Below are 72,089 nucleotides of genomic sequence, written 5' to 3'. Positions count from 1 at the left end.
TGAAAAATCCAGGGTCGTTACATTACCCACCTGTTAAAGAAAATTTCGTCCCAAAATTTAAGCTGAGGTAGATGGAGGAGTCGGGAAAAGGTGAGGATACTTCCGCATCATTTGATCCTCTCGCTCCCAAGTAAACTCAGGTCCTCGTTTGGCATTTCATCGTACTCAGACGATCGGAATCTTGTTGCTTTTCAATGTTTTGATCTCATGATCCATAATTTCAACAGGCTCTTCCACGAAGTGGAGTTTGTCGTCAATTGTAAGTTCTTCCAGTGGTATGATAAGTTCTGGTGCAGCAAGACACTTCTTCAAGTTCGACACGTGGAAGGTAGGATGAACTGAGCTCAATTGTGCTGGTAGATCCAAACGGTAAGCAACGGGTCCAACACGTTTCAAGATTTTAAAAGGACCAATGTATCGTGGGTTTAACTTCCCACGTTTTCCAAAACGGATCACACCTTTCCAAGGTGCAACCTTTAACATTACACGATCACCAACGTTGAATTCAAAGTCCTTACGTTTAAGATCAGCATAACTCTTTTGACGATCACGGGTAGTCTTAAGTCTAGCTTGAATCTGAGCAATCTTCTCTGTGGTTTCATGGACTACCTCAGGTCTAGTGATTTTCTTTTCGCCTACTTCGGCCCAACAAATAGGAGATCGGCACTTGCGGCCATACAATGCTTCAAAAGGTGCAGCATTAATGCTAGAGTGATAACTGTTGTTGTACGAGAATTCGGCGAGTGGCAAATGCCTTTCCCAGTCCTTTCCGAAATCAATGACACATGCACGCAACATGTCCTCCAAGGTCTGAATCGTTCGTTCACTTTGCCCGTCAGTCTGAGGGTGATAAGCAGTACTCATGTCGAGACGGGTTCCCATGGCTTCTTGCAAAGAACGCCAAAATCTAGAAGCAAAACGGGGATCGCGATCCGAGATGATCGATAAAGGTACACCATGACGAGATACAACCTCTTTGATGTATAATTGAGCAAGTCTCTCCATTGTATATCAGTTTCCTTCATCGCTAGGAAGTGTACAGATTTGGTAAGGCGGTCAACAATAACCCAAATAGTATCGTATCCGCCCACCGTCTTTGGCAGCTTAGCAATGAAATCCATCGTGATCCTTTCCCACTTCCATTGTGGGATCTCCGGCTGTTGAAGTAAACCTGAAGGTCTATGATGCTCGGCTTTAACCTTCAAGCAAGTCAAACACTTACCAACATAAGTCGCAACGTCCTTCTTAAGATTCGGCCACCAATACTGTTCTTTAAGGTTGTGGTACATTTTGCCCGCTTCAGGGTGAATCGAATATCTCGACTTGTGTGCTTCATCAAGTATGAGGTTCCGTAGATCTCCATAAAGAGGTACCCAAATCCTTCCGGCATAACATCGGAGTCCAGACTCCCTAACCTCGAATCGAGAGACAAGTATGTTCAAATGTTCATGAGATATGTTTTCCTCCTTGAGAGCCTCATCTTGGGCTACTCTGATCTGGTTGTTGGGGTTCGAATGAATGGTGATGTTCAGAGCCCTAACACGAAGAGGTGCCATCCTCTCCTTTCGGCTTAAAGCGTCAGCTACAACATTGGCCTTGCCAGGGTGATAACGGAGTTCACAGTCGTAGTCGTTGAGCGTCTCGATCCATCGACGCTGTCTCATATTCAATTGCTTCTGATCAAAGATGTGTTGGAGACTCTTGTAATCGGTGAAGATAGTGCTCTTAGTTCCATACAAATAATGTCTCCACAATTTGAGTGCAAAGACAACAGCTCCAACTTCAAGATTGTGAGTAGTGTAGTTCCGCTCGTGAATCTTCAATTGGCGAGAGGCATAGGCAATAACCTTTGATCGTTGCATCAGTACACAACCAAAACCACTCTTCGATGCATCACAATAAATAACGAAATCGTCACTGCCTTCGGGAAGCAATAGGATAGGTGCGGTGGTCAACTTATTCTTCAAAGTTTGGAATGCTGATTCGTGTGCAGGTTCCCAAATGAACTTCTTGCCCTTGTGAGTCAGCGCGGTCAAAGGACGCGCAATCACAGAAAATCCTTCGATAAACCTTCGGTAATAACCGGCGAGACCTAGGAATTGGCGAATATGCGTTGGAGTAGTGGGGGTCTCCCACTTACTGATGGCTTCAATCTTGGCGGGATCAACTTTGATACCCTGGTCGCTCACAACATGACCCAGAAATTGAACTTCCTTCAACCAAAATTCACACATGGAGAATTTAGCGTAAAGTTGCTCTTGTCTCAAGAGTTCAAGTACTAGTCGCAGGTGTTGTTCATGTTCTTCTTCGCTCTTAGAGTAGATGAGGATATCATCTATGAAGACGATAACAAACTTATCCAAGTACGGCTTACAGACACGATTCATGAGGTCCATGAACACGGCATGTGTATTTGTTAAACCGAATGGCATCACGCGAAACTCATAATGACCATAACGGGTCCTGAATGCAATTTTCATCACGTCACTTTCTTTCACCCTCAACTGGTGATAACCAGATCGCAAATCGATCTTTGAGTAGACACTCGATCCTTGTAGTTGATCAAAAAGATCATCAATTCGTGGAAGAGGATACCGATTCTTGATAGTCAATTTGTTGAGTTCACGGTAGTCGATACACATACGGAAGGACCCATCCTTCTTCTTCACAAACAGAACAGGTGCGCCCCAAGGCGAGAAACTTGGTTGGATAAACCCTCGATCTAACAGTTCTTGTAGTTGACTCTGTAATTCTTGCATCTCGGAAGGCGCGAGTCTATAAGGTGCGCGAGCTACAGGTGCAGCTCCTGGCACTAAATCAATCTGAAATTCTACTGCTCTCTGCAGCGGCAATCCAGGCAATTCCTCTGGGAAGACATCGGAAAATTCGTTCACAATTCGAACGTCGTTCACTCTCTTCACCTCAGTTTCTACCGCTTTCACATGTGCTAGGACAGCAAAACGTCACTTCTTCATAATCTTTTGCACTTTCACGCAACTAATGAGGTTCAACTTCGAGGTACATCTCTCTCCATAGATGATCAGTGGCTCGCCATCTCCTTGTGGTATGCGAAGTGCTTTATCTCCACAGATAATATCGGCCTTTATCTTGCTCAACCAATCCATACCGATGATCACGTCAAAACTTCCCAGTTTGATAGGTATCAAGTCAATTTCGAAATCTGTACCAGCTATGTTGATAATAGCTCCTAGACTAATGTGGTCAACTTTTTCAAGTTTACCGTTGGCAACCTCGACAAGCATACTCTCTTTTAATGGGACTAATGACCAATTAATCTTATCGCAAAAATGTCTACATACATAACTTCTATCCGCACCAGTATCAAACAAGACAGAAGCTAAAAGATTGTTGATTGTGAATATACCTGTCACCAAGTCGAGATTATCGCGTGCATCCCTTGCATTAACATTAAAAGCTCTACCACGGGGTGGTCCTCCGTCTTTTCGCTTATTTGGGCACGCATTTCTGAAATGGCCCGTCTGTCCACATTCGTAGCACTTCTTAGGTCCATTGGTGTTCGGCTTCCCATTCAAAGTGGTGACCTTGCAGTCTTTCCCGATATGCCCAGCCCGTTGACACTTCTCACAGACAACATTGCAATATCCAGTATGGTGCTTGTAGCATCGCATGCATTGTGGTAAGGTTCCTTTGTAGTTCGGGTTGAAGTTGGTGTTGTTGTTGGGGTTGGGGTTTCCACCGTTGTTGTGCCTCTTGGCGGGGGTCTGGTCATAGGTTCTCCCCCTGTTGTTATGGTGGTTGTTGTTGTTGTTGTTGTTGTTGTTATTATCCCACTTCCGCTTTTCGCTACTACCAGCTTCAAACTTAGCCTTCTCCGGCTCATCAATAATGATTTGGTTCATGAGAGTATGCGCCATGCGCATTGCTTCGGGAACATTCGGTGGTTTGGACGATGTGACGTTTCCTTTTATGGACTTAGGGAGTCCCCAGAAGTATCTTTCCATACGCTTGAATTCCGGGGTGACCATGGTCAGACACATCAGGGCTAGTTCCAAAAATCTCCTGTTGTAACCATCAAGGTCGTTCCCAACGGCCTTTAACTGCATGAATTCCATCTCCATCTTTTGTATTTCGGTTCTCGGACAATACTCATCAATCATTGCCGCTTTGAATTCCTCCCATGGCGTAGCATACGCCTCATCGATACCTTTCGCTTGAGCTAACGTATTCCACCACATTAGTGCGCTGTCAGATAGTGTGCACGAAGCAAACTTGGTCTTATTGTCCTCCGAACAGTTTCTAACTCAGAATACTGATTCAAGTTTCTCGAACCATCTGGTGAGACCAACCGGTCCCTCGGTTCCACTGAAGTTGTGTGGTTTACAGCTCTGGAATTCCTTGTAAGTACACCCATTTCGAACGGGTGGGATAACCGGTGGTGGTGGCGGTGGAGCTTGGAGGTTTCTTTCTGCTAGGGCTGCGGCTACACGTTCGTGGATTATCTCTTCAATTTGAGCAGCAGTAGGTGTGGATCGACCGTTAGCCATGATGTTCTAAACAAAAATTTTGACTCAAGTCAAAATCTAGCATTCAATATAGTAATAATATAGTATATAGTAACCAACATGGAATCAAAACATCACATGTTATTAAATAACGCATCTAGGTACAAATACCACAGAATCATCATACTGTAATGTAAATAGAACATCGTGCAAGAATTAAATAACGCAAAGTTCCATTCATTAATAATAATAAGTTTCATACATCTGAATAAGTTCGTACAATACATAAGTGAAACATAAAACTACAACTAGATTACATAACGAAATCTAAATACAAAAGTCCTACGGTGAAGGTGGGTGTAGGATGTCTAAAACCTGAGCCAACTGCTCCTCGAGCTCGGTAACCCAAGCTCGGAGGATTCCCACCTCCCTTGTCAATTCCTCGACTGTGGGAGATGGTAGGGCAGGCGGTGCTGGTGGTGTAGGTGGTGCCGGTGGTGCGGGTGGTGCCGGTGGTGTAGGTGGTGCAGACCTCACGAAACGAGGTGCAGACGTTCCAGCTCCAGAAATTGTCAGTACGTAACGAGGTGCCTTACGTATGAGTGGGTCGGCAGGGTACGGCACAAGCCGCTTACGGGCAGTAACCCTTCGACGCCGACCAAAAGCGTCAGTGAAAGCACGACCTCCATTCACCCCTGGAATGACGGTGCCATCAGGACGGTACCGCTTCTTCGGCGGGGTGGAGGGTGCCTGTATAGGTACGTCATCAAGGTTCTCTTCGTCGGAGTCACTGGAGTCATCTATAGAGGAGTCATCGGATGAAGGATCATCAGAATCATGTGGTGGTGACACAGGGGGCTGAACTGGCAGTCCGAAGGCGGCCAACATCTCTCTGTGTCTGAATGGCGAAATCGGCACTAAACGTCCATCTGGAGCGCGTCGGCACGGCATGCGCATATGGTTACGGAATGGCCCTTCCCCGAACTCCGCGGGAATCACAAAACCACCGATGCGGGGCTGTGACTCCGAGGGTCCGGGAGCAGACGGAGCTGGAATCTCCGTAGGGCTCACGTGTCCATCAGAAGTAGTCACTGGTGCAGGCGGCTGGCTGCTAGTCCCGGAAGATGAAGCGCCGGGGTCACTCGTGCGTATCGGGATCGGTGGATCGGCAACGGTGGTAGGTGGAGTAGCTGAAGAGTCTAAACTGCCCAAAACGCTAGCAGGTGGTACATCCGACATCTGAACAAGGAAAATAAATTTTCCATATCAGTAAGTCATAAAGCAAGCACGTATTAGGCCAACATTTTAAATCATGTATAACAATAAGTAGCATGGCAATAATAACGAATCGTACAGAAGTAGCATGCAAATCGAAAGCAAGTAATATCATACAGTAATGAAATAATGTAGTAGCATACGGCATATAGTAGTAAAAGTAAGCAGCAGCATGCAGTAATTCAGCAGAAACACGTAAACTAGCAAGTTGTAGATTAGTCCTATTAGTGAATCCTACTCGGGTCGGTCTTAGACTCACTAATGCAACCTAATTCCCTACAACCAACGCTCTGATACCAAATGTGATGCCCCGTACAAAATCATCGTGTACGAATCATCAACAACAGGATCATTACAAGGTTAAGTACTATATGCGATTTCAAAAAGAGTTTGCATTCAATAATAAAGTGATGTCTAAACCAACATCGAATGTTTTACAATCCAAAAGCATGCTTCACTAAGTAGAAGCAAATAATAAGTGTATGTGACCACAACGGTCGTTACAAGTCATAGTTCAAAAGTACTAATGTTTGAATGCAAAATAAAGTAGTTCATGCGATAACAACTCTAAGCAGCGGGTGTCTACAGCACGACTAGTACACAGCGGAAGCTAACCTCAAGCACCTGAGAAAAATATGCTTAAAAACATCAACACAAAGGTTGGTGAGCTATAGTTTAAGTATAACAGTAAGTAAGGTAGGCCACGAGATTTCAGTGCTACAAAGAGCGTTTCAAAACAGTATGATAAAGTATATGTTAACCGTGGGCACTTGGTAACTAACTTAACGTTTATACCCCCTGAAAGTACACTTTCCAAGTTCGTATGTTTACGAAGTATTAAACACTCATTAAATGCTAGCGCTACTAGCCCGAGTGGGGATATCAAACCCTATGGATCCATATCTAAGATTCGCGTTCACGGTTCAAAAACCAATGATTAAACGTTACCGAGCTAAAGGGAATGTTTATGCCGTTGTATAACCCACACATATATAAGTTTAAGTACTCGTGCTTAGTATGTAAAACATAAAATCCGCATGTATTCTCAGTTCCCAAAATAAGTTAAAGTAAAAAGGGAATGCTATAACTCACAATGATAAAGTAGCGGTAAAGTATGAGTCGGAAGGTAAGCAAGTATGTAGGTTGTCCAAACGGGTCCTCAACCTAAGTCAAATAGTACTAAGTCCGTAAATCATCTGAATAGGTTTAAAAGTATGTAAATAAGGTCTTAAGGGTCATCATCATTCATCATTTAACAAAAGGTGTAAAGTAGGTTTCGTTCATGAGAGTAGTTTAAAAAAAAAGCTGACTTCGATCAGTCACCACGGCCTCTACCCTTACTGAATTAAGGTGAGACCAGTGGCCATGGCTCCGTATATGAGTCCTTTAAGTGTGGTAAAATTTACAGAAGCAAACTCATCTTTGTTTGACCGTGGCGACGGTCTAAGTGCGAGTAGGTCAGAAATTTCTGCACAACGTTAAAAGGACATAGTGACGATCGGAGGGCCATAAATCCTAAACCGTAACTCGGATTAAGACGAGTCCTATATGAAAAGTTATCTACTCGAAAAGATCTATTTGAAAATCATAATCACAACAGCCCAGGTCTACTGGTCAGTTACAGAAACAGCAGAACAGTAGGCAGAGAACAGTAAGCAGAAAAATAATGGATTCCGGTGGGTTTGGTGCTTGATGTTCATCATGGTTCTCATCCTTGATGCCTATAGCTTCAAGTGTACAACTCATTGATGTGTTTACATCATATTTACCAAGTTTTGACCATCATAACCCAAGTGCAAGTCTAAGACATGAAGCACAACTCACTTAAGAGTTGTATGAAGTTTGATGAACCAAAGTTACATCAAAGTCTTAGATCTAACACATACATGAACTTTAAAGCTAATAATAATAACAAGTTACAAACTTGAAAGTAAACTAACTAATCAAGATCTTAAGATGTAGAACATAGTTCTTAGTTAGATCTTGAAGATCCAAGACTCAAAAGTCTAGATCAAGCATAAGTATACAAAGTTATATTTAATGAAAACTTATTTGTGTGTTCTTGAACTTTCAAAGTTAACTTTTAGTTCAAGATTAATGAGATCAATACTAACTTGTAGTACTTGACCATTTAAACTAGTTACATGAAATTAAAGTGCAAGAATGAAGAAGTAAACTAAGTAAACATGTAATTTGTTCATGGTTGTTCATACTTTTAAAGATTCAAACCAAAGTTTGATCTTTAAGAAAGTAAACTTGAAGTTTACTTTATGAATCACAAGTATGATTTTAATCAACACATGAACTTGCAATCTTTAAAGAAAGTATATGTAGAACCTAAACTAGATTGTTTAGTTCTTGAATGTTCTTGTTAATACAAGATAAAGTGATGAACAAACTAGTGAGTTTGATTCATAATAACATGTAAGTAACTAACTAACAAAGACAAGTAACTAACAACAAAGAACAACAAATGATGATGATGATCATGTAGCTTTAAGCTACAGTTTTGGTGAAGAAAAAGAGGAGAAAAAAAAGAAGTTCTTGTTACTTACAAGTATGGAGAGAAAAGAGAGAAAGTTTGAGAGAAAGTAATTGCAAGTTTGTGTGTGTTTGTTTGAATGAGAGGATACTAGAGAACAAGTAGTAAAAAAAATGAAAACTCTCCCCTTAATCATCCAATGCCGACGGTTTTCACATGTGGGGAGGGGGAAGGAGTTTGTTCACTAGTTCATGCAAGTTAAAGGTTCAAAAGTTGGATAATAGGGGTGATTGCATGGGAAAGAACAAGTAATTTGATTCTTTACTAAGCTAACTAACTAGTTGTAACCTAAATGATACTTACATGATTAAGTGGGCTAGTTAAGTCCATTAATAATGTAGGGTGGGCTCTTTAAGTCCACTAACATTAAGTAAAGCCCAAGTTTCAAGTAGTAACAAGTTAATCCAATTAAAAGTCCATTAACACTACTAAAGGCCCAAATAATTAACTAATAACCATAGTTAATCAAAATGATTAATAAACTTAATCATGAATGTAAATAATACTTGAAAATATTATTCGTGCAAGTTTCGAGTGTCACAAAGACGTTTCGGGCAATTAAAGTCAAGTACGTTTAGTCATGGCAACATGTAAATGTAATAACATACATTCGTTTAATCACACATATTAATAATAATAATTATTAATAAATAAACGTTGAAAAATCCAGGGTCGTTACAGCTGTGGACAAATCACAAAGACTAAATCTGCCTTCAAAGAATCCAAATGATTCAGTGTCTGCTGAAGTCTTTAGCAAATACCTTGCTTCTTACCCTAAACCCTTGTGGACAATATTCTTCATCATCCTCTGATCTTAGATATTCTAAGATATCATCGTATCTTTCATTATAAATATCCTCCATATTTCTGAAGATATTTTCATAACTATTCTTATTTGAAATCTTTTATCTCTTCGCGCTATCAGTGTTACGTCTTAAAGGAAACTGTTTTAGTTTTTAAATCTCGGAAAAATTCAAAATTTTAAATATGAATGTTGTTGAAGTAGTGTTAGGAACTGAAGCATGAGTTAGTAGAATATAATGACACTTGATCAACGTGATTATATTACAGTACGTCATGCTGAGTTTCTAAATAGAATGTGATGATTCACAGATCATAACGTCATCATGTGCCATGTTACACGACTCTTGCATTCTATTTAACCTCTAACAAAATATCAAGAAAATATTTTCTTGATGATTCGGTCTTTTTCGGATATTCTGGTAATTTGACAAATCAAATCGTGCTACTACCTTTCCTTTCTACTTTGTATGTTATGATAATTCGAAACTCCATACCTACGAATTTTGGACCATTACTTGCGAAAAGAAAACAAAAGCATGAAGCTCCGAAATAGAAAGGGGGTATAAATCGCAGCAAACAGAAAAGGCCATTAACCGTAGATGTCAATGATTATGGAAAAACAGGAGCAGGGACTCCGAAAAATAACGAAAGATATAAGGCCCGACGACAATACATAAATTACAAACCGTGTATATCAATATGTATTGCAATAAAAAGACACGGGAGAACTAAAAACACTATAAAATCAAGAGTATAGTAGAAGTGAATAGATTCTTCCGGCGGCAGATGAAAAAGAAGAATGACGGATATAAAAGTTAGGAGTATAACAAGGATTAGAACCGGATGGAGCATATTGACGAATGTTTTGGAAGTATGAATTAAGGAAGAAAGTATAGAAGATGAGAGATGTGGAAATAAGGAAACGAAGGGGGTGTTAATATATAGCGATATATCATACATAGCAATCGAAGTAGATTACGCACCTAATCGAAGAAAATTCGAATTTCCTTAATTATCGAAGAATCAAATCATATTAAGATTACAAAGATTTTCTTTAATCCAAAATCAACCGTGATGACGTCAAAAGTTAAGGCGAATCTTTACTTTCCGCATTTCACTATTTTGCGATAGCTTCACTTATACACTTCACATAATCGAATTGTTTTATCCATATTACTCACTGATGATAAAACTCTAAATTTTCAACTTGTATTCGTCATGAAAACATACTTATTGTCAGCCATGACGATCTCGATCAAATTTCGGGACGAAATTTCTTTAACGGGTAAGTACTGTAACGACCCGGATTTTTTTGACTACTTGATTATACTATTTACATGATTTAATAATTCCGACTTGATAAGCAATGAATTTTAATAAGTCTTGAACCTCCGAAAAGAGTTTTACACAAGCTTTTAGTCACCCTTTTATTCTTACGATTCACGAACGTCATAACTTGTATTAATTATAAATGCATGTGTGTGTGTGTGTGTGTGTGTATATATATATATATATATATATATATATATAGATTTAACTTGAAAATATGATAATTAAATATCTCATTAAGTATATTAACAAAGTATTATATATATATATATATATACACTACTAATTTAAAGAGTTTTTGAACAATATATATGTTACTATTTAAACGACGTAATTAACTTATGTTAAAATGTATTTACATATAATGTATTACGAGTATAAATACATCCTTACAAGTATTAAATACACTTTATAATATACCAATACATATAAAGGATAGCTATACTCGTTTTTTCGTTCAATTTCCTCAAGAATTCTACTCGCATTCATACGGTATTTTTACCCGTATTATACACAGCTTCTAGAAGTATTTACTATTGGTATATACCAATAGAAATCTGTAATTATTTGTGTAATATATCATCCATGACCTAATCAATTTAATATGTCATCCATGACATATTACATTTTAACTTATCTTAGATATTTTCACTAAAAACCAAATTTTCAAGCCTATAAATAAGCACCATTTCTACCTCATTTTTACACATTCATTTTCTAAATTTTACTTCCAATTCTCACACACACTTGCAAGAAATCTCTCAAGTTTTGTTCTACTACTTCTTTTCAGTAACTTTACATTCTAAACTTGAGGTAAAAACACTACTTCAACTCTTGTTCAATTCATATGTTTATAGCTATCTATATAAGAGTTTATAAACTAGAACATAGTTTAGTTGATTCTAAACTTGTTTGAAAAACTAAACTAATCTTTCTAACTTAACTCTAATAACACTTATTTATATGTATTATGATGTTATATTAAGTTAATATAAGAACTTATAACTTGTACATATGAAGAACACCTTGAAACTTAACATATATCGTTTAATCTCCATTCGGTAAAAAGCGGGCTGTTTTGGGTTGGGAATTAAAAACCTATCTTAGACTTTGAGTTCGAGGCTAAGACTTTGGAAATATGTTAATATATGTAAATAAGACTTCCAGTATTTTTTTTCATGATTTTAGACAAAGTGAAAGTATTTTATCAAAAATCATATATTGGGTGGGTGCCGGGATTCTTCCAAATCTGTCCACCGGCATAAAAAGAGGGTAAAACTCTGAATATTAATAATGGGCTGAATTTTTCGAATTGTTTTTGAAAAATTAACTTCTTAAAGAATCCATAGCAATTTGATTCACTTTAAACGGAGTTGTAATGAATATTTGGCGAGCAAAATAAAATCTGCTAAAATTAACGTTGTATGGAAGAAATTTATATTGTAAAAACTATATTAACCATATCCTTGCTAACTTTTCCTATATCCTATATATATTTGGACATGTTAATCTTAGTTAATTCCGAGATTGTATATATATAATAATCTTGGTACATTCCATGACAATAAGTATACAATACATTTTGATAAATCCTAAGACAATAAGTATACAATACGTCGTGGGGTAATTCTAAGATTATATATATACCGATTATTGGACTGTTAGACATTTCGGACTATTTTGGACTACTAACAAAGGACTACTAACATAAAAATGTTAAAAATTAATATATAAGTATTCTATGAACTTGTTTTATTTTATTCACATGTCACATTATTATCTGAATCATTATTATTGTTATAGGTTCGTGAATTCAAGGACGACGTCCATATTTTTAATAAGCTGAAAACTTATTATTAATATACTTTTACTATCATGAGTATATAGTCCCATTTTTAAACTCTACAAATATTTTAGGATGAGAATACATGCATTTTATGTTTTACGCCATGGACACAAGTACTTAAAATATATTCTACGTTGAGTTGTACCACCTTGCATATCTTCCCTAATAGCTTGGTAACTAATATTTACATGTTGTAAGGACATGTAAGCGTGAATCCTATTGATAGATCTATCGGGTTTGACAACCCCAACCGAGCTAGTCGCTCTAGTATCGTAAACGGTTGCATAGTACTTCATTTTTACTACACTTGGTACAGTGTAGGGAGATTTCATAATAAAGGGAATATGCTACATTAATTGTTAAGTATGGTTACCGAAGCGCTCAACAACTTATAGAATACTTTTATACACTTGCGAGTGTACATATATTTATAACTATGAAATCTTGTGGTCTATATTTATATCGATGCTAAACCTATATATCTCACCAACCTTTGTGTTGACTGTTTAAGCATGTTTATTCTCAGGTCCTTAAGAAAGTCTTCCGCTGTTGCATTATCTGAGCAAGCTGTGCATGGAGTCTCATGCTTTTGTTTAAATGAAGTGTTGCATTCAATAAAACCTTTGTCATGTATTATATTCGACTGTTATGTCATGAGTGTAGTATTTGGTAACTGATGTATCATGGGGATTATTTCTTAAATAATCGCCCACTTGTTTAAAACATGCATTATGTATAATAATGGTGTGCTTTTTATGAAACGAATGCAATATTTTTCTAAAACTTATCATATATGTGAAGACCCGTCCTAATCCATCCGGACGAAGTCCATATCGATTATAAACGATTCACAACAGTTGATTACATCGCGAGGTACTTGACCTCTATATGATACATTTTACAAACATTGCATTCGTTTTTGAAAAGACAAACTTTCATTACATCGAAAGTTGACAGGCATGCATACCATTTCATAATATATCCAACTATAATTGACTTGATAATAATCTTGATGAACTCGACGACTCGAATGCAACGTCTTTTGAAATATGCCATGAATGACTCCAAGTAATATCTATAAAATGAGCAAATACACAGCGGAAGATTTCTTTCGTACCTGAGAATAAACATGCTTTAAAGTGTCAACCAAAAGGTTGGCGAGTTCATTAGTTTAACTTAAACAATCGTTTCCATCATTTTAATAGACCACAAGATTTCAGATTTCCATTTCTCATAAACATACGTCCCATGCATAGAGACAAAAATATCATTCATATGGATTGAACACCTGGTAACCGACATTAACAATATGCATATATAAGAATATCCCCATCATTCCGGGATCCTCCTTCGGACATGATATAAATTTCGAAGTACTAAAACATCTGGTATTTTGGATGGGGCTTGTTGGGCCCGATAGATCTATCTTTAGGATTCGCGTCAATTAGGGTGTCTGTTCCCTAATTCTTAGATTACCAGACTTAATAAAAAGGGGCATATTCGACTTTGATAATCCAACCATAGAATGTAGTTTCACGTACTTGTGTCAATTTCGTAAAACAGTTATAAAAGTTGCGCATGTATTCTCAGCCCAAAAATATAAAGGGTAAAAAGGCAAATGAAACTCACGATACTGTATTTTGTAGTAAAAATACATATGACGTCATTGAACAATGCAGGGTTGGCCTCGGATTCACGAACCTATATCAATTGTGTATATATTAATACGTATAATGTAAGTTACAAAATTTCATTTATTAATATGTATTATTTATATATTATAGTTTTGTAGAATTTATTCTAACCTTTATTTTAAAACGTATACTTATATTATATTTTAAGTTATATTTTATATATATATCTATTTTATGTATATATATCTATAATGATTTACGTTTATATAAATAGTGACATTAATATATTTATATACATATATTTGTGGTTAGTATTGTATTTATGAAATTTTATTAGTTTGTTATGTGAATTATTAATACAATCCTAGTATATACCATAAGTATATATATAGTGTACAAAAGATTTATTTGTTAAAATAATAATTTAGATAATAATGATTTACTAATAATAATAATAATTTTATTAATAATGATAATACTAATAGCAAAAAAAATGAAAATGATAACTGTTAATGATACTAATAATAATAACTCTAAAATAATATTAATACTAATACCATACTTATGTTAATAATAAGGGTTCTAATATTTATAAAATGATAAATGATAATCATAATAATACTAGTAAATATTAATGATGATACTGATAAATATGATATTATTAATTGTAAATGTACTGATGATACTATTATTTATAAACCGGTACAAATTCTAATATTGATGATAATAATATATTTTTATTTCCTTCATAATAATAATAATGATAATCATAATCATAATCCTAATGATGATAAAATACTAAAATGATAAGTTTATTACTAATAATAATATTATTAATACCTATCATAATAATAATAGTAATGTCTATAATACTTTCAAATATGATAACAAGTATGATACTAATAATAACAATAACAATAACAATCAAAACAATCACAATAATAATAATAATACTAATAATAATTAATATATAATAACAATAATAAAATTAGAAAAGAAAACTACCTCACATGAAAAGAGTTTCAAAAAAAAAAAGAAACTACCGTCCTCTGGACTCGATCTCGTGACCACATGCTCACACGCAAACACTCTCGACCATCCCACCAATTCTGATTCTCTGTACTAATATCGAATTTAAATTTTATATATAAACTGTTTTTCTTCTATTCCTCTTCTTCTCCACAAGTCTCATGGATTCAACAAAACATCAATAACAAAAAAAAAAAAAAAAAAAATCGGGGTTCCCTTTAAAGCTTCAAAACATTACAGAAAAAAAAATAATTTGGGTTCTAAAATAAAAAAAAAAATTACTAAAGGCCTACTGCAGCGTCGGTTCTTGGAACAAAACAAAAAAAATTGATTTCGTAATAGATAATATTATAGATAATGTTTATAACACGAAATAGTTTTCTAAACATGTATAAAAACTACTGGAATCGTCAATTTGATCAGAAACATATACACGAACGCGAATTTGTCTCAAGAACAATTGTTGACTTTTTTTAAACTAAACTTTGACTTCAAAATTCAAGATCGATATAAAGATTTGAGAGTTGAGATTTTGCAGATAGATTCAAAGAAAGATTTCTAACCTTTCTGCATTTTTAGATTTTGAAACTTTATTCGAAATTGAATTAAGAGAAAAAAAAAATTGGAGCGTGCAGAGAAGAAGAAAAAAAAATATCGCTGTGCTCTTTAATCCCATTGGATTTCCTTTTTATTTGATTTGCAATTATACATAATCATGTTGTAATAATAGAGATCGGTTGATAAAAAATGGAGAAAATGTCAACACAGGTTCACGAGTTGGGAGCAGGAAAGAAACAAAAATAATAATAATAATAATAGAGATAAAGGATACAGAGGTCACGCGTATAATATAGATCCCTACTATTTTTTTTTAATTAATAATAATAATATATAATAACAATACTATTAATATCTAATAATATTAATAAAATTAATAATAATGATAAATATAATATTAATGATAATAATAATTGTAAAAATGATAATAATAATAATAATAATAATACCATACTAATTATGATAATATTAATATTTTATCGATAATAATAATATTAGTAATAATAATCTAATTTATACATCCAATTTCATCTTTATATGATATAAAGTGATATTATGAATACAAATATTGATATTTGACGATACAAATAACATTACTACAATAACTATATTTGTATTTAAATTTAATTTATTAATATCATCTATTATTATGTAATATTTAATAATTATGTAATATGTATTGTAACATATACTGAATATTATATATTTATGCATTTTAATATAAATATATTATAATATTTATTTACATACTAATTATATTATACTTATGTATGTAATTATGAAAAATATAAATGTTTTATATATGTAAGTATTATATATATTTATTAAAATAGTACATTATTTCATCATAGATATATTATAAATTTCTACATATACATAATATAATAATTATGTATAAAATCATATATATATATATATATATAGTTATATTTATGTATATATGTATACTACCATATATATAAAATCATGTTTTAAATGTTGAGTAGATGATTAATTATGTATATTAAACAATTAACTACAAAGTATAACATTGTACATTTAATATTTTGATAACGTTGGTAAAATATGTTTGAATCATTTATATACAATATACTATATATATTCAAAATGAAAATCTTTAGTTATTAAATGTTATCTTTTATAATAACAAAATTACTTAATAGTTCATTAATACTAATATAATTAGTTTTATATATAATTATTTATATTTACATTCTTAGTTACAATTAAAGGTTCGTGAATCGTCGGAAATAGTTAAAGGTCAAATGTTATCATGAAATAGTTCAAACATAATGAGACTCGGTTTAATAGACTTTGCTTATCGAGTCGAATCATATAAGACTATGTTTAAATTTGGTCGGAAATTCCCGGGTCATCACAGTACCTACCCGTTAAAGAAATTTTGTCCCGAAATTTGAGTGAGGTCGTCATAGCTAACAATAAATATGTTTTCCTGACGAATATGAGTTGATAACTTGAGTTTTATCATCATTGAGTAATATGGATAAAAATAATTCGATTATTCGAAGAGTGCGAATGAAGCTATTCACAAAAGGATGAAATGAGAAACAAAGATTTGTTTTTAACTTTTGACGTAGTCAGGTTTGAATTTAGAAAATAAGGCGCGTCTTAACTTTTGACATTGCCTTGGTTAAATTCCGGAATTTAAGGGATTTAAAGAAAATCTTGAAGATCTATAAAATCTGATTCTTCGGGATTTATGAAAATTAAGATCTCTTTAATTAAATACGGTGATCTGCCCCGATTACTACGTCTGATATTTCCAGTATAAATTAAGCTCTTCCTTTCCATTATTCTCACAATTCTTATACTTTCTTTCTTAGTTCATACATCCAAAAGATTCTGAAAATGATTAATCCAGTTCTGATCCTTGTCCTCATCCTTACTATCGCAACAATCATTCTCCTTTTCCAACTTCCACCAGAGGAATCTGCTTTCTTCTACTTCGCCCTCGGGATTATAATGTTTTTAATTCTCCCGTGTCTTTATGTTGCGATAAACATTGATATACACGGTTTGTAATTTATGTGTTGTTATCGGACTTTATATTCTCCCTTATATTTCAAAGCTCTATGCTTTTGTTTTCTCTTCCCGACTTCAAGTCAAGCGAATAATGGTCCAGAATTTATAGATATAGAGTTTCGAATGATTATAATGTTCTAAGCATGAAGGAACGTGATAGCACGATTTGATTTTCAAATTTATCAACATCACGGAAGATAGAACCATCAAGAATACATTTTCTTGATTTGTTACGGAGTTAAGTAGGATGAAAGAGTTATGTAACATGGCACATGATGACGTTATGATCTGTGAATCATCACGTTTCATTTAGAAACTCAGCATGACTTACTGTAATATAATCACGTTGATCAAGTGTCATTATATTATACTAACTCATGCATCAGTTCCCATCATTACTACAATAACATTCATATTTTAAGCTTGAAAATTTACAGAATATAGAAACTAACAGTTTCTATATGATGTAATACTGATAGCACGAAAAGATTAATGATTTCAGATAAGAATAGTTATAAAAATATCTCCAGAAATATGGAGGATATTTATAATGAAAGGTACGATAATATCTCAGAATATCTAAGATCAGAGGATGATAGAAACTATTGTCTGCAAGGGTTTAGAGTAAGGAGCAAGTTATTCACTATAGACTTTAGCAGACATTGAATTATTTGGATTCTTTGAAGTCAAACTTATTCTTTGTGATTTATCCACGGCTTTCTTCATAGTTTCGCATAATCTGCTTTTCGGTACTATATTTTCTATTGAATGTTTCCAATATATTGATACACAGGAAGCACGAAGAGGTATATAATTTCGGACGAGAATATTTATGAAAATATCCTCAGAAATATCAAAGATATTGATGATGATATTTTGGAATTTCTAAGTTCGACGGTTGATGGAGAAAGATTTTTCGCAAGATTTTAACATGACTTCGGAGCAAGATATTCTCTAAAGATTTCAACGGATCCAGAATTACCTGAATCCTTTGAATATAGGATTTGGTCCTTGTATTTGTCCTTGTTCTCCTTCATGGGTAACTCAATCTGTTTTTCAATACCCAATTTTCTATCGAGCGTTCCTAACACTCCTTTCTTTATCATCAAACTTTTGTCCGTTTAGAGCATCTACCATTTTTCTGTTTCCTCTGCATTTAATGCTATGATATCTGAATCATCGGTTATTAATCCGAGGTGGTTTCAGGAGAATTGTGTTTTTAGATGATTAAACGCTGATGGTAATATGATGGAATATGAAAGGTTACCTGGTAACAATAAAAGAGCACGCGTATATATAAACGTTATAATAAGGTTGTTTCGTACGAAAAGTCGAAGTTGACTTGTTGGAGCTGTGACAAAATTGGCTAATTTTGAAAAGGGATCGCAAAGTTGTTTTTGTTAATAAATGCCAAAGGATCTGACGCGGCTACGTGTTGAACTTTTACTCAATTGCCGAGAGTTTCTCAGGTGCATAACTATATGCATAAATCTTTCCTTCCGTAGATGAAGTGCGGTTGATTCATCCTATCGATTGAGGTGTTTTCAAGAATCATGAAAGGTTTGAACGCAGAATGTAATCGTGAAGATACAAATGAGGTTTAAGACGAAATCAAGTGGCAAACTTGAAGAATTGTTTAGTTTCATATGTTATATTCAATATTTTAATTCATTTTAATTGTCCAATGTTATTAGTCCACAGTCGATAGTCCACAGTTGACAGTGCAATCATTCATATATAGTTTAATATATAATATTTGAATTAATTAATACGTATCGTGACCCGTGTACATGTCTCAGACTCGATCACAACTCAAAGTATATATATTATTATAGAATCAACCTCAACCCTGTATAGAGAACTCGATCATTACTGCATATATAGTGTCTATGGTGATTCCAAATAATATATATAGATGTGTCGATATGATATGTCAAAACCTTGTATACGTGTCCCGATATTTAAAGTGCGTAAAATAAATAACAGAAATTAAATGACGATAAATAAAGTGCGTAAAGTAAATAACAGAAATTAAATGACAATAAATAAAATTGCGAGAATATAAATTGCGATAAATAAATTGCGATAAATAAAATGTAATACGGAATTAACAGTTAGCTAGGAACAGTTAGCTAGGATTTTGTTAGCGTGGTTTCTTAATAAAATTTAATATTGTTAATTAGTCTGTTTCTAATCAATTTTTATTGTGTCCATTATTTCTTCATTATGCCACTTGTTGGATTCTGATAGGTCAAAATTCAAATATGAAATTGAATTTGAATGAAAATAGTTATTCTTTGGTGAATGGATAAGTATCCCGGTGGTTGTAAATAGGATAGTGAATAACTGTTGAATCAGATTCGAAGAATATACAGTGTAACTTATTAATGTGAAATTTAAATATTCCTCGGGTATTACCTACCCGTTAAAATATTTTTATTATTAACAGTTTGTACAAAAGAATTTTTAATTACAATCTTTATGAAAACATATATACATATATATTTTCTTCAAATGTAATCATGAATTTAATGAGTTAACATGATATTAAACTCATTTAGTTTTCAGTTGGAACTAGAATAAATAATCTCTAAAACATTAGAGATTACATAATCACCATGTCGAACGAAGATAACTGATGTAGAATGTCATGTAGAATGATGATTATACTCGAGGTATAGATTGAGATGTTGAGGCATGTGATATTGAAATTTGGGTTGTTGGTGGTACTGTTGGTGTCGGTGATTTGGATGAAGTTGGTACGTTTTGCACCATATTTTCCAAGACTACAATTTATGCGCGAAGTTCGTTAACTTCTTCTATTACACCGGGATGATTGTCGGTTCGGACGAGCGGATGAATGAGGTTTAGAATCTGAGATAGTATATGATCGTGATGAGATACTTTGGAAATGAGAGAGAAAATGGTGTCTCGAACAGGTTCGCCGGTAAACGTTTTAGGTTCATTGTCAAGAGGTGAATTTGGTTAGTGGAAATGATCGCCTTCTTCGCGTTTCCATTGATTAAGTCGACTACGAACCCATCTCCAATTCATTCAGAATAGATGATGGCTAATTGATCGATTCATTCCGGTTACTCTGCTTTCGGAGCTCGAGTGGAAATCCATATCGAAATAGCTGTCGGAATAACTATCGAAATAACTATCGAAATCTGATGGACTCGAACTGGTTGAGGGATTCATCTCGTACGATCAGATGAAGGATTTTTGATAAGAAATAGATTATAGGATGTAGATTAGTACCCTGCAATACATAATTTACATATGCATATATAATACTAAAATCCCATAAGCTACGGAGGAATCTACGGAAGCTGTCAGGCAAAGGTAACAATAACAGATACGCTAAGATATGAATTTAACTATACACTGTCTATGCAATAAAGGCAGTAAGACGTGTCTTAGACTTTAAGGATGATAAGCAAATAATTTTTCGATACTAAATGATAAGCAAAACTTTTGACATGCAAACACGGTCGAAGTCCAGACTCATTAATGCATTCTAACGACTATCAGTTAGACTCACTAATGCAAGACCTGGTTCGCTAAGACCACCGCTCTGATACCAACTATGAAGACCCGTCCTAATCCATCCGGACGAAGTCCATATCAATTATAAACGATTCACAACAGTTGATTACATCGCGAGGTACTTGACCTCTATATGATACATTTTACAAACATTGCATTCGTTTTTGAAAAGACAAACTTTCATTACATCGAAAGTTGACAGGCATGCATACCATTTCATAATATATCCAACTATAATTGACTTGATAATAATCTTGATGAACTCGACGACTCGAATGCAACGTCTTTTGAAATATGCCATGAATGACTCCAAGTAATATCTATAAAATGAGCAAATACACAGCGGAAGATTTCTTTCATACCTGAGAATAAACATGCTTTAAAGTGTCAACCAAAAGGTTGGTGAGTTCATTAGTTTAACTTAAACAATCGTTTCCATCATTTTAATAGACCACAAGATTTCAGATTTCCATTTCTCATAAACATACGTCCCATGCATAGAGACAAAAATATCATTCATATGGATTGAACACCTGGTAACCGACATTAACAATATGCATATATAAGAATATCCCCATCATTCCGGGATCCTCCTTCGGACATGATATAAATTTCGAAGTACTAAAACATCCGGTACTTTGGATGGGGCTTGTTGGGCCCGATAGATCTATCTTTAGGATTCGCGTCAATTAGGGTGTCTGTTCCCTAATTCTTAGATTACCAGACTTAATAAAAAGGGGCATATTCGACTTTGATAATCCAACCATAGAATGTAGTTTCACGTACTTGTGTCAATTTCGTAAAACAGTTATAAAAGTTGCGCATGTATTCTCAGCCCAAAAATATAAAGGGTAAAAAGGCAAATGAAACTCACGATACTGTATTTTGTAGTAAAAATACATATGACGTCATTGAACAATGCAGGGTTGGCCTCGGATTCACGAACCTATATCAATTGTGTATATATTAATACGTATAATGTAAGTTACAAAATTTCATTTATTAATATGTATTATTTATATATTATAGTTTTGTAGAATTTATTCTAACCTTTATTTTAAAACGTATACTTATATTATATTTTAAGTTATATTTTATATATATATCTATTTTATGTATATATATCTATAATGATTTACGTTTATATAAATAGTGACATTAATATATTTATATACATATATTTGTGGTTAGTATTGTATTTATGAAATTTTATTAGTTTGTTATGTGAATTATTAATACAATCCTAGTATATACCATAAGTATATATATAGTGTACAAAAGATTTATTTGTTAAAATAATAATTTAGATAATAATGATTTACTAATAATAATAATAATTTTATTAATAATGATAATACTAATAGCAAAAAAAATGAAAATGATAACTGTTAATGATACTAATAATAATAACTCTAAAATAATATTAATACTAATACCATACTTATGTTAATAATAAGGGTTCTAATATTTATAAAATGATAAATGATAATCATAATAATACTAGTAAATATTAATGATGATACTGATAAATATGATATTATTAATTGTAAATGTACTGATGATACTATTATTTATAAACCGGTACAAATTCTAATATTGATGATAATAATATATTTTTATTTCCTTCATAATAATAATAATGATAATCATAATCATAATCCTAATGATGATAAAATACTAAAATGATAAGTTTATTACTAATAATAATATTATTAATACCTATCATAATAATAATAATAGTAATGTCTATAATACTTTCAAATATGATAACAAGTATGATACTAATAATAACAATAACAATAACAATCAAAACAATCACAATAATAATAATAATACTAATAATAATTAATATATAATAACAATAATAAAATTAGAAAAGAAAACTACCTCACATGAAAAGAGTTTCAAAAAAAAAAAGAAACTACCGTCCTCTGGACTCGATCTCGTGACCACATGCTCACACGCAAACACTCTAGACCATCCCACCAATTCTGATTCTCTGTACTAATATCGAATTTAAATTTTATATATAAACTGTTTTTCTTCTATTCCTCTTCTTCTCCACAAGTCTCATGGATTCAACAAAACATCAATAACAAAAAAAAAAAAAAAAAAAAAATCGGGGTTCCCTTTAAAGCTTCAAAACATTACAGAAAAAAAAATAATTTGGGTTCTAAAATAAAAAAAAAAATACTAAAGGCCTACTGCAGCGTCGGTTCTTGGAACAAAACAAAAAAAATTGATTTCGTAATAGATAACATTATAGATAATGTTTATAACACGAAATAGTTTTCTAAACATGTATAAAAACTACTGGAATCGTCAATTTGATCAGAAACATATACACGAACGCGAATTTGTCTCAAGAACAATTGTTGACTTTTTTTAAACTAAACTTTGACTTCAAAATTCAAGATCGATATAAAGATTTGAGAGTTGAGATTTTGCAGATAGATTCAAAGAAAGATTTCTAACCTTTCTGCATTTTTAGATTTTGAAACTTTATTCGAAATTGAATTAAGAGAAAAAAAAAATTGGAGCGTGCAGAGAAGAAGAAAAAAAAATATCGCTGTGCTCTTTAATCCCATTGGATTTCCTTTTTATTTGATTTGCAATTATACATAATCATGTTGTAATAATAGAGATCGGTTGATAAAAAATAGAGAAAATGTCAACACAGGTTCACGAGTTGGGAGCAGAAAAGAAACAAAAAAAATAATAATAATAGAGATAAAGGATACAGAGGTCACGCGTATAATATAGATCCCTACTGTTTTTTTTTAATTAATAATAATAATATATAATAACAATACTATTAATATCTAATAATATTAATAAAATTAATAATAATGATAAATATAATATTAATGATAATAATAATTGTAAAAATGATAATAATAATAATAATAATACCATACTAATTATGATAATATTAATATTTTATCGATAATAATAATATTAGTAATAATAATCTAATTTATACATCCAATTTCATCTTTATATGATATAAAGTGATATTATGAATACAAATATTGATATTTGACGATACAAATAACATTACTACAACAACTATATTTGTATTTAAATTTAATTTATTAATATCATCTATTATTATGTAATATTTAATAATTATGTAATATGTATTGTAACATATACTGAATATTATATATTTATGCATTTTAATATAAATATATTATAATATTTATTTACATACTAATTATATTATACTTATGTATGTAATTATGAAAAATATAAATGTTTTATATATGTAAGTATTATATATATTTATTAAAATAGTACATTATTTCATCATAGATATATTATAAATTTCTACATATACATAATATAATAATTATGTATAAAATCATATATATATAGTTATATTTATGTATATATGTATACTACCATATATATAAAATCATGTTTTAAATGTTGAGTAGATGATTAATTATGTATATTAAACAATTAACTACAAAGTATAACATTGTACATTTAATATTTTGATAACGTTGGTAAAATATGTTTGAATCATTTATATACAATATACTATATATATTCAAAATGAAAATCTTTAGTTATTAAATGTTATCTTTTATAATAACAAAATTACTTAATAGTTCATTAATACTAATATAATTAGTTTTATATATAATTATTTATATTTACATTCTTAGTTACAATTAAAGGTTCGTGAATCGTCGGAAATAGTTAAAGGTCAAATGTTATCATGAAATAGTTCAAACATAATGAGACTCGGTTTAATAGACTTTGCTTATCGAGTCGAATCATATAAGATTATGTTTAAATTTAGTCGGAAATTCCCGGGTCATCACAATATAGAGGTCAAATACCTCGCTATGAGACCAATAAATAACGTACTGCATTTATAGTAATATGGACGGGTCGTTTCAGTAAGACTTGGTGTTCCCGAGCATCTCCTTAGTGTTAGATGAAGGGCTTCATTAGGCTATATCGTTTGGCCTTGTGGAAGTTGCGGGTAGTGTGTGATCGGTAGAAACTTTCGATAAGACAATAAACCGTAAGTTTTTTTTGGGTAAGTATGACTTTGGGTCATTATTGGGGAGAGATGGGCAATGTCGGACGTATGGAACCCAAAGATCGAGTTTCTAAACCTCGATAGGTTGCGGTGGGAGTTTGCATGACACGACGTCAGGTGCCTTCTTATACCTGCTAGTGTAATGTTCAACTCCGGTGATAGTGTGATCATTTTGTGCTTAGGGTGCCCGTGAGATACCCTTGGAAGCATCGAAGGTTATAATAGTGATCGACGAGTGATAGTAATTCGACGGTTGCAAAAGTTGAAGTTTAAGAGCATTGCGGAAAATACTTCTTATGAAGTGATGGGTGAGCGAAATCTTGTTGCTCTTGAGTGATAGACGGGTAAAGATGACCGGTGAGTCAATGATGCACTTAATGGTCGGTTAGGCCGAAGGTTATGATGAAGTGTTGATATTGCGGTCGGTGCAATTATTGTGTCGGGTTGGTCACTCTTCTCCATGAGAGTGAGCAATTGTTAATAAAGGTTCGCTGCGGGGAAGGTCGGGTGATCTCGACTGAGATGCACGACTGATTAAGCGGAGTGGCGTATGCCTAGGCTTAGAGGCGTACATAGGATTTTGGTAGAGTTCGCTTTGCGAACGATGAAGGGATATTAGTTGTTAATTGTGGTACGAAGGTGAGATGTCCTCGCGTGTACGACATCTCTAGTGATTGTGTATGACGGCTCTAAGAGCCTAAAGTGAATTTACGGTGATTTGGTGTGTATGACCAACGTTGAGGATGGTCATGTGTGTCGTGGAATGACAATTCCGCGGGATGTTATCATCTTGGCAGTGAGAATGTGGAGCTAAATCCTAAGTGGGGGAGTTTTACTGCTGCCTGAGGGAGCTTCGGTGATGTTGATATAAAGAAGTGGCGGAGTGTACCGTGCTAGGCCTCAACAGGAATTCGGAATTTCCTAACGAGGAAGAGTGACGGGTTGTTGATGTCGATTCGAGATCATTCATTATGATTATGAGTTACAATTCCGGAATGTTATGCGTGAAACTCGAATAGTACTGTTGAGGGAGTACGAGTTTGATATTGTGGTGAATACTGTATTTTTCCTGTCGGGAAACATGATCGTGGAAATTGTCAGTGGATTATTCCACTTATGGACGATTGTGAAGCGCAGAGCGTCGGTTCTGATTGTCTCAAATAGAGACACGCGGATGTTGTGTGGTTGCGAGAGTGTGTACCCTAGTGATGTGACCCGTAGGTTGCATGGAAATATCGAGACCATCCCTAACGGACGGTCTAGGTAGGAAGGTTCATCAAAAATAACATTCAAGATAATATTGATCGTGAAGAATGTTAACGTTTTTTTTCATGTTTTGTGAAGTAAAATTTAGCCTGATTTAGAGTTTAGGGTTTAGGGTTTAGTGTTTTGGGTTTAGTCCCTAAACTCTAAACCGTTCGTGTTAAAAACTCAATCTAAATCCTAAATCTAAACCCTATAAACCCTAATATCTAAACCCAGAGGAGGAGACAATAGGGGGGTTTGGGGGTGTGTTGCATCCCCTATGATAGTTTATTAAGTAGTGTAATGTGATTTAATTGTAAATGATTTAAATTGTAGAACTAAATTTCTAATCTGTAGGTGGTTTCTTGAAGAATTTGGTGATGATGATGAGTTATTTGTCAAATTTTCAATTATGCCCTTCCATTAACATTTTATATTTTATTTCAGTCCCACACTTTATTAATATGCAATTTATATCCCAAGTTTAGATCATGCGTATTTTGGTATACACATGAGAGTTGCAATATTTTTTTTTAGCTAATTAATGGAGTAATTTGGATAATAAAAATTTAAAAGAACTTCGAAAACAAAGTACGATTTTCATGGATTTTCTTTTGAAGATAAAGCTTGATGTATATATGTATTTTCAACTATACATACAGAAATATAGTCTTGATTAATATATTCATTTTAAATGCAAGCATTATATACAATGTACACTCTTTACACTATTCAATATATTATGTACAATTTTATCTTTTTTAGATTAACATTATACTCATATAAATGGAGATTTATATCATAAAAATTTGTACATAATTTTGAAATTTGATCTTTTAGTTGGGTCAAAAATATAACTATTTGGTAAGGAGCCTAATATATTTCAAAGCTTTAGGGAGATTCATATGTCTTTTGGATGGAATTGGAGCTGATGTCACTTGGTAGTATTCATAGTTTTATTTTACATAAAAGTAATTTTTTGTGTTCATTTTACTTGGAGAGTATTTTTCAATACACTATATATTGTCAAGCCACCCTTAACATTAAATTCTGGCTTCGCCTCTATCTAAACCCTAATATCTAAAACCTCAACATACGCTCGAAAAACACGATAATTGTTATATATTAATTCTTCGAGCGTTTTTCCGCCAAAATAAAAACATTTATCATAAAGTGTCTTTAATAAATGTTCATATTTCCATCCAATCTATAATGTTTGTGAACAAAGTTTTTTAAAAAACAAAAGAAAAAAAAAGTTTGTTTCCCCTCGCTACACCCCGATTAGTTATTTCCCCCTTGATCATACCAATATATATATATATATATATATATATATATATATATATATATATATATATATATATATATATATATATATATATCATTTGCCAACAAAAATTTATTCTTTAATAACATTAAGAATTAAAAAAAAATATATATTTTTAATAAAAAAACATATAGTTGTGTGGTTTCGGGGATTCTACAGTAAAGGTGCATGAGTGGTGGTCCTTGGTTTGTTTCGGGTGGTTGGCTCCTTGTTTGCGCAACAACTTTCACCTGACATGCCTTTCGAGTTCTGTTTTCAATGCTTTCGGCTCTTTTAACTGAGGCAACAACAAGTGTTAACTTATTGGCGACTTGACTGTCCCGTAGAGCAAAATTAATTTTGAGACTGGCTTTAATACCCAGGGAAATTTGATTCTATCATTTTCATGGCGTTCTTTTTTTTTTTTTTTACCGGAGATCTTCACGGAAGCAATCTTTCTACTCTGAAACATATATATATATATATATATATATATATATATATATATATATATATATATATATATATATATATATATATATATATATATATATATATATATGTGAGAGAGAGAGAGAGAGAGAGAGATGAATTTCACTTCCCGTACGTAGGTGGAGAATTTTTTCTAGACTTGTGGTTAGAGAAAAGACGTATCTTATATTCTAGGGTAGAGGAATACATCTCACCTTCTCCATAACTCGCATATGCAGAATCCGGTATGTTGTTGTTGTAATTATAAATGGAGAAAATATTTATGTTAAATATGATACGTCAGTTCAGAACCCGCAATTTAAGACCGTTATTAGTGGTAATGGAGTGTCACATGAGTTTTTGTTAAGAATAACGGTAATGTTTTTTTTTTAACGGCGAATTTGTACGGTATGTTGTTGTTGTTGTTGTAATTATAAATGGAGTAAATATTTATGTTAAATATGATACGTCAGTTCAGAACCCGCAATTTAAGACCGTTATTAGTGGTAATGGAGTGTCACATGAGTTTTTGTTAAGAATAACGGTAATGTTTTTTTTTTTTTTTTTTTTTTTTGAACAGTGAATTTGTATCAGCGAATCATTTATTTCAACGACTCTCATCATTTGCACCCACACACGCTAGAAGGAAACTCCTACCCGGGTTGCTTGGCAACTAATCGCGGAATCTGGGTTGCTTGACAACTAATCGCAGGAAATTGAAGAAAAAACATTTTGCCCCCAGGAATTGAACCCGGGTTGCTTGGTAATTAATTGTGGGTCCTTCCACACTGAGGCATGATACCATTGAATAACGGTAATGTGATTAGCAAATGATAAATAGAAGAGATAAGGTAAATGAGTGTGAAGGAAGTAGGCCTCGCTTTTTTATTTTATTTTTTATTTATATATTTTTGTTTTATATTAATAAGTAAAATAAATAAATAATGCAATTTTGTATAAATTAAACACGTATAAAATAAACATACAATATTACTAAATTAAACATACAATAATTATAAAATTCTAGAAGTTGAAAAGATATTATGGAGTAAAACCCGAAAAAAGAAAGTGTCGGTCGATTAGACGATTACTCGATTACTCGAATATTTTGTGGAGAACTAGAAAGACGAACCGAACGTATTTTGAACCCCCGAAGTTTGAAGATTTAAAAATGCAAAGTTGTTTTGATTGGAAAATTGATTTTGATTTTGGTTGGACATTTTTTTATAAAAGTGGGTTAGATTGTATAATGGAATGAGGATAAAAAAATTATGGATTTGGTGTGCAAAAATTGTATGAAATGTGTAAGTTTTTATAGATAAAACAAATACTACAACAAATGTGGTTCACACTTATTTAAGGATATTTATACAATGGAAAGTGTGTACAATATTCAAGTTCACACTTAATTAAAATGTGGACAAAATGAGTGCAACAAATTATATTACATTTGTAAATGTAAACTTATAACTCATTAGTTCACACTTTTGAGTAAGAAGATTCTACCTATTTGTTCACACTATTAGTTGTAAAATTTCTACCCATTTGTTTACACTTTTGAGTGAAAAGATTCTAATTATTTGTTCACATTATTATTTGTGAAAATTCTGCATTTAAATGTGAAGCTTTTTACTCACTTGTTCACGCTTTTAAGTGTGGACTTACTTGTTCAATTGAGAATTTTAATATACACTTGTATGTAGGTTTTTAACACTAATGAATGCAAAAATATAAAAGATTAAAATATAATAGGAGTAACCATAGATAGATTCAAGCAAATTATTTAAAATAAAAGAATTTTACATATGCTTGCTTTTCTATTACATATCAAAAGTAACATATATCTCCTGCTCGCTCCTACTTGAGTTCCGTTACAGCTCCATATTCAAAAACAGAAGTATTCCCAACATAAATCACACCTACAATCAACATCACAAAGAATTCAGATAATAATCACTTTCAACAACAACTAACATCTAAAATACAACATAAACAAAATATAAAACTGTATTTAATTTGTCAAACTACCTATCTTCTTTTGTACACCAGTTAACTTTGTAACACCACCAAGGTTAAATCCTTGAAGGGATACAACTTTTCAAACAATTTGTCATGACACCAAGTCATAATCTAAAACTGTATTTAATCACAGGTAAGGTAAGGAAGGTACAACAGGCCCATCTAAATCTGATACCAAGGTAACAAAACACCACTTACAAATGCATACTCACTCTTGCTGAAGCAACACTCACTAATCACTATAAGTAGTACCTAAGGATGTAAACATGTAGTTTATAAACAGTACTCAAACATGTAAGCATGTTAGTTTGTAGTACAAAAAACAAGCATAAATCTAGTACCTAAGCATGTAACTTTGTCAACAATCCGAAACATATCCAACAAAAAACCCAAAAAAAACTATGCAAACAGAGGTCTCAAGATCAAATCTCAATAGTGGCATGTCTAAAATTCTCACATTTCTCAACACTATTCGTTTACTATTGACTATAAGCGTCCAGCTCCCTTGAAGATACCTGAAAGAGAGAAGATATCATTCTCTGACCAAGAAGCAAGAAGCAAAAAGAAATACTTAAAATTCAAACCTGTGCTGCATACATTAGTGTAAAGAGATATATTTTCACTTCAGCAATAGGAATCTTGAAATACTCTTCGAAATAATTGGAGCTCTCCTCTAAAATCATCAATAGTATGCTGCATACACGTCATTTGTTTGTCTTGAGACTCGATTTTCTGATTTTGAAACTCTATTCGCTTGTTCTGAGATTCCATTTGTTGTCTTTGAGATTCGAGTTGCACTAATAATGTTCCAACGTTAAAATTTGTAGAGCTTTCTCCTCTAATTCTTCTTAGGTCGTAACTAAGATCCGTTACTTGTGATTTTGTTACTCCTTTACCGTGAAATCGAGCCCTTCCAGGCTTATCTGGACCGATAAGCTCCATTACAACTTCTCTCTCAATTGTTGACCTCTTGTGAGAATCAACACTCTCTGACTCATCAAGGTTTAAAATCTTTTTCTTCACTTCCTTATTTGCCATATCCTAACATAAAGTCAACCCATTTGGGTAATTCAAGAAACCAATCATTAATGTTTATAAGCTAAGCTACTGTCAATATTTTAAAATTCTGCATAAAGAGAAAACGGTAAGATAAAAAGTAAATAATGACAAACACATTTAGGATAAATGAAACTTGCACCTAACCTGTGAGCCATGTAGTGACCCGTCCTAATTCACCTGGACGAAGTTTTCAACAGATGGTCTCATCACGAGGTTCTGACCTCTATATGCCATGATCGACTCCATATAATATCTTTAAAATGAGCAAATGCACAGCGGAAGATTTCCGACTAGAAATGATAAGCAAAACTTTTGACATACAGACACGGTCGAAGTCCAGACTCATTAATGCATCTAAACAACTATCAGTTAGACACACTAATGCAAGACCTGGTTCGCTAAGACCACCGCTCTGATACCACCTGTAGTGACCCGTCCTAATCTACCTGGACGAAGTTTTCAACAGATGATCCCATTACGAGGTTCTGACCTCTATATGCCATGAACGACTCCATAATATCTTTAAAATGAGCAAATGTACAGCGGAAGATTTCTTTCATACCTGAGAATAAACATGTTTTAAAAGTATCAACCAAAAGGTTGGTGAGTTCATAGGTTTATCATAAGCAATAAAATTCATCATTTTGATAGACCACAAGATTTAAATACAGTACACCTATCTCGTGTACGAAACCATTTTTCATAAATCTTAATAACCGTACACATATCTCGTGTACAAAATAACATACACATAACTTGTGTATAAAATCATTCTCTCGATACTTAACATTCGCTTTTCTTTGCTTGCCTTGGTAACCGACCTTAACATATAATGCGCATCAATAATATCCCCAAAACAGAACATCTCGTCTGTATAAATATATAAACCTCGAAGTACTAAACACCACGCCCACTAGCTCTTCCGTCTAGTGAACATTCTGGGTGGGAGTGTTAAACCCGGTAGCTACCTTTAGGATTCACGTGAATTAAGGCCATACCCGATTCCAATTCTTAGGTTACCAAGCAATAATAATCAGGAAAAATATTCACAACAATTAGTGACAATTATAACGTCCAACTAATTCAATAATAATCCACAGAACTTCTGTCTGCATAATAATTCATTCGAGGAATGTTTTGCTTGTGTCTATCTCGTCAAACATTTATAAAAGCATTTCATGTATTAGCACTTCAAAATAAATTTCAAAAGCATTTAATAAAGCAGTTATAAAAACAGCGCATGTATTCTCAGTCCCAAAAATGTAAAGAGTAAAAAGGAGCAAATGAACTCACCATAATTTATTTTGTAGCAAAAATACATATGACAATATTGATCAATGCAGGGTTGGCCTTGGATTCACGAACCTATATCATTCATATATGTATTAAAACATATACTTGTGATCGAATATATATATATATATATATATATATATATATATATATATATATATATATATATATATATATATATATATATATATATATATATATATATATAAATTTATTAATTATATCCTTTTTATATTAATAACATATATATGTTTCTTATATATTCATTTTGTATATGAAAATATTGATTTTAGTTATGTTATATGTATTAAATATATTTTATATATGTTATTTGTTTGTTACTAATAGTAATTATAATGGTACAAAAGTTATATATAAAACATATTTAATACATATAACATAACTAAAATCAATATTTTCATATACAAAATGAATATATAAGAAACATATATATGTTATTAATATAAAAAGGATATAATTAATAAATTTATATATATATATATATATATATATATATATATATATATATATATATATATATATATATATATATATATATATATTTATTCGATCACAAGTATATGTTTTAATACATATTTGAATGATATAGGTTCGTAAATCCAAGGCCAACCCTGCATTGATCAATATTGTCATATGTATTTTTACTACAAAATACATTATGGTGAGTTCATTTGCTCCCTTTTACTCTTTACATTTTTGGGACTGAGAATACATGCGCTGTTTTTATAACTGCTTTATTAAATGCTTTTGAAATTTATTTTGAACTGCGAATACATGAAATGCTATTATAAATGTTTGACGAGATAGACACAAGCAAAACATTTCTCGAATGAATTATTATGCAGACAGAAGTTCTGTGGATTATTATTGAATTAGTTGGACGTTATAATTGCCACTAATTGTTGTGAATATTTTCCCTGATTATTATTGCTTGGTAACCTAAGAATTAGAATCGGGTATGGCCCTAATTCACGCGAATTCTAAAGGTAGCTACCGGGTATAACACCCCCACCCAGAATGTTCACTAGACGGAAGAGCTAGTGGGCGTGGTGTTTAGTACTTCGAGGTTGTAACGACCCAACCCGTTAACCATCCGAAAACGTGCCACAAAAAAAAAATTCTGAAACAGTTGATCTGGACGGCGTCCAAAAGCTTGGACGGCGTCCAGCTCTTAAGACTGGGACGGCGTCCAGACATCTGGGACGGCGTCCAGATGTACTAAAACATTCTGATCAGTTTTTCGAACTCACGCGGGCGAAAACCCGCTTCCCGACACTTTTAAACCAAGATACTTTCACAATATATTACAATAGTTTAAACTAAGAGTTTTTCACAATAAAAACCGAGTTTTACGACACCGGGCCCACATCGACCCAAAATACCATAAGTGACTATTTCGACCCATTAGTTTATACAAAAACATAGACCGAGCATGGGATTGGGGACACGCTACCCAATCCTAATCAAATCCAAAAGCAAGTCTTCTAAAGCAACTACGCTAGCCCACTAGTCCCCGCGCTTACCCGAGCCACCGCATCCGTGCAATCTATAAAAATGTAAACAACGAGAGGGTAATCTAACGCTTAGTGAATGATAATATACTACATACATATATATGTATAAAATAGACACGCCACACAAATATCAAATACCGCATACCAAAGCATCCAAGTATAAGGCAAGCTAAGCTAAGCATACCGTAGTCACTAAACAACAAGCTATAGATACATCAACAAATATAAGTTCACCAACGACGATGTGAACAACGCCAAGAAGCTACACCCGGAGGGTTAGCTACATCACGACAATAAAACAATATATATATATATATATATGTATAACAATATATAAACGAATAAGGTTAACCCCTTAACCCATTACCGAATACCAAACACCACAATGAAGATTGGCCGAACAACCCGAGCCTTAGTGAATTCGCACAACCCGATATTCACTTCTTCACCAATTCAACAACCGAGGTTGGCCGAACTACCCGAGCCTTAGTGAATTCGCACCACCCTAGATTCACTACCTCATCACAAGATGACCGAACAACCCGAGTCATCATGAATCCGCACTACCCGAGATTCACTTCTCAACATCAAACCCACGGTCACGGGATTATAAAATCCACCACATCAGGGTTATCCACATCACAACAATATCAACCCTTCGCCTTTGGGGTTATAACATCCAAATCACAACCACGTGTGATAACGTACACACAACGTGTACCTCGCCAAAGGTAAACAACCAAAACGCACAACCGTGCCAATTGGACCTATACACAAGTCCATCAAATCCACCTATATGTGAAGTGAGCTCTATAACCGAGAACCACTTCACCCGACCCGCACCCATCCTACACATACATATGCACATAGGATATTAACACTCACCTAGTCGTCTTGATGAATGCTTCCAAGTAAACCGCAACGCGCCAAATGGAAAGTACCTATTCCATTATCACAAACACAACAACACAATTAGGGTTGACTTACAAACCAACCCAATTGATACCTAGTGCAAATTCGACCCATTTGCACTTCCAAGCACGAAACGCGCCCAAACTAACCAATAATCACCAACACGAGTGAAAATGGTTCTAACACGCCAATTAAACCCGAACACAAGTGTTAAACACGTGTCATACCCATTTTGACACCAAAACCCTAATTTTGACCCATTTCAAAATTAGTTAGCCAAACTCACCCAAAAGAGTTTCAACACTTCCATAATCACTAAACCTAGTGATTAAACTCAAGATCAAACCCTAATCAAGGCTAAAACGTCAACCAACCCAAAACCCGCCAAGTGACAAGATTAACAAGTCACCATGAACCTACTTCATCATCTAAAAGGGTTTCACAACAATCTAGCTCAAAACCCTAACTTGAACATCAAATCTAACAAATGAAATTCGGAGTTTGAGCTTACCAATACCACCACAACGTAGCTAGGAGCGAGATGAACAACTTTAGAACCCGAGCTTTTGCGAGAATCCGACTCCTTCTTCTCCAAATCCACCTCTCTCTCTAGAACTTCTCCTCTCTCTCTAAATAATGTTGGGAGTGTTTGTGAAGATGAAATATGATCCACAAATGACCAAGGAACCAGCCTTGAAGGCTCCAAACCGGCATCTAAGTGATTTTACCATTTTACCCCTTTTAAAATAATTAAAACAGTTGGCTCGACAGACCGTTTGGACGGCGTCCCAAACTTTGGATGGCGTCCCACCTTTTGTTGCTGGACGGCGTCCCCCCTATCGGGACGGCGTCCCACCTTTTGTTGCTGGACGGCGTCCCCCCTATCGGGACGGCGTCCCGACCTACTGCAAAATCAGAAACAAAAACAGGGTGTTACAACTCTCCCCCACTTAGAATCGATCACGTCCTCGTGATCCTCGTCACTTAACGAAACGGACCACACTCCACGGTCCTCAACATAAGTCCCAATCCGACTTTCCTAGTCAACTCTTCCCAAGGAATCACCTTTAACAACTAGAATCGTCTCCCGCAATTTATCAAACCCACTATCCGAGCACTAAAACCATGCTCACTCCCTATCATCGGGAAAACTCAACCAATCTCGGACCGAGATATCAACCCTTCAGCGTACCGTTACATGTACAATGCTAGAAGTAACCAAGTCAACCTAAGGTCAACAACACGAAACGATGGAGACCGAACCAAACGAATCCTTACGGATAACACCAATCACTAAACATCCCTTGTAGTGCGCAATACGACCCATACGCAACTACCGTAACATCATAACAAACGGTTAAAACCGATAGCGCCCAAAACGACTATGGCAATGCTAATCCAAAGGTGTACCAAAATCGACAATTCGTCACACCTGTAACAACATGTGAGCGAAGCATGGCTATCGCATCACTAATCCTACAACATGGTTCTCACGACCCCACCATCGGTGTATAAATCAACCGATAGTTCACACAACATGGTCCTTACTTCCCCACCATTGGTGCATAAAACAACCAATAGATCAAACCAAACGTCCTTACGACCCCACCATTGGCGTATAAAACAACCGATAGATCACACCTCAACATGGCCGAAACAACCCGAGCCTGAACACATATGGAGGATGGTCGAAACAACCCGAACCTTAGTGAATTCGCACAACCCGAAATTCACCTACCCAATCCATATATCTCACAACGAAATGACCGCACAACCCGAGTCATCGTGAATACGCACAACCCGATATTCACTACCACCGCCACATAGTATAACCGAGGAGGGCCGTACAACCCGAGCCTTAGTGAATCCGAACTACCCGACATTCACTACCTCAAACTATGAGTCCAACCAACAGGGACAATCGTACTACCCTAAATATTGTGAATACGAACAACCCGATATTCACGTCCCGCAACACAACTCAGGAATGGTACTCGCATTTCCCGATAATGTTACACCATACGACATAACACTACTCCCTTGATGAAGTCAGCGGACCCCAAAGATCATGCTTCACCAATCAACAACCATGATGAAGTCAGCGGACCCTAAAGGTCATGCTTCACCAATCTCAATACCGGATGAAGTCAGCGGACTCCGAAAGTCATGCTTCACCGATATAACACCTCGCTCATGATGAAGTCAGCGGACCCCGAAAGTCATGCTCCACCAATCACGTACTACCATAATGAAGTCAGCGGACCTCGAAGGTCATGCTTCATCAATCAACGCCCTTTTGGCCTCGAACAACGAGTAGCGTAACATCGCGCTCTGCTACGCCATAGTGAATCCTAACGGATACCACTAACCATTCACACACTCGAGCAAGAACCACCTATATCAAACATAGGCACAAGACAATAATTCTCTAGAAGAGAATCCGACACACACCTCCCTTAACCGAAGGATTTCACCTTGCTCACCAAACACGTCCATTATCTCTCAACGAGATTTACCACATTACCACCTCGGTGATAATTCAAATCCAAACCATAAGTACAATTTATCCGAAATTGTAATCTACCACAAATCGACCAAACTAGGTCCCAACACCATTTTCGGATCTTACTAAAACGTCATCCGAAATCTCACACTAAAACTTCCTCGGGCGGGAGTGTAACTCCCCCACTTGGAACTACATCACATAACCGCATCTCTTACAACCGTACCATGCTACCAAAGGTAGACTTTACCAATAATTGGGCTCTCACGACCCATCACCACATCTTGCTCCAACCGAGAGCACACGAAGGATTTAAATCAATCCTCAAACACTTCGAACGAAAAGTGTACTACAATTACACAAACAACACCCTCGCAATCATCCAATTGCTCTAGTTTGTCAATTTCCACCTAGTCACTCATGTACCTAAGGGTTTCACTTCGGTACCCTAAGTACAATGTAACCGCAACACAATCGGAGTTGAACACCACGCTAGTAGGTATAAAAGAGGCACCTAATGTCGCGTCATATAAACTCCATTACCAACATACATCGAGATTCAAAACACTCGATTTCAAGGGTTCCAACCACCCGACGAACCTCATAGTTCATCAACTTCCACATACAAGCGAACACGCTCTTAACAATCGAACACCAAAATCCATTTCCATGGCTTGGTAGAAATATTTCCCAAATACTAAGGAATGCTTGGTTACACCAAGTCTTACGCCCTTCGTCCAAAACAATCATTACCATAGGGTACTTCCATTAGGAACGTCACCGTTAACAATAACATGCACAACACAATGCAATAACAATTCCGAACTTAAACGCCACATAAATAAATATTCAAATGACATATTTATTAAAATGAAACGTACCTCAACGTCTCCTTGCGGCATTCGCCGCCAACTCGGGACAATCCGGCTTGCGATGCCCCTCCTTATGACAATAGTAGCACATCCCATCATCACTTCTCGGCATTGTGCACTCCCACAATTTGTGGCCCCTAATACCACAATTGAAACATCTAGGTGCACGAGAATCCACCGTGCCTTTTCCCACATTACCCGTACTCGCACTTGCGCCCTTATTTTTCTTACCCGGGGCGCCGTACGAATCAACCCTCCTCTTACTTGAAGGTTCACACATCTTTGATCGCGTATACGACTCGAAACCTCTAGCCAAGTTGAATAATTCCGCAAACGATTTCGCTTGACCCCGACTAATTTTACTTTTCAAGTCATCATTCATGGTCCGATAGAAATCCCCCATTAACAAACGATCATTCCCCAAATACTCCGGGCAAAAACGAGCATTCGCCATAAAGGTCGTCTTGAGAGTATTCAAATCCATAGATCCTTGCCGCAAATTTCTCAACTCATTACGCAATTCCCACAAATCGGTCGAAGTCCGGAACTCCTCGAAGAATTCCTCCTTAAACTCGTTCCACGATAAGACCATAAACGTTTCGCCACCGACAAGATCGATCTTACCATCCAACCAATCCCTTGCCCTGCCCCGCAACAGACTAGTAGCGAGTCTCGTCTTTTTCTCGGGAGGGCAATCAATAGTACGAAAACACCCTTCGACATCCGAAATCCAAGTTGTGCTTACCAAAGGATCTGGTTTCCCGTCATACATCGGGGGTTTAGTCCTCATGAAGCTCTTAAGACAACGCTCCATTTCACTACTACCCCGAAATTCGGAATACTTCCTATCCATTCTTTCTTCCAACGCACCCATTTGCTCCGCAACGGCGGCCGCAACTCTAGTATTAAACTCCTCGTCATTCGTCTCGATCTCGTTTCGCGTCGCCATTCTAAAGAATGCAAAACGATTAGTCCATGAACGTATAAAACCATACGAACCACACTGCCCCATCTTGCTAAACACTCGTCGTACATCACTTGTTAGACACGATTTGCACCCGTAATAAGGTTTGCAAGTCCTTATTACGCACACACGTCGTCTCAACTCGTTAGTACAATGACCGCCTCGCTCGATGATATAACCAACACAACCAAAATTCTACGCGGTACAAACACACGCGAGAATTATTACCACAACACAAATAATATATTAATAATATCCGCATTACCAATATAAACGTTAGTCAACCTATAAACAAGGCACTAACTAAACCCATTCCGACCCGTAATCCTACAAGTCCCGCAACAAAATAGCACACACAAAAGTCTAAGTCTAGGCACCTATCTCAAGTCACCTAAATCCCTTAGACCATGCTCTGATACCACTTGTAACGACCCAACCCGTTAACCATCCGAAAACGTGCCACAAATTTTTTTTTTCTGAAACAGTTGATCTGGACGGCGTCCAAAAGCTTGGACGGCGTCCAGCTCTTAAGACTGGGACGGCGTCCAGACATCTGGGACGGCGTCCAGATGTACTAAAACATTCTGATAAGTTTTTCGAACTCACGCGGGCGAAAACCCGCTTCCCGACACTTTTAAACCAAGACACTTTCACAATATATTACAATAGTTTAAACTAAGAGTTTTTCACAATAAAAACCGAGTTTTACGACACCGGGCCCACATCGACCCAAAATACCATAAGTGACTATTTCGACCCATTAGTTTATACAAAAACATAGACCGAGCATGGGATTGGGGACACGCTACCCAATCCTAATCAAATCCAAAAGCAAGTCTTCTAAAGCAGCTACGCAAGCCCACTAGTCCCCGCGCTTACCCGAGCCACCGCATCCGTGCAATCTATAAAAATGTAAACAACGAGAGGGTAAGCTAACGCTTAGTGAATGATAATATACTACATACATATATATGTATAAAATAGACACGCCACACAAATATCAAATACCGCATACCAAAGCATCCAAGTATAAGGCAAGCTAAGCTAAGCATACCGTAGTCACTAAGCAACAAGCTATAGATACATCAACAAATATAAGTTCACCAACGACGATGTGAACAACGCCAAGAAGCTACACCCGGAGGGTTAGCTACATCACGACAATAAAACAATATATATATATGTATAACAATATATAAACGAATAAGGTTAACCCCTTAACCCATTACCGAATACCAAACACCACAATGAAGATTGGCCGAACAACCCGAGCCTTAGTGAATTCGCACAACCCGATATTCACTTCTTCACCAATTCAACAACCGAGGTTGGCCGAACTACCCGAGCCTTAGTGAATTCGCACCACCCGAGATTCACTACCTCCTCACAAGATGACCGAACAACCCGAGTCATCATGAATCCGCACTACCCGAGATTCACTTCTCAACATCAAACCCACGGTCACGGGATTATAAAATCCACCACATCGGGGTTATCCACATCACAACAATATCAACCCTTCGCCTTTGGGGTTATAACATCCAAATCACAACCACGTGTGATAACGTACACACAACGTGTATCTCGCCAAAGGTAAACAACCAAAACGCACAACCGTGCCAATTGGACCTATACACAAGTCCATCAAATCCACCTATATGTGAAGTGAGCTCTATAACCGAGAACCACTTCACCCGACCCGCACCCATCCTACACATACATATGCACATAGGATATTAACACTCATCTAGTCGTCTTGATGAATGCTTCCAAGTAAACCGCAACGCGCCAAATGGAAAGTACCTATTCCATTATCACAAACACAACAACACAATTAGGGTTGACTTACAAACCAACCCAATTGACACCTAGTGCAAATTCGACCCATTTGCACTTCCAAGCACGAAACGCGCCCAAACTAACCAATAATCACCAACACGAGTGAAAATGGTCCTAACACGCCAATTAAACCCGAACACAAGTGTTAAACACGTGTCATACCCATTTTGACACCAAAACCCTAATTTTGACCCATTTCAAAATTAGTTAGCCAAACTCACCCAAAAGAGTTTCAACACTTCCATAATCACTAAACCTAGTGATTAAACTCAAGATCAAACCCTAATCAAGGCTAAAACGTCAACCAACCCAAAACCCGCTAAGTGACAAGATTAACAAGTCACCATGAACCTACTTCATCATCTAAAAGGGTTTCACAACAATCTAGCTCAAAACCCTAACTTGAACATCAAATCTAACAAATGAAATTCGGAGTTTGAGCTTACCAATACCACCACAACTTAGCTAGGAGCGAGATGAACAACTTTAGAACCCGAGCTTTTGCGAGAATCCGACTCCTTCTTCTCCAAATCCACCTCTCTCTCTCTAGAACTTCTCCTCTCTCTCTAAATAATGTTGGGAGTGTTTGTGAAGATGAAATATGATCCACAAATGACCAAGGAACCAGCCTTGAAGGCTCCAAACCGGCATCTAAGTGATTTTACCATTTTACCCCTTTTAAAATAATTAAAACAGCTGGCTCGACAGACCGTTTGGATGGCGTCCCAAACTTTGGACGGCGTCCCACCTTTTGTTGCTGGACGGCGTCCCCCCTATCGGGACGGCGTCCCACCTTTTGTTGCTGGACGGCGTCCCCCCTATCGGGACGGCGTCCCGACCTACTGCAAAATCAGAAACAAAAACAGGGTGTTACAGAGGTTTATATATTTATACAGACGAGATGTTCTGTTTTGGGGATATTATTGATGTGCATTATATGTTAAGGTCGGTTACTAAGCCAAGCAAAGAAAAGCGAATGTTATGTATCAAGAGAATGATTTTATACACAGGTTATGTGTATGTTATTTTGTACACGAGATATGTGTACGGTTATTAAGATTTATGAAAAATGGTTTCGTACACGAGATAGGTGTACTGTATTTAAATCTTGTGGTCTATCAAAATGATGAATTTTATTGCTTATGATAAACCTATGAACTCACCAACCTTTTGGTTGACACTTTTAAAACATGTTTATTCTCAGGTATGAAAGAAATCTTCCGCTGTGCATTTGCTCATTTTAAAGATATTATATGGAGTCGTTCATGGCATATAGAGGTCAGAACCACGTAATGAGACCATTTGTTGAAAACTTCGTCCAGGTGGATTAGGACGGGTCACTACAAGCCAGACACATCAGGTCTGACCCATAACCCGTAACCTTTAAACAATAATCTGATGGGTCTGTTTTATTCCATCAGGTCTGACCCAAATGGGTCTGTTTTGAAATTGAACTTTGGGTCTGTTCTATACCATCAGGTCTGACCCAGGAGAATGGGTATGTTTTGCACCTGACCTGTGAGTCTGTTTAATACCAAAACCATCAGGTTTCTGACCCATAACCCATGACATTTAAACAATATTCAACTTTTGGTAACTCATATTGTTAGTGGAATTCAAGAAAGTTCAAACATACCATGAAATCTTTAGATATGTCTTCAACATATGTTCCTTCTTTAGTTTTGTAAGCAATATCAAAAAACTCAAAGGGGCAGGGTTCTCTACTGTTTTTCAACATCTGTAAATTAAAGACACAAGATCATAAATCAAAGCAAAACATCTTAGTAAAAGTTTAATGTTAAAACATGTTAATTTTGTTAGCAATATCATTTGTAAGTCATCAATAGTCCCTAAAATTAGTAAAACTCACAAATTCGTGTCTTATTCGAGCATGGCTACGAGCACCAGTTGTATGAGTATGAAGTTTCTCGCCTCTTGCCTTTTTCCCTTGTTCAGAAAATTTCTGCATTTCAGAAACAAAATTAGTAAAAGTGTAATGTTAAAACATGTTACGTATAGTGGAAAATTCACTTTATACCTTTAACTCGGATGGTCTAAGATAATCCTTATATTTGTTCCACTGGTATTCAATAATGTTGGGAGGTATGTATACCAAGTCAAGCCCTTCAAGAATTTGCTCTTCAGTGTAATGTATCTCTTGTGCATGATCAATCCCGATATTATCAGCATCTCTTAGTTTCAATTTCTCTATGACTGACTTGAACAACTTATCTTTCACTTTATACTTTCGAGCCCTATATTTATCACCGAGTATTAAAAACATAACTCTATCAACATTCTCTCTCTCGGGTAATGAGAATTTCCCCTGCCAAAAATATTACCACAACCCTCTTTAACTAAATATCAGCAATTAATATAATTAACATGTCACTGAATATAAAACCAACTTTTCTTAAATAAAAATCTTACCCGAATGTCTTCCATAAGCAAAGCACCACATAACCTTTTAACTTCACGCCAATCTTTAGCCTCAATAGGGCAAAACCGTTGTTTTTTTAAAAGTTTTCCCATGTATCTAGTGTATAGTGACCCTGCTGGCCTAATTGGCTGATCAAATCCATTAAGATGAACCAACACCTTTTCACCCGTTTTTTAGCTTAACTACATCTTTTGTCGTCATAGTTTGTTTCCTAATAATATTCCCGTTCTTATCTACAAAATTTCAGGTCACTATTAACTTTCATATTACAAAATCGAAGAAAGTTGTAAGCAAAAAAAAAAAAAAATAAACAAAAAATAAAAAATTAGAACTTACCTATTATTTCAACCTTCTTGTCCTCATGTTCATCATATTGATCACTTTCCGCATTCAAAGTAGACTCAAAAGATGTTCTTCCGGATAATGAAGAACCCTCCTTTGAAACGACATCAGGCATTTCTTGAAAAGGTCGTGAGGTGTGGTCATGGTTAGGTGTTGATGATGACGAGTTATCATGAACAGAAGCAAGAAAAGGTCGGAATGGTGTACTAGTCGATGACAGTTGTTGGCTAAAAGGTCGAAAAGGTGTTCTGGACAAGGGATTGGATCGAAACTGCTGTTTTTCATGTTTGTGCAAACTACTTCTAGACCCGAACATCTTCTATCTTCTAACTATTATCTTATCTGTTAATAGCACATAAAAACTGTTATACATCAGTAACTTGTTAATTGTATATATCACATATATCACTAAAAACATTACAAATGCACAGTTCATGTGTATATATGGAAGACAAAAACAAACCTTTGATCTTAAAATGATGTTAGTCTGTTAGGACTTATTGCGAAGAACCCGAGGAGATTGATGAATATACTAAATGGAAGACAAGATTGCACCCTTAGTCCTCGTGACACATGCTAGTTATATGAGATCATTGAGTGTTCCCACCACAAGGTAGCTTTCTTGTTACTGATCATCTGTGTCAATGTCTGTCCGATACAACCTAGGGACCTCATTAAGATCATCAAGAGCTGGAAGATCATAAGGTACGCATTGGGTATACATCTCATCCTCACCATCATCTTCGTATATATTGCTCCCCATTTCATACGTATCTCTTGGTTTGGGCATGCATGAATTTTTTGATAACCAAGCCCTAATTCATTAGTCAATTTCTTAGCTTCATTAGGAGTTGACGGTAGTGATGTCAAATGAGGAAATGCATCTCTTAGAAGCTCTAACAACATCTCAAAAGACTTATTAGATATGCCACCGATACACTTGATATGATATAAGTGTAGAGTGAATGACAAATTAGAATACTTGCAACCTGGATATAGTTCTTTATCACATTCCTCTAATAACTTCTTATATCGAGTGTATTGAACACTATCATCGCATTGTTGTGAGTTTGAGTCACTATCATCTCTTTGTTGTGAGTTTGGGTCACTATCATCTCTTTGTTGTGAGTTTGGGTCATTATCATCAAATTGTTGTGAGTTCGGGTCAACACTAGTAGATTCGTTGACATCCTTTTCAGTTCTTGATTCGTTTACTTCTTCAAGATTCAAATGAAAAGAGTTTACACCTATAGCATCTCAAATTAGGCCTATTATGTCATCCTCAACACATAAAGTTTCTTGAATACTAGTAGAACAAGATAGCGATGAATGTGTATAATTCTCTCCATGTAACGTCCAAGTTGTGTAGCTAGGTAAAAACCCGTAACTCAATATATGCACATGTAATAATAATAAATTTTAAAATTTATTATTATTATTATTATTATTATTATTACTACTACTAATACTACTACTACTACTAGTTTAAAGCCCGCAAATTCGCGGGGCTTTTTTATGGGTTCAATTGAGAATAAATTTGACAAAGTTAAAGATACTCATAGTATATATTATATGAAGGGTTGGTAGAAAAGTTATTATTAATAACGATAAGCACTATGATTCAATTACAATGACGAAACTCTTCGTTATTAATGATTTAGTGACGAAACTCACGACTGGAACCGTAAGCTTACATGAATTCTTTGAAGTGTCCATCTACGACATATTCATATTTATCGTTGTCCATTTGTAGATGTGCATCTATTATTAATGACAATCATATATAATATAATAATACATATATGTCATTCTTAAATCTTGTAAATTATGATTATGATACCTGCCATAATTTAAGCTTGGTTCATGCTACTACTAATCATTAAATAAATTACTAACATGATCATGGTGTAACCGAAAATGGGTCAAACTAACTCAAAATTATTTTTGACTTGCTTTTATAGAATTGTGTAGTTCTCAAACATCATTAGTGGAACATGTTGATGATCATTATCCGCAAATTTTCATGATCATTATTGTCTGCAAATATAAATACATTAGCCAAAAGAATGTATAAAAAACCTGAATTATTTTATTACCATTTATAATTTAACCAAGAACACAATAAATAAAGTATTGAATATGATATGAGATTATATATTTGAAATGACTTGGTCGACTTTTGACCAACCCATGTGACTTTCAGTTTGTCAAACTTGGTTCCGTGGATATTATCTTTAAACCACGTATTATCATATAATGTTGTCAATTACCTCTACACTTAAGATATTGTGGTCAAAAAGCAATGTAGTCAACATCAATTTGCTATGTGTTATAATATATAAATTATGATAATACATATATTATATCATATATAATATAATAATACATATATGTCATTCTTAAATCTTGTAAATTATGATTATGATACCTGCCATAATTTAAGCTTGGTTCATGCTACTACTAATCATTAAATAAATTACTAACATGATCATGGTGTAACCGAAAATGGGTCAAACTAACTCAAAATTATTTTTGACTTGCTTTTATAGAATTGTGTAGTTCTCAAACATCATTAGTGGAACATGTTGATGATCATTATCCGCAAATTTTCATGATCATTATTGTCTGCAAATATAAATACATTAGCCAAAAGAATGTATAAAAAACCTGAATTATTTTATTACCATTTATAATTTAACCAAGAACACAATAAATAAAGTATTGAATATGATATGAGATTATATATTTGAAATGACTTGGTCGACTTTTGACCAACCCATGTGACTTTCAGTTTGTCAAACTTGGTTCCGTGGATATTATCTTTAAACCACGTATTATCATATAATGTTGTCAATTACCTCTACACTTAAGATATTGTGGTCAAAAAGCAATGTAGTCAACATCAATTTGCTATGTGTTATAATATATAAATATATATATATAAATGGATAGTAAATTATTGATACACAAAAGTAATATTATTGTATTACCTAAACTTGTGATATTTTTGCTATAAATAGCCATGAATGCAAGCATTAAACTTGCACCATTTCTCACACTTACAAAGTGTTTCTTTCTTTCTCTCCATTATCATCTTTGTTCTTACACTTCATTATTAGTATTCTAAATCAAGAATCAAATCACTAAAGGTAGTTATAAGCCTACTGAATTATAACATCAAGAATCAAACCACTAAAGGTAGTTATAAGCCTACTGAATTATAACACGTTATCAGCACGATAATCTTAATACTAATTATGGTTGGCTCTGCCACCTAAATGATATATGGTCGGTTATACCACCTGAATAATATATGGTCGACACTGTCGTCTAATTATCATTTATGTTACTAACATTTATATTTCAATTATCTAACATTTATATGGCCGACACTGTCGCCTAATTATCATTTATGTTACTAACATTTATTTTTCAATTATCTAACATTTATATGGCCGACACTGTCGCCTAATTATCATTTATGTTACTAACATTTATATTTCTATTATCTAACATTTATATGGCCGACACTGTCGCCTAATTATCATTTATGTTTACTAATATTTATATTTATGTTATATAACATTTATTAATGATTGCTTACATATGGTCGACACTGTCACCTACTTATCATTTATGTTATATTAAATTTATGTTTAATTTTTATATACTTATGAATATAAAGTGACTATAATTTATCATGTTGTTTGTTTTAATAGAAAATGTCGAATCTGAAAAAGCTTAAATTTACTCCTTTAGAATCAACTGGAAACAACTACATGCCATGGGTTATAAAAGTAAAAATGCATCTTAAATCAATGGGTATTCTTGAAGCCATAAATGAAAACAACACTTGTTCTGAAAAAGAACAAGCAACGGCATGTTGCTTTATTCATCAACATATTGATGAATGCTTACAAAATAATTATGTGACTGTAGAAGATCCCCATGTTTTATGGGAAGGTCTCAAAAGCAGATTCAATAATCAAAGAGAAATTTTACTTCCAGCTGCTATGGAACAATGTAGAACATTAAGGTTCCAAGACTTTAAGAAAGTAAATGAATATAGCTCAGCTCTGTATAATACATGTTCACAACTTAAATTCTGTGGACATGAAATAAGTGATGCAGACATGATGGAGAAAACTTTCTCCACAATGAATGCTGCAAACATCACAGTGCAAAGAAATTTGAGAATGCTAAAGTTCAAAACATATCCTGAACTTAATTCATATCTCTTAGTTGCAGAGCAAAATGATGAGCTATTAATGAAAAATCAGCAATCCCGTCCTACTGGTACACTTGCAATCCCTGAAGCAAATACTGCAAATAATTATAAACAGGGACAAGGACGCGGGCAAGGTCGTGGTTATAATAACCATCACCATCATCATACCAAAAGCCATAACTATGGTAGAAACCATCCTTATGGTAATGGTAATGGGCGAGGACGTGGTCGTGGTCGTTGCCGTGGTGGTCAAAGAAATAATAATCCACGAAAATATAAATATCAACCACAAAATAAGCCCACTAAACAAGATGTTGAAGAAAATTCTTCTAAAAATTCTGAAGAATCTTGCTACAGATGTGGTAGAATGGGCCACTGGGCTAATACTTGCCGAACATCTAAACATCTTGTTAAGATGTATCAGGATTCGCTGAAAGATAAAGAAAAGGAAGTAAACTTTGTGGATAACGTCGATCCAACAGTCACTGAGAAACCATCTGATTTATATGAAGATTTCTTGAATGTTTAAGTTGTGTGTCTTTCGAAAAATAAACGATTTAATATCGTCTGTCTTTGTCATTATGTTTGCTAAATGTTTCAGTACTATCTATTTGCGTTTAAAATATTGTGTAATATTAATGTACTCACTATTTATTTCTTATATATGAAGTTCAATATGAATTTTGCTGGAATACAACATCAATCAAGTGGTGGAGATCTCTGTATAGCAGACAGTGGAACTACACACACTATACTTAAATCCGAGAAATATTTTATTGATCTAAAACCAACGGAAGGAACTATACATACAATATCAGGACCTGCTAACTTGATAAAAGGGATAGGAAAGGCAAATTTCATACTACCAAATGGTACAAAATTTTTAATAAATGATGCCTTATTTTCTCCCAAGTCAAGCAGAAATTTATTGAGTTTCTCCGACATATACCTTAACGGGTATGATTATCAGTCAGTGACAACAGAAAATGAGAAATATTTAAGTATCACTGACAAGAGTCATGTGGTTGAAAAACTGCCAAGACTTAGTTCTGGATTACATTATACACATATAAATGTACCAGAAATACATATGGTAGTTAACGAAAAATATATTGATCCTGGTGTATTCAGTTTATGGCATAACAGATTAGGCCATCCAGGATCAACAATGATGAAAAGGATTATTGAATGTACTCATGGACATCCACTAAAGGATAGAAAAATCCATCATGATACAATGGTTCCATGTACATCTTGCTCTCTTGGAAAATTGATAACTAGACCCTCACCACTTAAGGTTGAGAAAGAATCACCAATGTTTCTTGAAAGAATTCAAGGTGATATATGTGGACCAATTCATCCACCATGTGGACCATTTAGATATTTCATGGTTCTAATAGACGCATCTAGCAGATGGTCTCATGTTTGTCTGTTATCAAGCCGTAATGTGGCATTTGCAAAATTTCTTGCCCAAATTATTAAATTGAGAGCTCATTTTCCTGATTACACCATTAAAAGGGTGAGACTTGATAATGCTGGTGAATTTACATCTCAAGCATTTAATGACTATTGCATGTCTATATGAATTGTTGTTGAACATTCTGTTGCTCATGTGCATACACAAAATGGTTTAGCCGAGTCATTGATTAAACGTTTACAGTTAATCGCTAGACCATTGATAATGAGAACAAAACTCCCTGTATCTATATGGGGTCATGCAATTTTACATGCTGCTGCATTGATTCGCATCAGACCAAGTGCAAGTCATAAATATTCTCCCCTACAACTTGCTTTTGGTCAAGAGCCAAATATTTCCCATCTTAGAACATTTGGTTGTGCAGTGTATGTTCCAATTGCGACACCACAACGTACAAAAATGGGTCCTCAAAGGAGGTTGGGAATATATGTTGGATATGAAACATCTTCAATATTAAGGTATATTGAACCTATGACAGGTGACGTTTTTACAGCACGTTTTACTGATTGTCATTTTAATGAAACATTGTTCCCTAGATTAGGGGGAGAAATGAAAAATAAAGAAAATGATGTTTCATGGTGTGAACCTCAATTAAAGTCTCTTGATCCTCGCACAAAAGAATGCGAGACAGAAGTTCAAAAGATAATGCATATACAAGAACTTGCAAATCAATTGCCTGATGCATTTACAGATACAAAAACGGTGACAAAATCATATATACCAGCAGTAAATACTCCAGCTCGAATTGAAATTCCAAAAGCTGGCAATAACGTCACTCATGAATCTTTGCCACGTCAGAAACGTGGAAGACCAATTGGTTCAAAGGATAAAAATCCTCGAAAAAGAAAATCAGCTGATAATGAAGTAAAAGAAAGTGTTCAAGAAGAACCACAAATCAGTACTCCTACTGCAGAGGAGATTGATGATGTCAATACAGAAATTGCAATCAATTATGCATATTCAAAAATATTATGGAACCGAAATGAAATGAAAAATCTTGATGAGAAATTTTCATTTAATGTTGCATATGACATCATGAATAATGATGATGATCCAGAACCAACATCTATGGTTGAATGTCAAAATAGACATGATTGGGCTCAATGGAAAGAAGCAATACGAGCTGAATTAGAATCACTCAATAAAAGAAAAGTTTTCGGATCCATCATTCTCACTCCTAAAGATGTGAAACCTGTAGGATACAGATGGATTTTTGTCTGAAAAAGAAATGAGAAAAATGAAGTTACAAGGTATAAAGCTAGACTTGTAGCTCAAGGTTTTTCTCAAAGACCGGGAATTGATTATGAAGAAACTTATTCCCCTGTTATGGATGCAATTACTTTTAGGTACTTAATCAGTCTGGCAGTTTCTAAAAATTTAGAAATGCATCTCATGGATGTTGTGACTGCTTACCTATATGGATCACTTGATAGTGATATATATATGAAGATACCTGAAGGATTTAAGGTACCAGAAGTATCAAATGCAAAACCCAAAGAAATGTATTCGATTAAATTACAAAGATCTTTATATGGGTTAAAACAATCGGGACGTATGTGGTATAACCGATTAAGTGATTACTTGATAAGCAAAGGGTATACAAATAACCTTACTTGCCCTTGTGTTTTCATTAAGAAAACAACATCCGGATATGTGATCATAGCTGTTTATGTTGATGATCTTAACATCATAGGTACAAATAAAGAGATCTATGAAGCCATTCAACTTCTAAAGAAAGAATTTGAAATGAAAGATCTCGGAAAAACCAAGTATTGCCTTGGTTTACAAATTGAGCATATGCCTAATGGTTTACTTGTACATCAAACAACATATACTGAAAAGATTTTGAAACGTTTCAATATGGACAAGGCAAAACCATTAAGTACTCCTATGGTTGTTAGATCACTCAATGTTGAAACTGATCCATTTCGTCCATGTGAAGATCATGAAGATATTCTTGGACCAGAAGTACCATATCTTAGTGCAATTGGAGCTCTTATGTATCTTACAAATTGTACAAGACCTGACATTTCTTTTGCAGTTAATTTGTTGGCAAGGTTCAGCTCTGCTCCTACCAAAAGACACTGGAATGGGATCAAACACATATTTCGATACCTTCGAAGAACTACTGATTTAGGATTATTTTATTCTAACGAATCAAAACAAGATTTGGTTGGTTATGCTGATGCAGGTTATTTATCTGATCCACATAAAGCTAAATCTCAAACTGGATATGTATTCCTAAATGGAGGTACTGCAATATCATGGCGTTCTCAAAAACAAACACTTGTTGCTACATCATCAAATCATGCCGAAGTGATTGCATTACATGAAGCTACTCGGGAATGTTTTTGGTTGAGATCAATGACACAAATCATTACTGATTCTTGTGGACTAGAACGCGATAAAAGTCCAACAATTATCTATGAAGATAATGCAGCTTGCATAGCACAGATGAAAGAAGGGTATATCAAAAGTGACCGAACCAAACACATACCTCCTAGATTCTTCTCATACACTCAAAATCTCATTAAGGACAACGAGATTGAAATGAGATATGTTCAATCCAGCAAAAACTCTGCTGATCTTTTCACGAAAGCACTTCCAACTGCTATTTTCAGAACACACGTTCATAACATTGGCATGAGACATGTTCAAAAGATGTAACAACCGAAGCGATGTCTACTTGAGGGGGAGTCAACTCCATGCTGCACTCTTTTTCCCTTAGCTAAAGTTTTTCCCACTGGGTTTTCTTTAGCAAGGTTTTTAACGAGGCAGTAACTTACAGTTGATCTTCAACAAACAAAATTGCTATCCAAGGGGGAGTGTTATAATATATAAATATATATATATATATAAATGGATAGTCAATTATTGATACACAAAAGTAATATTATTGTATTACCTAAACTTGTGATATTTTTGCTATAAATAGCCATGAATGCAAGCATTAAACTTGCACCATTTCTCACACTTACAAAGTGTTTCTTTCTTTCTCTCCATTATCATCTTTGTTCTTACACTTCATTATTAGTATTCTAAATCAAGAATCAAATCACTAAAGGTAGTTATAAGCCTACTGAATTATAACATCAAGAATCAAACCACTAAAGGTAGTTATAAGCCTACTGAATTATAACACTATGAAGTATTAAGTACTTTGCTATAACTACAAACAAATAATACTGTCCATTATTTTATTTGAAATGTTTCAAATTAATTGTTCAGATTCTTTTTAACCAATCAAAAGAGGTTATTCTGGAGAGAAGATATATCATTGGTGGAGAAATTAGTAAGATTTCCTAAAACTGCATGTATTTTGTCTGGGGACAATGATTTGAGACGAAGGGAGTAATAAAAAGATCTGACCAAAAGGCAAATCACACAAATTATTAAAATTCCCTAACGGTTGAATATCTACCAACATACCAACAACACCTACATAGGTTTTAAGACAATGACATTAATACACGATGAAGAATGCAGTTCATATAAAAATTGTATTTATCTTTCCAACAACAGTATAACCAATTACACTAGCTGAATACTCGCGAATTCGCGGAGTTTTGTGAGGGTTTAATCACAAGCCATGTTTATAATTAATGTATCAAATTCAATGTATTAAATTAATGAACGTATTAAATTATAGTAGTAGTAGTACTAGTAATAGTTGTATTACATTTAATCTAGTACGCTAAAAAAATATATATTGAAATAATCTTTCATCATTCATGTATCACCATAGCATGTTGTGCTAAATTTGTATCATAATGATTATTATCATCATACCATATATAGAAGAAAACCAAATTTAGTTAGCTTATGAACACTTTTGTTTGCTTACGGTATTTTTAAGGATTTTTTCCGCGCTCATTAAAAAATTTCCGCATCCAAGTTGAGATTTTTAAGTAGAATCTTTTTGAGCTTCTATGATTGGATCTCTGTAAGAACATTGAGTTTAAATAGCCGGCTTTGGTGAATTTTTTAAATTTTATCATCTTATAATTATATTGATAATTGTTTATTTATCGACTTATTTGTAAATTTTCAATATAGTACTTGACTTGCAACTTGGAATGAAGTCTAATGAGGAATATCAAAAGTTTGAAACATTTCTGGTGGAGAAGGTTATGTATTGTTGTTTTATGGGTTATTATGTACGTCATTTGTAGGTAATCTTTGATTCACGTGACCTGCTGTTGCTTTTAAAATTTAAAGTACTCCGTATTAGACTAACTTTTACATTTTTCTTTAAGTGCAAAACTTCGCTTGTGTTTACATATCTATTTGCTTATGAATGATTCAATTTGGGTAAACTCTATAACTATGCAATGTAGTTGAGTAACAAAAATATAGTATTAAAAGAAAATGAGTCAAATGGGTCACATGTTTTGACCCGATACACCCCTTCATCTGCTACAAAGAAAGATATAGTGGATTTTGTTGCTTCTGTTTCCTCATCTCCGAGTCTATTCTCTTCGTTGCTGCATTAGTTAACTATTATATCTAATTTCTTAATAAACTCTTTATACGTGATTGATAATCAAGTTACTATTCTATTTCTTATACTCCCTAAAATACTTTTATTGCTAACGCTATTAAATCTATCACATATTTAAGGCATAGAATGTTCTATAATATTGAAAACTAATAAAAAAAAATTGTCATCACCGAGGCCCACAGTTCGCAACTCCAACCCCCGTGATTGAATTTCCGATTCAACTTGAACAGTTTCGTTTGAGGTGTAATACACAGAACGTTACTCGTGAACCCACGTTTCGATTGCAGACCAAATCTCTAGTCCATCTACTGCGAAAGGTAATCCTCTATGAGCAGTTTAAAACGGTGTGGTTGGCTTTCGTCCTTAACTGCAATACCTCTGTAAATAATTTGAAAAATTCACATTACAGGTTGTTATGGTGGTTAAAAAAAATAACAAATTAACTCAAACAGACGTTGAAAGTGAGTAAACGGGTTAAATCGGCCCATTAATCAATAAATGGATTAAAATAACCTCTTGAGAAGATCAGCAAGTAACGCATGCTCGGTGAATACCCGGTTCTTAGAAATAACAGCAGACATTTCCATGGCGTATTTAGCTGGAAAAACAATCATTTCAAGCACACCGCCAGTGTTAATGAGTATTTGCGTAGCTAATGCATTTATGTTCATTGACGGAAAATGTAGCGGCAGAAGCATGAAAATCGGATGAACCACACTTAATTGTCGATTAGCAGCTATTAAAAATGGCTCTATCATTGCATGATGTTCACCCTACACAAACAAAATCAACAGTTTTTAACATAATACGACGAAATAGAAAATACACTAATTGCAGACTCTATGCTTACTTGTTCTACTGTTACTCCACTCATGTTTGGTTCAAGATGTTCCTTTTTCATCGAGCTCGTTTGGTCACAATATTCTGTCAGATCAAGATTCCTCGTTGGTGGGAACACATGACTACAAAAAAAATAAATAAATAAAAAATAAAATAAAAGATCATATGCCATTGCAGAACTCAAACTATGTAATCCTTAGATTTCAATTAAACTTACTTCAAGTCGACAAATGACCTCAGGGTTTACTGCAAGCATTTCTCTCCCAAATTATTCATCTGTTTTGCCACGCAGATTTGTCCACTCCGAGAAAAGATGTTTCAAAACTTAAGCATAAATGTACTAATTAAAAATTAAAAATAATAATAAAAAAATGGCCAACTGAAGAGTCCAACTGAAGAGTCCAACTATATTTCACTACTTCATTAATTAGGTTTTATTTCTCATTATAAGCAAGTGGCAAACGGCAAAAAAAAAAAAACCCATTGACTAATTAGCGGATCATTATCCTACTCTCATTTCCCATCATGAAATGTAAAATAATCATAATCGATAAATGCAAAAATTTAAACTAAAAATTGTTTGTCTTTAACAAAAAGCGAACAAAAAAAAAAAAAACTAATTACTGCTACGAAAAATTAATAATTCTTTTCCATCAAAACGAAATTGTAACCAAAATCGAAATCAAATCTCACCTTAGCATAAATCAAGTGGTTTGAATGAGCCCTTGAAATAGTAAGTGAGCCCATATTGCCACCTACTATGAATCACGGATTTTTTTTTATATTTGATTTAATAGCATCAAAACATAGAAGAGGTGACTCAGTTTACAAATTTTAACATAAGCATAACTGACTGATACTTCATAAATCACTAATTATTATACTACTTGATAAGCATCAGAACACCAACACACCATTCGTTATATTTTTATAACTAAGAAAATACAAATAGACAATTAAACTAAGAAAAATATAATACTAAGAATGATACATGAGCATACCTCAACTGACAATTGATATTCTTTCAATTTAACATACCCTTATAGATTACTAACGTCGATCAATGGAACAATATTTGAGGCATCCAAGAAAAGGATCAGATCTGCGGTAGAAAAACATGGGTTATAGATTAGAAAACGGGTCAGAAAAACTTATTCAATTGGACGAATACTCATAATCAAAGGTCGAAACTTACTTAAAAGTCTATTTTTAGTGCATACAAAGAACAAAATAAGTAAAAAAGATATACAGAAACAAAAGTTGGAGACTTTTAATGTGTATGTAACTTATAAGTGGTAATTTTAACCCATTAAATAAAATATGAATGGCTGATTTAAGTTATATTACCGGTAGTAGGTCTCAATTAACCATATTTCAAGTTCAATGAATATAACTTCCTAAATCATGTTATGCTGGTATATATTAAGTATAAACAAAGTATAGACTGAAAGAACATACGCGATGGGACATACTTCGGAATAATATGCCTTTGACCATGCCATCCAAAAGTAGAACATTCCCGTAAATAACTGTAAAGGGATCACAAACAATATCAGTAATAACATCAACTTTATACATGGTTTTGTGATGAACTTGTGGAACGGTATAAACCACAATAATCAAGCAAGTCAGCAAAATACTCGTTTTTAAGCCTTTAAACTACCGATAACAAGATCATCCTATATAGCACCAGATTCCAATCATGATTTCCATCATTATACCTCATTGAAACTGGGTCACTTCATATTGCACCATAATTTTCCCTTATTGGTGAACAAACATCATCTAACTTCAAAGTTTCCAAAATATTGATCACTATTTATCACTTCACTAATCTAAATAAAATCATGGGACCAAAGCATACCCAGCAGCAGTAGGTGATCAAATTTCGAGTCAAAACCTCATTAATACCTGTCACTCGCTTGTTAGAATATAAAAAAAAAAAAACCCGATGAATGATCTTTTTACCTCATAAGACTAAATATTATGTGCAGACTATTCTGATCATACAAGCTTTTCAAGGATGACTATCGATTTGGGGGAAAAAGTTAGGGTTGTGAAAAACACCAATTGAAATTTGATCAAAAACCCTTATTGAAATAAGATTAATTTTACCTGATTTCAGAGATGTTAGGGTTCAATATTTAAACACTAATTTTCGTCGAATTTCGCTTATTGATTTAAGTCGTAGTCGGTTCTTCAATAGAAATTAGGGTTCGTAAAAATTAGATTTCGGTTGCTCTAAATCCGGATTTACGTTCGACGAATTTGCCTCTTCCATTCATTATCATCTTCAATATATGTTTGTTTCATAATTGATTCTGATTTTACTGACGATTTTGGGAGAATGTAGGGTTTTTTTTCCAAGTGAATGCTACTCTCTAGAACCCCTAATTTAGTTATTCTTTACCGTGTTTTTTTAGCGATAGGGGTAATTTAGTGATCAAAATCAAAATCAAGTTGATTATGAAGTCATAATCTTATCAAAAAATTTAGATGGTCTAGATTATGGATGTTAATGATAATGGAAGACTAGTATTAGTGATTTGAACTTTAGATGATCTATTTTCCACTTTGTTATTATAATATAAAGAGAATAAAGAGATTATTATTATTATTGGTATTATTATTATTATTGGTTTTCTAGTCGTTATCTTTTTTAGCAAAAAAGAATAATTCAATGACCATATTCAAAAGATTCTTTAATTCTCATTGATCCATGTTTCCTTTAAGTTCGTTATCTTCCTTGTGATGGCAACAATCACGCCATCAAAGATAATTCCATCAAGCCATGTTAACCAATGCCGTGATGTTGGCATTATCGTGGACATCGCGCCCCATGCTGCCATGTTAACTATGGTCTAAACTAGTTGTGGAGCTCTCGCTTCGCGCCGGGGGTTTCGTTTTGAATGCGAGTTAAAAAAAAAGGTTTGATCTATTTTGTAAAAAAGAATTTTTTTTTCGACATATAACATTGAAGAGTTGTTCCTTTTGTGAAAGTAGCTTCTTTTAGTGTTCAGTTTTTTTTTTTTTAAAGTTAGTTGATCTATTTTGTAAAAAAAAATATTTTTCGACATCTTTTAGTAGCATTGAATGGTTGTTCCTTTTATGAAAGTTGCTTCATTTATCGTTGAGGCAGGAAGAAAAAAAAAAGGAAAAAAAGTTAGTTGATTTTTTTGTAAAAAAGAATTTTTCCGACATCTTTTGTTAACATTGAAGGGTTGGTTCTTTTACGAAAATTGCTTCTATTATTGTTGGAGACCAAAAAAAAATCAGTGTAGCACAGTAGTGGCCTTTGTGGGTTCAACTGTTTGAGCGCAGCGTACAAGTCGGTAAAACGTGGTGGGTGTTATTATTCAGTATTTTTGGTTTTAGTAATGTGATAAATAATAGTTTAGAATTTAAAATATAGGTATAAAGTGGAGGGTTTGATTTGTATTTTAATCAAAGTTAGGGGGTTAGTTTTGTGAAAAACGAAATTGTAAATAGTATATTCATAGGGTATAAGACAAATTACTATTACTAATATAACTAATAGACAAAATTTATCTTATGAATAGTACTATTTAATATTTCATTTTTCACACATCCAACCCTCTAGCTTTCATGAAAATACAAATCGAACCCCCCATTTTATAGTACTATTTAATATTTTATTTTTCACACACTCAATCCGCTAACTTTCATTAAAATACAAATCAAACCCCCCTTTTATACCTATATTCTAAATATTTATCCCATCACTAACACTAAAAATATTGAATAATAACACTCACCACGCTACTAATGTGCTACTTTTTTTTTGTCTCAAACGATAAAAAAACAACTTTCATAAAAGGAACAACCTTTCAATGCTACCAAAAGATATCGAAAAATATTCTTTTTTACAAAATAGATCAAGTAACTTTAAAAAAAAAAAAATAAAACTCAAACGCTAAAAGAAGCAACTTTCACAAAGGAACAACCCTTCAATGTTAGATGTCGAATTTTTTTTTTTTTTACAAAATAGATCAACACTTTTTTTTAACTCGCATTTAAAAGGGAGCCCCCGGCGCGAAACGAGGGCTCCAAAACTAGTTTTCTCTATTAGATAATGCGTAAATACATCTTGTTACGTTGGTGGTTAAACCACCGTTAATATTTAAATATTAAATTTTTGATTAGATGATGACACTAACTAACCTTATCTGACATTAAACAACCCGAGTTCTTGAACATATATTTTGTATCTAGCAAACGATTCACACATTTATAAAATACCAAAGTGTCATTTTAACTTAACAATGTTGTGCCGCTGATACTGTGATTGAACTGCAATATCAACCGCATATTCTTTGATCAAACTTATTTTTCAAAAGTTAATGTTCGACTATGATTTTACAATTTTAATGATTTATATTATGTCCTATGGATATAATATTAAGTTTACATTGATAATTATATTTAACACTTCGGTGTAAGATATAGGAATAATTATCAATAAATGTCGTAATTAAAGGAAAATATTTATTAGACGCACAAGTATCTTAAAGATTTTACTAGTATTTAAAATATATCCACAAACATTTAAAAATGTCATTATATTATACATATTACATTTGAGCAAATGTGTAATCCTATTCATCAACAGTAACTCACTAACAATAAAATACTACTACGTATTTTGGTATTTTTAAAAGTTAGATATTTATGCAGTGCCAGAAGCTTCTAGCGAGTCATTTTCCCCCTCGCACATTTAATCTCCACCTACCCTTTGAAGCCCTAGGTTGCGAGTGACATTCCAGAGCTTTCAGGCGACTTTTTTTGGTGGCTACCTCCACCATCATCTCCTTTCAGGCTTTGATTGTTTCATTTACCTGCGATCTTATCGACGAACGATTGAAAGGTTAGGGTTTCAGTTCTCTTTTTTCGTTACGATTCATGACTTTGATTGTTTCAATTTTACTTGAGATGTAGTGGAGGAACGTTTTTTTTTGTCCTATGAAGTGGTCGCCGGTGGTGAAAGGTTAAACACCCTTTCCTGTTTTGTTGAGTTTATGGTTATAGTTTGCACAATATAGTTTGTCATGATAATTAATCTTTAGTTGTTTGCTTTGATCGATCTGTTGAGTTTATTTAAATAAGATGATGGTGCAGTTGCACTTGAAACAAACCAAACCATGTTTATAGTTGGTGTTTGCGAATTTGAGTGCAATAAAAAACAGTTAAAATATTTATAGTTTGAAGTTAGTTCAACTTTTGTGGATAAAACATAAGGACTTATGAAGATTTTGTTTTTTATTTTTATTTTTGAAGCAGTGTGTGTTTATTTAATTATATATGTGTATGTAATTGTCACTTTTATAAAGGCTAAAATTAGGGTTTTCAGTTTATAGATGAAAGAAAGGGGGAGATAGTATTTGTTTTCAGTTTATAGATGTAATTGCCACTTTTGTCATGTCAAATTTGGTCTTTCTTTATAACGTTTTTATGCAAATACTAAAAGAAGTAAAGAAGCCAAAATATAATATTCAAAGGATTCCCGACGACTGGTAAAATTTGTACAGAGGTATCTGCGGTCGACCAAGCGGTCGAGTCGTGGTATTGACACTAGAATTGTATGTAAGTTTATCTATCTTTCCTATAAATCCAAACAATGGAGTCACTTTTTTCGACGAAAAAACGAGAATATATAAAAATAGAATGATAATTCATCATAAAAATGAATATCCAAAGAATACAAATAATTGAGTATACGCACATAAAGCCTATTTGACCTTCGAAACTAACAAATGGATCCTATTGAAACAATTGAAATGTTCCCCTATTGAAACATTCGAGTCACTTGAAGACTCACCGCACTCTTAAATTCATATATTCCAACAAATCATTCATGCTTCAACTCATATTCTTTAATAGATTTCAAGCAAAATAGATTCTATAAAGTATAATTAAATTGTAAACTTGTTATTGATATTGTTGTAATTTTACTTGTGATCTACTATTTTTGGTTGATCAAGTTAGTAGTTTCGTTCTTGTGATAAGAACACTAGCAAAGAAAGGTGTACTTGAATCTATACAAATCATAAATCACATAATACTTTAATGAAATCATAAATACACAATTGTTCAATGAAAAGAATAAAGAAAGAAACTTAGCCGAGCATGATGATGATAAAGAACATGATAGATTGTTGATGAACCATGATGAACTCGCCTTCGATCCTTGAAACCTTGATGATTTTTGATGTTAGGGTTGATGTTTGGGGCTTAAAAAATGGAGAAAAAAGGTCCTTAATTCGTGGCTAAGGGTTTCCTTTATATAGGGAATGAATAACTTGTTCCCAAAGCAAAAATCTCTCAAAATCCGGCATCAGCAAAATTGCATTGGCATAATTTACGCCACCATGGCGTAATTTACGCTAGACAATGGTGCAAATGGGCGTATTTGTACGCCAAATAGTGACATTTTTTCTGATCTTGAAACTTGCCTGGCGTAATTTACGCCGGGCTGGCGTAAATTACGCCCATATTTGTACTGGCGTAAAAGCTGGCGTAATTTACTCTGATGTGGCGTAAATTACTCCAGTGTTAAAATGCTGATACTTTTTTGTTTTTTCTAACTTTTTCCACAACTTGACTTCAAACGCCATTTTTCGCACCTTTTTGCACTAACTTCTTTTCACACCTACAATACACGAAATTTCATCAAAGTACCTTGTTTTTCACTTAAATGTAATCACTTTTATCATGTTTAAGTACAAACGAGCGCGTCAAATAATGACCGATCAAAACCCCCACATTTGGCTTTTGCTTGTCCTCAAGCAATTTTGATTTTAACTATAAGTCAACAACACCTAGGTGATATTCTTTTTACCATTCAAACAACTTTTCATGAAACAATTTTAACTATTAATTGAGATGTAAGGGCAATTCGGGTCAATCACTCAATACCTCAAACAATTTTACACCTCTAATAGATCAACCACAAAGCTTTTCCTCATAGCACATTTTCTTAACTTACTAATTTCAACGCTATGTATAACATTATAGACCTCATTCATTTCCCATATCATCAAATGGATCAACACTTAGAACTAAATTAAAGCAAGTATTCTTCACAAACTTTCTCATGAACCATACTTAATCTTTTAAACAATAAAGACAAATGTATCTAGGTAGCATGTCAAAAGAAACACAAAATGGGTTAAATTACATTCGGATTGGGTTTATTGGGTTGGCCATGACTCGGATAAAAATTGGTGTAAAACAGTTACGAATGTCGAATCAATCAAACTTTATAAGGTTTAGAAACTTTAACGTGACCCTCATTCGTACAAAGATAAATTAAACTTAAATCAGAATATCAACTATAACTAGAATCATGCATATGTTTGTGTTTTTATCCTCCTTAACTTCATTACTAACTAAACTCATGCCCTTGTCTACATTAGCATTAAGTGCATAAAGGTTCGTTAAAAACGATTAATTTCAATTAGTCCAATGAACCTCCTAAGTCTAGTTAGAAATACCTTATACCACAAGCCAGGTGAAGCGAATACTGGTTACATTGCCCATTTTTACGCGGCATTACATGAAAGGTGTAGGTACTTTTGTGAGGTTATGCGAAGTTTTACTTTGATTTTTACTCTACATTTCAACGAGAACGAATTTTATACCTCAGTGGTCCATGCTTTATAAGGCACTCGTTTCACAATTTTTGGCATACTCTTCTTCTACTCTCTTTTTTCATCATTTTTTTCATTAAACTTTTTCTTATGCCTCAGTGGTCCATGCTTTTTAGGGCACTCGTTTCACAATTTTTGGCATACTTTTTTACTTATTTTTAAATTCGTCTCTTTCAACTTCCTTTTCTTCTTCTTACATGATAGCGCACACAATATAACATATTTGGAACATTTTTGATGTAACGTCGAATGTGTGGTGATGGTGACAATGATATATAGGTAAATGTAGGATGTAGATGATGGGTGTTGGTGTGGTGAATATCATTGTCATAGCTTGTGATTTAAGGACTTCCGTTCGACCTTTGCCTAGGAAAGAGTAAACTCTACAAGGGTTGCACCAGTGACGATTATTATGGTTATGCACTTATATACCAATGAGTAAATCATGGAATCCAATGTGGAACCTAGGAAACCACTCTGATTCGAATTAGTCAAAAAGCCATAAACACTATAACATGATAGCTAGTTATAATTGAAATTCTAATTTAAACCAATTATGTCTTAGCAAAAATGAGTTGCGTTGTCACCTAATGTTACTGCGTCTAAACAAGATAAAGTAGGATTAAATTCGACATTAATAACCAAAAATTAAGGGTAGGAATGGGAAATTAGTTTTTCTTTGGTTTAATTCTAAAGGCTCAGGCTGCTAATGGTAACTAATTGATTCTCGTACACAATTGTGTACTAACGACCTGGGTGGACTGGCTTTTAAAATGGTGTAAAATAAAAATGGTTAAAAATCTTAAGGTGTTTCTTTATCATTCATGTTCCCTAGAGTACAACCATGAAATCTTGTTTCATCATCTTTTCTTTCTTTCTTCCATGAGCATTTATATTCTCGAAATCTATCGGTCGAGGTCAATAAGGTCAAATGCATTTGATAAATTGCCGAACACTATCATTCCTCACCGGCCAAGTCCTAAAACTCCAAGTTAATTCTTAATCACTATAGGTTCTCTCATGGGTCAACATCTCAATTATAGCCTTAAAATTAAAAATTTGACCACCTAGGCAATTAAAAACCATTTATTTCATAAAACATTTGAACAACAATCATTTTCAAACTAAGTCAAAAGTGAAAATTTCCTTCCCCCCCCCCCCCCCCCCCCCCAACTTAAACCATGCTACGTCCACGTATGCATGTTAAAATAATATTAGACAAAAGCGAAGAAATTAAACAAAGAGAATAAGAAAAAGAACAATATTACCCGGGGATAAAATAAACTTCCATAACAACCGTATTAAGCACACGAACTTCCCATATTTCATCACATAAACATGTTTCCTTCCATCCAACTTTATTCTACAAAACAAAAACAAAAGAAAACATAAAATCTAACTAACCCACTTTCGTAGGGATCCCGCTTGCAGTTAGGGTGTGCAAGAAGCCTTTAAACCACCTGATTCCCTCGGGTGGACGAGTTTTGTCTCGTGAGGGCTTGCAGTGAACATACACACAAAGTTCATATAACTAAATAAATAAAATAGAAATAAAGTAAAAATAAAATAAAGGAGACTTACAAACTCTACACATAGTTCGTGCAGTTTTTATTTCCGAGTCGTGCACGCGACTCGTTCTCTACTTCATCTAATTCTGGGAATGTAGAAGATTCCTCCTCCTCTCGCTTTGTGAGAATCTTCATTAACTCTTAACTTTTCTCGACTTAGACTCCAACCATGCATCATCTTCCTTGGCGACATGCATTAATTCAAATAATTTATCTTTTTCTTTAGGAGACAAGTTATTCACAAGACGGTTACTTAAACTTTCATCTCCTCTACTCCTAGCATCATGAACCCGTCTATGTAATTTTCTCATGGACCTATGAATCACCGAGTCATCCACATATTCCTTACACTCACTATCATGCCTTAAAGAACTATGTGGTGGGTTTACATTATCTCCCCCACACTTAGGCCCTTCAAGATCCTCTAAATTGGAAGACACTTCATAATCAACTTGAGAATTCATCTTCACATTCTTATTCATTTTTATCCTGTGACCTCCAAACCTTTCAACAAGTTTTTCTACGGTTCCCCCATTACTTTGACTCCTTTTCCACTAGATTCTTCAGATCTTTCAAGTGTATCATCAGACACATTCCCAGTACACATATTCTCCATTTTGTTACCACTAGGTACATGCTCATTTGATTTTCTCATGGATGGTGGTCGGTAAGGCTCAATCATCTTCGGAGTTATCAAATGTTCCATCTTATAATCTTTCTCAATAAATATGGGCACAGCCATCACGATTTCTTTCATCGGTAACAAACAAGTGGTGCTAATAGATGAACTCAACTTGGTTTCAAGAACTTGACTCAAAATTTTCAATTCTCGCTCGAGATTTTGTACCGACTCTTGTTGACTCATCAAAATTTCTGCATTAGTTCTTATTTGAGATTCCATGAATTCACTCGTCATACCCTCTTCACCAGATTTCCTTACCTCCTCTTTCTCTTTCACATCCGGTGCATACTTTTGAACTTGTTCATGGTTAGTATCCAACAAAAAACAATCTTGGACATCCGGTGTATGTAATGAATTAAAAATATTAATCCGTGATCTCTTATTACCAAAAGAAATGTCTATAATCCCGGTTCTACAATTAATAAGAGCATCAATTGTGGCAAAAAATGGACGACCAAGAATGATCGTCGATTGGGTCTCCCTAAAGTTAGTCTCAATGTCCATAACTATAAAATCAACAGGGTAATAAAAATCTTCGACTTTCACAATCACGTTTACTAACATACCTCTTGGAGTTCTTGTTGACCGGTCCGCAAGTTGGATGAGAATATTAGTATGTTTTAAAGTTCTCAACTCGTACCGTTCAACAAGACTCAATGGAAGTATGTTAATACTAGCCCCTAAGTCCAACCAAGTTTTTTTAATATTTACATTCCCAACCGTAACAGAAATTAAAGGTATCCCTGGGTCTTTAAACTTCGGTGGAAGTGAGCCAGAAATAACAACACTCACTTTTTCAGTTAATTTGACCTTTCTGGGCAATGATGCATTGAGTTTCCGTTTTTAAACAAACAAATCTTTTAAAAACTTAGCATATGCAGGAATTTGTTTGATTGCATCAATAAGTGGAATATTGATTTTTACTTGTTTAAACGTTTTTCACATATCATCTGTTTTTGGTCTCTTTTTCCCATAAGGGAATTGGTTCGGGGACTCCAAAGCCTTGGGGAATGAAATAGTATTAGTCTCCAAATCCGTTTCCTCAAACTTTTCAACAACCGTTTTTTCAACATTTAACCCAACCCCAAAATTCACCGGAACTTCATTAACATTATTACTCAAATCATGTAAAATTGGAGACTTACCTGGATCATACTTGATTTCTGGTTTTCTTGGCATTTTTACCTTGTTATCATATGTCTTTTCACTCCTTAAAGTGCCCACCATGTTAACTTCATGTCCTCTTCCTTGTGATTTATGATTCGGGTTTAGCAATGCATAACTCAGAATTGTACCTGATTCTCGTGTTGCATTTTCCTCCGCCACTTGACCAATTGCTTACCCAATGCCGCAATTGACTTATTTTGAATTTCCAAAGTCTTCTTCATCTCTTCCATGAATGACTCCATCTTAGCATCCGTGCTTGAGGATTGACTTTGTTGATTATTTTGAGACCAATTTTGATTTTGCCTTTGGTATTGGTTGTTGTCCGAGATAAAGTTTGGATGATTTCTCCATCCTTGGTTGTAGGTGTTGGAATATGGATCATATTTTTGCCCTTGAACCTCGTTCACTTGCTCTTCTATCCTTGGTGAATTCCATTGCTTACATCCATTTGCATAATGTGAAGCATCCCCGCATAGTGAACACACTTCTTGAACCTGCATAGAATTAAAACTACCACCCTGGTTCTGGTTGTTAAACATGGGAAACAACAATTTTATCTCATCTAATTCCTTTTCTAAATTTCTAGTCGACCCTTCCGAGTTAGACATGTGGTTAACTTGGGAAGAATTGTGAGTTTTCCGTTCAACCGAAGATTGGGTTTTTGAACCCTTGCTCAATTTCTCAAAAAATGCCCACTCATCCTCACTACTTCTTGTCATAAACATGCCACCACTAGCCGCTAATAGGAATTGTTTATTTTGCGAGTCAAGACCATCATAAAAACTTTAACAAGTTCCCATTTTGGTATTTCGTGGTGGGGACAAGATCTAAGTAATTCCTTCAGACGTTCGTATGCTTCATGAAAAAGTTCACCTAGCAATTGCCTAAAAGATTTTATTTGCATACGCATATCCGAAGTTTTACTTATCGGGTAGAATTCCTCAAGGAATTTATTTTTCATCACCGTCCAAGTAGTGATACTCCGGGTGGGTAAGGACAAAAATCATAGCTTAGCTTTATCTTTTAGTGAATAAAGAAATAGGCGAAGGCGTACCTCTTCATCAGTGAAGCCGTTTACCTGATTTGTAGCACAAATATCATTGAAATCGATGATATGCTCATAAGGTTTTTCCTTTGCCATACCTCGGTAGTTTGGCAAAATAGAAATCAATTGAGGGCGAACCTCAAATCTTCGGTTGTTATCCGCATTCGTAGCGGGATAAACAATTGGTGAGTGATCTTCGTAATCACCCGGTTGGTAATACGAATCCACACCTCGTGTGTCTCTCTCTGCCATTGCTGCAAATAAGATCTCCACCTACCTGAAAAGAAATACAAACAAGAAAACACAACGCGTAAAACCGAACAAAACTAATAAAATGAGAAAATATTTTTGGATTTTTTAGGTTTTATAATTTTTATGGTTTTTTCAAAATTTAAAAGAAAACAAATTACAAATAAGAGCTTGCAATCAAGAACACACCTCCCTGGTAGCGGCGCCAAAATTTGATGGGCGTCGAAGTACCCGTCAAAAATAACTTAATTACCTTAAACTAGTTAGGGCAAGTAAGGTTCATTCCAAGGGAGATTGTGGTTAAAAGCAAGCAATTCTTAGAGTTGATTTTGCAATTAAAACTAAATTAATATTAATTAGATGAATTTAAATGAAAAAGACTTAAACTTATGAGGTTTAAGTAAAGAGCATGAGCAAGAGATCAAAAACACAAAGTTATTATCAATGGATTAAATGCTTTATCCCTTCCAAATCCCAATTGGTACAATTCATTCAAGCAAGCACTATGTTTATCAAGCTTTCGTTTATGTCACATAGACATGAGTTCTTAGGTTCATTGAAAACATTATCATGAGCACATGTTATGTAATTTATACAAAAGTCTTTATCCCTAACTAAATTAACACTATGTGGACTTAGAACAATTGTTAAATCACAATAACTTGTCTTGTAATAATAAAGATCAATAAGCTTGCATTAAACAATTACTTCATCAATTCACAAATCATAAATCAATTCTCAATACAAATCATGAATCACATAATACTTGAATGAAATCATAAATACACAATTGTTCAATGGAAGGAATAAAGAAATGAACTTAGCTGAGCATCATGATGATGAAGAACATGATGGATTGTTGATGAACCATGATGAACTCGCCTTTGATCCTTAAAACCTTGATGATTTTTTATGTTAGGGTTGATGTTTGGGGCTTAAAAACTGGAGAAAAAAGGTCCCTAATTCATGGCTAAGGGTTTCCCTTATATAGGGAATGAATAACTTGTTCCTAAAGCAAAAATCTCTCAAAATCCGACATCAGCAAAATTGCATTAGTGTAATTTATGCCACCCTGACATAATTTATGCCAGACTATGGTGCAATGGGCGTATTTGTACGCCAAAGAGTGACATTTTTTCTGATCTTGAAACTTGCCTGGCGTAATTTACGCCGGGCTGGCGTAAATTACGCCCATATTTGTACTGGCGTAAAAGCTGGCGTAATTTACTCTAATGTGGCGTAAATTACTCCAGTGTTAAAATGCTGATACTTTTCTGTTTTTTCTAACTTTTACCACAACTTGACTTTAAACGCCATTTTTTGCACCTTTTTTCACTAACTTCTTTTCACACCTGTAGCGACCCCGACAAATCGTCAAGTGACGGCGTCGGCTACGTGGGTCCCATTACCTGATTATAAGTCTTTAAGATAACGTTTGACCAAAATATGTCGCCTTCATTTCAAAATAAAGATTGTTTCAAAGTTTACAAGAATTGTTCAACCAAAAGTTAAGTTACAACGTTATAGATACGATTGAAATCTAGGCGACACGGTTTAAAGTAAAGTCAAAAGACGCTCCATGAAATGCATGTATACTCGACATCGGATGCAAGTATCAAATAGTAAGCGGAAGCATGTTTCATATATCGTGCAAGACCAGAGAAAAACATAGAAATCTGTCAACGAAAACGTTGGTGAAATCATAGGTTTAAGTAAGTAAGTACAAGTGAACCACAAGATTTGCATCAATGAAATAATAGTAATACATTCCAAAAGTTTGTTTCACGAGCACCCAATTATCAAAGCTTAACATTCCTTCCATTGTATACCCCATCACTTAGTGCTAGAACAAACACTGATTCTCGAAAATATATTTCATCCGTAGACGGTAGCGAACCGTCAAGGATGAGGGTTGTCAACCCATATGGCCATATAACATAAGTTCTCGCTTACACCCGGCAAGTGTAACTAATGATAATCGAATTGAGGATTTTGTTCTAAACTCGTATGTAGAATGTTTGTTTTCCCGTTCTTGTGTTCACTTAGTTCAAAAGAATCGTTTATGTTTTCTCATCCCAAATATAAGTTCAAAAAGAGTAAAAGTGGGACTATGATCTCACCTTTGATTGCACGAGTATAAATGTACTTCACAAAGTAAACGTGTGCATGAATATTGCTTAGCCTTGACCTAAACAAATAAGTTGTATCAATTAACCGGTTACGACACAAGGTCGGGTGAAATGTGTTCAATTGGTCCTATGGCTCAATACGACTTGAATAGTATAGCATGTGAATCACGTTGTCAAGTTTCATGCAAGAATCACGTACAAAAGCATGTTAGAACGATTGTATAAAAGTTTGGTTAAGTTTGACTAAAAGTCAAACTTGGTCAAAGTCAACGAAAAGTCAACACGTTCGGGTCGGGTCCCGAACTATTTTTCTAAGCTTAGAAGTCATATATGAGCATGTTGGCCAAGTTACATGTTAATCGGAGGTGCGTAGCATAGCAAACATTTTTCAAAATTTGACAAAGTAGGTCAGAATCTGACCACGGTATATGCCGCGCCGCGGCCAGAGGTGTCGCGCCGCGACATTAGGCGTGGCCTGGTACCTGGTCAGTTTCAAATGTTCAAGTCTTGGTCAAAACTTCAAACAACCATAAAATGCAAACCGTAAACAACTAGAAGGCGTATCTTATACCGTTGGAAAGCTCTTTTGACAAGGAACACAACTAAACATGTATCATCAATCAAAAACATCATTTACAATAACCGAAAACTCGTCAATTGATCAAGAAAGGTTTATTTTCAAAGTTTCAAGTTCGTAAAACGTATTTTATGATTCGGGAATCCAATTTACACATACGATATGCCGTTTCGAAGGTAATTAAGCATACATTACAACTAATCACTAACAATTAACATTCCATGGCATTCAAGCATCAAAAGTTCATGTCAAGAACTATCAAACCCTAGTCAAACATCACAAAATCAATATTCATGTTTTTGAAGTTTTCTTAATCAACCTACGCATCAAAACGAAGCTAGTGATACTAGTAACACAATTAAAACATGCACTTTAACAATCTAACAACATTAACTCATCCAAAATCAAGGATTAAGCACACCCATTTCAAGTTCATGCTAGTTACTCCAAAAACAACAAATCGAGCAAGTAAATCATATATTCATGCTAGACACGAGCCATAGACACTAACTAACACCATTTCAAATCAAAACACGAATTTAGAGAAATCTAGAGTTTTAGAAATGTTACCCAAACGAGATGAAGTTGGTATCAAATTGTAGAGGATGAAGAGAGGATTCCAAATATGTAATCGGATTTGTTGTGAGCTTCCAAGATTGAATTTAGATGATGAATGAATGGAATGGGTTTGTGTGTGTGTTCTTGAGATGGAGAGAAAAGGGATGAGGGAGATGATGGAGTGGATGAAATGGGTTGACTAGTTGACCTAGTCAACTAGTTTGCCCATTTGGCAACTCCGGTCCCTCGAGTTTCAAAGCGGGTGCGGGATTTAACCGATCGAATATTTTTAAAACGCAAGTTAACGAGAGATGTTATAATTAAATGACGGAATTATTATGAACGTTAGTCAACGGAAACTACGAATTTAAATAACGAAAGGTATTATTTAAAAGAAAAAGACGGTGTTAAAAATAAATTTAACGGAAAAACGCGGGATGTTACATTATCCACAACTCAAAAGAAATTTCGTCCCGAAATTTAGTTGGAAGTAGTAGTCGATATCTCTTACTCGAGACTTTACGTTGTCAATGCTATGAATAAGTGAAAGTACGTTCTTGAGGGTTCTCATGAATTTGGATAGTCAGGGTTTTACGTTGCATTAAGGTTCGGTTTTTACGATCCCCAGTTTCAACTGGTTTTCCTATGAAGAGAAGTTTGTCATCGATAGTTGATGTATCCAGCAGGATTGCACGTTCCTGTTCCGCAGGACACGTTTCTAAGTTTGTTACACGAAATGTAGGGTAAACGGAAACTTAATTGAGTCGGAAGTTCTAAACGGTAGGGAGCGGTTCCAATACGCCCCAAGGTTTCAAAAGGGTTAACATGTCGCGGGTTCAACTTTCCCTGATTCCCGAAACGGATTACACCCTTCCAAGGTGCGGGTTCTCAATATTACGCGGTTACACACTGGGATTTGTGAGGTTCTCCTCTAAGTTTGGTATAACTCTTCTGGCGACAATGGGTTGTCTCGAGCCCTTCTCGGACTTGAACGATCTCAATTGTTGTTTCTTGATGGAGTTCAGATTTCGGTGGTTGATGCTTTGGTTAAATGAACAGGGGTATGACATTAGCGGTCATATAAGGTTTCGAAAAGTGCGCGTGAACACACGAGTGGTAACTACTGTTGTAAGAGTGATCTACTAAAGGTGACAATACGAGTTTGTGAGATGTCTTTCCAAGACGTAAATCATTCGTTTGCTCGGTTCGTCAGTTTGTGGGTGGTACGCGGTACTCATGTCTAAGCAGGTTCCCCAAGGTTTCTTGTAAAACTAGAAGTGAAACGAGTATTTCGATACAGAATAATTGACAAAGATACACCGTGTTGGAAAAGAATCTCTTAAGATACGTTTGAACAAGTTAGTTAGGGTTCGAAAAATGTTCGTTAGGACTATTCACCCTCGTGGCGAATACTTATGTAATATGAGGAGTTTCTCTATCCATGGAGAAAT

General features: G+C 34.4%; 2 protein-coding genes and 1 long non-coding RNA gene across 3 annotated transcripts; all 3 read right to left on the bottom strand.

The window, feature by feature from the left end:
* Nucleotides 1-30,805: 30,805 nt before the first annotated feature.
* Nucleotides 30,806-43,823, bottom strand: LOC139841086 (uncharacterized). Its single transcript, XM_071831319.1, has 5 exons — nucleotides 43,599-43,823; nucleotides 43,207-43,494; nucleotides 43,039-43,131; nucleotides 42,805-42,906; nucleotides 30,806-31,232 (listed from the first exon to the last, which is right to left on the bottom strand). Exons 1-5 carry the CDS (start codon nucleotides 43,698-43,700, stop codon nucleotides 30,816-30,818), a joined length of 1,002 nt encoding a protein of 333 aa, XP_071687420.1. The 5' UTR covers nucleotides 43,701-43,823; the 3' UTR covers nucleotides 30,806-30,815.
* Nucleotides 43,824-54,014: 10,191 nt separating this feature from the next.
* Nucleotides 54,015-55,384, bottom strand: LOC139840235 (probable linoleate 9S-lipoxygenase 5). The gene is made up of 4 exons (XM_071830482.1): nucleotides 55,214-55,384; nucleotides 55,007-55,118; nucleotides 54,670-54,929; nucleotides 54,015-54,534 (listed from the first exon to the last, which is right to left on the bottom strand). Exons 2-4 carry the CDS (start codon nucleotides 55,055-55,057, stop codon nucleotides 54,462-54,464), a joined length of 384 nt encoding a protein of 127 aa, XP_071686583.1. The 5' UTR covers nucleotides 55,058-55,118; nucleotides 55,214-55,384; the 3' UTR covers nucleotides 54,015-54,461.
* Nucleotides 55,385-55,387: 3 nt separating this feature from the next.
* Nucleotides 55,388-57,389, bottom strand: LOC139840236 (uncharacterized). Its single transcript, XR_011757284.1, has 3 exons — nucleotides 57,112-57,389; nucleotides 56,469-56,907; nucleotides 55,388-56,098 (listed from the first exon to the last, which is right to left on the bottom strand). It is a non-coding gene; the product is annotated as an uncharacterized lncRNA (long non-coding RNA).
* Nucleotides 57,390-72,089: the final 14,700 nt, after the last annotated feature.

This window comes from Rutidosis leptorrhynchoides, chromosome 4, assembly GCF_046630445.1.
Source record: "Rutidosis leptorrhynchoides isolate AG116_Rl617_1_P2 chromosome 4, CSIRO_AGI_Rlap_v1, whole genome shotgun sequence".
NCBI lineage: Eukaryota > Viridiplantae > Streptophyta > Magnoliopsida > Asterales > Asteraceae > Rutidosis > Rutidosis leptorrhynchoides.
Note: the sequence above shows the minus strand (reverse complement) of the source record. Positions and strands in the feature narration are given on the sequence as shown.

Coding starts and splice junctions, on each gene's coding strand:
- LOC139841086 (XM_071831319.1), bottom strand. CDS start 43,700: ATGGGAAAACTTTTAAAAAAACAACGGTTTTGCCCTATTGAGGCTAAA. Junction 43,132..43,206: donor TTAGACCATCCGAGTTAAAG/GTATAAAGTGAA, acceptor TCTGAAATGCAG/AAATTTTCTGAACAAGGGAA. Junction 31,233..42,804: donor ACATATCTAAAGATTTCATG/GTATGTTTGAAC, acceptor ACTTTATGTTAG/GATATGGCAAATAAGGAAGT.
- LOC139840235 (XM_071830482.1), bottom strand. CDS start 55,057: ATGAAAAAGGAACATCTTGAACCAAACATGAGTGGAGTAACAGTAGAA. Junction 54,930..55,006: donor GTGGAGTAACAGTAGAACAA/GTAAGCATAGAG, acceptor TTGTTTGTGTAG/GGTGAACATCATGCAATGAT. Junction 54,535..54,669: donor CTTGCTGATCTTCTCAAGAG/GTTATTTTAATC, acceptor AATTATTTACAG/AGGTATTGCAGTTAAGGACG.